The following is a 56,404-nucleotide window of genomic DNA, read 5'->3' as shown; positions in this document are numbered from 1 at the left end:
TGGGCGGTTTGAGGGCGTTAGAGTGGGCGTGGCAAAAAGTTTTTTGGTAAATCGATAGAAAACAAGAGAGAACGCTATAGTCGAGTTCCCCGACTATCTGATACCCGTTACTCAGCTAGTGGAAGGGAGAAGGAGAGTCTTAAACACAATTTTTGGCGGTTTGTAGGCGTTATAGTGGGCGTGGCAGAAAGTTTTTTGGCAAATCGATAGAAATTTACAAGACCAATATAAAAATGAAAAAATATCAAAACATTTTTCAAAAGTGTGGGCGTAGCAGCTTTGGCCGGTTTGAGGGCGTTAGAGTGGGCGTGGCAAAAAGTTTTTTGGTACATAGATAGAAAATTACAAGACTAATACAAAAATGAAAAAATTTCAAAACATTTTTCAAAAGTGTGGGCGTGGCAGTTTTGGGCGGTTTGTGGGCGTTAGAGTGGGCGTGGCAACATGAATCGACAAACTTGCGCTGCTTCTATGTCTCTGGAGTCTATATGCTTAATCTCAACTTTCTAGCTTTTGTAGTTCCTGAGATCTCGACGTTCATACGGACGGACAGACGGACAGACGGACAGACGGACGGACAGACGGACGGACAGACGGACATGGCCAGATCGACTCGGCTATTGATCCTGATCAAGAATATATATACTTTATATGGTCGGAAACGCTTCCTTCTGCCTGTTACATACTTTTCAACGAATCTAGTATACCCTTTTACTCTACGAGTAACGGGTATAATTACAAGACTAATACAAAAATGAAAAAATTTCAAAACATTTTTCAAAAGTGTGGGCGTGGCAGTTTTGTGCGGTTTGTGGGCGTTAGAGTGGGCGTGGCAGCATGATTCGACAAACTTGCGCTGCGTCTATGTCCCTGGAGTCTCAACTTTCTAGCTTTTGAATTTCCTGAGATCTCGACGTTCATACGGACAGACAGACGGACATGGCCAAATCGACTCGGCTATTGATTCTGATCAAGAATATATATACTTTATATGGTCGGAAACGCTTCCTTCTGCCTGTTACATACTTTTCAACGAATCTAGTATACCCTTTTACTCTACGAGTAACGGATATAACAAGAGAGAACGCTATAGTCGAGTTCCCCGACTATCTGATACCCGTTACTGAGCTAGGGAAAGTGCGAAGGAGGTCTTCAACACTGACAGTTTTTGGCGGTTTGTGGGCGTTAGAGTAGGCGTGACAAAAAGTTTTTTGACAAAACGATAGAAATTTACAACACCAATACAAAAATATCAAAACATTTTTCAAAAGTGTGTGCGTGGCAGTTTTGGGCGGTTTGTGGGCGTTAGAGTGGGCGTGGCAGCATGATTCGACAAACTTGCGCTGCGTCTATGTCCCTGGAGTCTGTATGCTTAATCTCAACTTTCTAGCTTTTGTAGTTCCTGAGATCTCGACGTTCATACGGACAGACAGACGGACAGACGGACATGGCCAAATCGACTCGGCTATTGATCCTGATCAAGAATATATAGTGACATATTCATTTCTTCATACGAAGTATTCACTCTTCATATAAAAAAGCTAAAGCCGATCTTTTGGAAAGCTTCACTCTCCAAAAGCCTCATAAATAACATTCCCCCAAGATACGAACCGCTTAACGGTAACGAGCTTAATGATCTGTTAAGCTTGACATATAAAGCTAAGTAGAACTTAAAAGGCTTATGTTAATCCTCTGTAAAAGGTTTGCTGGGCCGAAAGAATACCTTTGTAAATTAGTTCTTAACTGACCTCTGGTGAAACTTATTCAAATAAAGATCATAAAAAGGAAAATATATTTTTTTTCATTAAGTCTATCACCAAAAAAAGTTTATTATATGTACTTTATATGGTCGGAAACGCTTCCTTCTGCCTGTTACATACTTTTCAATGAATCTAGTATACCCTTTTACTCTACGAGTAACGGGTATAATCAACGAATCTAGTATACCCTTTTACTCTACGAGTAACGGTATAAATATATGAATGAACACTGTAAAACCTGAAACACTTGTCAGTATTGGAAAATATTATATATCTATCCTCCTTGATTCTCATATTAGGTATAATAGTCGCCATCCGAAAAGTGAAAAGGTTGTGCGTATATTTCGTACGTTTGGTACGTACGTTTGGTGCTGAAAAAGTTAAAGTCGGGCCCCTTTTAAAAAAGTGAAAGTGCTTGCGTTCCAATTTTTAAATCCTTATGAATTTTGTTGACAGTCTTTAAGACTTGCAAAATTAAAATTGACCATATTTTACAATTTCGTGAAGATTCATTTGAGTCTATTCCTTTGTTTGTTGGATAAAGAATTTAAGTGAAGTGGCTAATCACAAAATTCTCTCTAGTTTTTTTAAACCTTATGAATTTTGTCTTTTTAAAGACTTGCAAAATTTTCAATAGTGATTTATTTTTATTAAAACCAGAGTCCTTATAAATTTGCAATGCAATTAGTGTAAAACGTGTAAATCAGTCGATGTCCCCACCATAGTGGATGCATTTTGCAGAGGGAATATTTTAACGGAGACTGGAACTCTAAAGCCAAGAAGCGATAATGTTTGCATGGATTTTAGTAACAGATTGCAAGGAACAATCAGCGCGAAGACGCTAAATTTCTACGCCAGAATCAATCGGAATTGCATTATAACGGTGGTGAAAGAACGATATGGCATTAAGCAGCAGGATAGCTCTGGTGGTGAAAGAACGATCATAACACTTAAAATCGATTGCCCTTATAATGGACAAAAAAAACAGAATTGAGGTGAACAAATTTTCTGCAACGTAACTAGACGGATATAATAGCGAAGCTGATATAGAAAAAACTTTTGTGTGCATTTAACTTAAAAAAGGCAAAACTTTCGGACGAAGTGGATAATATACAGTGGCGTGCAAGTATGAGTACATGTTTGCAACTTTTGACTGTTGGCCTAAATAAAAGAAGGTATTAGTTAAGCAAATGAACCCAAATTTTTACTGTTGATTCTTTGATTATTTATTTACAAATTCTTAAAAAAAAAATATCAACAATGTAATTCTCTTCGTTAGGAAAAAATAAAATTTAAATTAACTCGCATGTACTCAATTATGCTCAATTTGAACTTTTCAACAAAAGTTGGACAGCTGATTCAACTAAAAGTTTAATTTTAGAATTTACCGTTTGTTTTTAAGAAAGTTTAATATCAAAGTATAAATATAAAAGCTTTCAACCAAAAAGGTACGAATCTCCACGTGTTTTTGCTCTTAACTAGTATTAAAACGTAAAATATGAAGAAATTCAAATTGAGCATAATTGAGTACATGCGAGTTAATTTAAATTTTATTTTTTCCTAACGAAGAGAATTACATTGTTGATATTTTTTTTTTAAGAATTTGTAAATAAATAATCAAAGAATCAACAGTAAAAATTTGGGTTCATTTGCTTAACTAATACCTTCTTTTATTTAGGCCAACAGTCAAAAGTAGCAAACATGTACTCATACTTGCACGCCACTGTATGTCTTAGTAATGAAGGCTATTGCAATGAGTGCATTTTAAAAGGACATTGCTTTAAGAAACCCGATGAACATTGCGGCATATCGATATCCGTTTCTGTACCGGACACACAATGTTTTCCCCATAATAAAAAACGACGGTGCACTGGATCCAGAAGACTTGAAATTGGGAGCGAATTGCCTTTATAAAAAGCCGCATTGTGGAGGAAGGAAGCCACCGACAATTTGAATGATGGCGACTCAGAACCAAGTTTCATCCCAAACTTAGCAAGTCTTCGAAAACTTCGTGAAGAGGCAACCAACTAGGAATCACCAAGGATCGTGATCAAGTTTCATCATTATACTTTAATAAGGATGAGGGTGAATTGGCTGGATGCATCCTTGATATTGGACTGGATTAATTTTTTTGCATTTACTGCACGGGTGCCCTGATTATCTGATACACGTTACTCAGCTAGTGAAAGTGCGAAGAAGGCTCTTCAACACTGACAATTTTTTGCGGTTTGTAGGCAAAAAAATTTGGGCGTGGAAATTTACAAGACTAATATATAAAAAAAAAATAAAAACATTTTTCAAAAGTGTGGGCGAGGCAGTTTTGGGTGGTTTGTGGGCGTGCCAACATGAGTCAAAAAACTTGCGTTGCGTCTAGATTTTACATCAGTCGGGTGATGTACAACAGAACTAACGTGTAGCTTCAAGGTTTGCTAGAAGAGCGCGCCGTAATTGTCCAAACACCCGGAAGTGCCACTATACTCTCCACACGAGGGCGGCTGGAAACAGGTCCCCTGGCAAGGTTATGTCCCTGCCATAGGATGCTGGCAAATGGTAGTCGGGCGTCCCAGGACGTACTAAGGTGTCACTCGACCCGTGCCGAGAGTCAGCCTGACTGAGGGCCCGGGTCATAAAATAGCTCAGTCTCAAACGGAGAGCTCAGGGTATCTGGCGACCCCCTGTTCTAAGACGCCTAAGATCTCCGCCCGGGTGGACCCTCCTTTTCTCCGCAACTCGTGGGAATCACATGGAGTCATTAAATATAAACAAAAATGAGTCAGGATCTCCCAAAAAACCTACCCAAACGACAGGCCGAACATCTTTCAAGGCAGCGAAATTGGCGAGTTACCCCACCTGCCTGGCCTTCACCAAAGGATCGGGTTCGGATGAACCCCGCCTCAAACCTGAGGCGACTGAGTGCAAGCCGCCCAAAGCCGTCGCCTTGGGAACATCTCCCGGCCCTAGTGCCATGATGCCCCCTTCAGGCGCAGCCAAGCACTCAGTGGCAACCGGTAACGGCACTAAATTTACATATACAGAAAAACGATCTGCTGAGCAAATCCTACGCACCCAGGAGAAAGCGAAGACAGCGGCTTCTTCTGCAGAATGAATGAAGAAGGTGGAATGAGCAAGATCCGTATTGCCAAACTTCGGTAAGGAAGCCCCAAGCCACCCAAGCTCACAGAGGTCAAAAAGCGACCTCCACCTAAAAGGGAGCGCTACCAGGACCTGGCCCCCCTCCAGTCTGCAATGACGGGGGATGGTTCCCAAGCGTCGTCAAGGTAATCGCCTGTGACGATGAACGCTCTGCGGAGCTATACAAAGCCGCAGTAAAAGAGCTGGGGGAGGTGTATGAGGGCGCCGGACTTGTTGCGCTGAGCTGGTCCGACGTACCTTGCCGACCCCGTGCAAGGATCTGGATCCCGTCATCCATCAAGGCGCCGGACCAGATCCTCACCATGCTCCCAGCGATGGTAAAATAAGGGCCTGCATTTTAGCCAAAAAGCACCTTAGCATTTTTCTGCTCCATAATTACAGCGATGCAGACAACGCGGCAGCCACCATGGAGAATCAGCCATCTCCGTTCCGAGTGCTGTCATCGTACATGGCCTATGAAAGGAAAGAACCGCCGGATGAGGTGGTAAGCAGACTGGTACAAGGCAGCGAAAAGCAAAACATAGGCCTCCTAATAGGCTGCAACGCAAACGCCCATCACACACAATGGAAAAGTACAAACACAAACGACCGCGGTGAGTCTCTCTTCAACTTTATTTTTAGTTCAAATCTCTTCATATGCAATAAAGGTAATGACCCAACTTTTATCATTAAGAACCGAAAAGAGGTAATAGACCTAACTCTCGTCTCTAAACCACAATTAGAGACAGTAACCCACTGGAGGGTGCTAGATAAGCACTCTTTCTCGGACCACAGGTATATAGAAACGACCCTCACAATTAACCCCTCAAAACCAGCAGTTTTCACAAACCCAAGGAAAACAGACTGGCAAAAATACAAAAATACTTTTAGGGAAAAAATCCCAACGGATCCCCCTCCATACCCCCAAACAATTTCTAGTCTAAACGAACTAGTTTCAATTTTCACAGAAACCTGCAACTATGCACTGCCCCCATAGCAAGCCCAACAAAAAAAGAAAACCTTCCTGGCGGTCAGCAGAAATGTTCCCCCTCCAAATAGACTGCAGAACCCTTTTTAACAGGGCCAAGGCAGGAAATGAGGAGGCCCTGTGGACCGCCTACAAGAGAGCCTTTGCAAACTACAAAAAAGCCATCAAGAAAGCAAAGCGATCCTCGTGGCATTCCTTCTGCTCAGAAATTGAAAATACAACTGAAGCAGCCAGACTTAGAAAAATGCAATCCAAATCGGCTACAACCCTAGGCTACCTTAAAAGAGCAGATGGCTCCTGGACCAGCACGAGTGAGGAGTCTCTGGAGATACTTCTAGACACTCACTTCCCAGGAAGCAGCCGAAACGCTCTCACCCCTCAACAATCAAACGCCACACTGGCAATTATCAAACTGTGCATAGGCCCAAAGGTCCTCCATTGGCCGTACACAGCTTTAAACCATACAAATCTGCAGGTACAGACAAAATCATACCCGCACAAATCCAACATGCGGGAAATATAGCCATAAACTGGCTTCTTGACATTTTTTAAAGGTCCCTACTTCTTGGACACCTACCACAATCGTGGCTAGAGTCCCGAATTGTCTTCAACCCCAAAGCTGGGAAACCATCATACATGACCCCCAAGGATTTCCGACCAATTAGTCTGTCATCCTTCCTACTAAAGACCCTTGAAAGAATTATCGGCCTGCATCTGAGATCAACTCTCAATCCAAGTCTCATCACAGACACGCAACACGTCTACAAGAAAGGGAAATAGACAGAGACAGCACTACACTCTCTCGTCCCCAAGATAGAAAAATCAATGTCCCAAAAGGAATAGGAATACGCGCTGGTAGCATTCCTGGATATAGAAGGAGCTTTTAAGAACGTCATCCCAACGGCGATTACCGGAGCCCTGACAGACCTTGGGATAGACCGCCACTTGGTGGGACTCATAAACCAACTGCTCACCTGCAGGAAGGTTATGTCTTCACTAGGCGCGTCAACCCTCACTAGGCACTCCGCAAGCAGGGTAATAGCCTACGCAGACGACGTTGCTTTTATCTTCACAGGTAAATACCCCCAAACGCTATGCGATCTCATGAGCGAAAAACTCAGTGTTTTGTCCAGCTGGAGCAAAAACAACGGACTAGGAATTAACCCCTCAAAGACCGAGCTGGTTCTCTTCACTAGGAAGTATAATATACCACACTTAGTCCCACCTATCCTCAACAATCAAAGACTTTCATTCAGTAGCAGCGCAAGGTACCTGGGCGTAATACTTGACAGGAATCTAAACTGAAACTTAAACCTCACAGACAGATACAAAAAAGCTTCAATAGCACTCTTCACGTGCAAGAAAGCAATAGGGCTTAAATGGGGCATGACACCCTATATAGTAAACTGGATATATACGGCCATTGTCAGACCAATACTACTGTACGGGGTCGTGGTATGGTGGCCGGTTCTGAAAAAGAAACCCATCGTTATCACTCCTCATTTGCAGCACCTTTGTAGGTCAATTATTTCACCATGTCAGCATGGGTTCTCTTTCTTGTATTCTCCGAGTCACATCCGGCGTCCCACAAGGGAGCCACCTAGGTCCGCTCCTTTTTACCTTATTTATTAACGACCTTCCCTTAATAATAAATCATTCGCGTGTACTAATGTACGCTGATGATGTAAAATTATGCTTGCAATATAAGGACATTTCTCGCCATTTGGACTTACAATCCGATCTAGATTGCTTTCAAACCTGGTGCCGTGATAACGTATTAAACTTAAATGGCTCTAAGTGTAAAGTTATGACCTTTTGTCGTGCCAACTCAATGCACGCAACTTACACTTTAAGTGGCTGCTCTTTGGACAGAATAACACATGTTGATGATCTTGGTGTTCTTCTGGACCCTAAACTTAAATTTTCAGACCATATTTCGTCTATTGTCAATAAGGCCAGGGGTGTGCTTGGTTTTATAAAACGGTGGTCAAAGGAATTTGATGATCCTTACTTGACCAAAACATTATTTATTTCTCTAGTCCGTCCGATCCTCGAGTATGGATCACCTGTTTGGAGTCCACAATATGAAGTTTACTCGGACCGCATTGAATCGGTTCAAAAGAACTTCTTACTTTTTGCCTTACGGCGCCTTAATTGGGATGCAAACCGTAGATTACCTCCTTATTCGAATAGATTAATGTTAATTAACTTACCTTCCTTAGCTAACCGTAGAACGATTGTAACGAACTGTTTTTCTTATTTCGGCTCGCTACGAAATGCAACGGCTAGCTCAGAGATTTTGTTTGTTCGTCCCACCAAATTTATGATTTGTGTGATTGCCCGACCAAGAAGAAGACAGCTTCTCAGATTCAACCACTTTTATTTATCGTCACTTGTTGACCAGGATTCGGTGATCCTCGCCGCTGGATGCACGTCGTTGCTCCCTCGTCGTCCTTCCGTCGTACGCCTGCGTCGCTGCCGACGGGGATCCGTACCGGCTCGCCTGGGGCTTAGGATGTTATGGGGCAGGGTGTATCGTCCACGAGTTAAGCTAGTGCTCCCCTCCGAACCACCGTTGCGACCACTGACTCCACTGTCCCTTTCTGACTACGCTAGGTCCTCGCCGAAGGATAGCCTGCGGCTCGACCGGGGCTTAGGATGTTATGAGGCAGGGTGTATCGTCCACGAGTTAAGCTTGCGCTTCCCTCCGAACCACCGTTGCGACCACTGACTCCACTGTCCCTTTCTGACTACGCTAGGTCCTCGCCGAAGGATAGCCTGCGGGCTCGACCGGGGCTTAGGATGTTATGGGGCAGGGTGTATCGTCCACGAGTTAAGCTAGCGCTTCCCTCCGAACCACCGTTGCGACCACTGACTCCACTGTCCCTTTCTGACCACGCTAGGTCCTTGTGTTCGCTCGTCCTTCGCTGATCTTCACGTGCGGCGATCCACTCTGGATGCCCGCTTGACGCACTTGTGTTCCCGTCGTTTCACTGTCACTCGGTATCGACTCTTCGCGTACTTCTTCGCTTTCCGTATGGCTGTAAGGCTCTCGCGTACTTCTTCTTGACTGTCCCGAGCTGCGCCGGCGCCGTCCCTTATATCGGCTGCGGGAATCCCGTTATTTCCCGTTTTGCACACGGCTCGCTCGGGTACAAGGTCCAAACATGTCCCGTTAGTTCACGGTGCGTCCTCTTTGTGCCTGTCCAAAGTCCGCACCGTTACCGTATGACCTCTACGCCCTTGGCGGGTTCGAGTCCAAGGTCCAGCGCGGTACCGTTAATTCACGGTCTCTCCACTTTGCCGGGGTCCAAGGTCCATTATTTACCGTTCGACCTGACCGCCCTTGGCTCCTCTCGCATTCCAGCCGTCTTCGCTGTTGCTATGCCGATCTCCTACACCCGGATTTGTGGGGAGTTTTAAGACTCCTCACATCTCCCCCTTTCTTCGGAAGATTTCAAAAGAATGCTGCTTCCGGCGGTCCTCTGCTTCGGTGTCTCCTTGCATGGGCAACTTCCTCAATCACCTCTCGTCGACCCTGCGCCCTTTGTTCTCAGCCTGGCAGTCGCAGCTTATTAGACCCCGTCGTTCAGCGTCTTGACTTGGCATCTTGAACCTCCTTGCGCCTTCCTGATCGCAGCCTTACGTCTCAGCGTATTCGAGCATCTCGACGTGGCCTCTTGATCCTCACCGTTCCATTCTCCTCACGTCGACTGCGCCTCCTTGATCTCAGCCCGGCAGCCTCAGCCTAGTAGACCCTGTCGTTCGACGTCTCGACTCGGCATCTTGATCTTTGCGCCCTTCTCCAGCCTCCTGTACCTGTTGCCGTCTGCTTCTTGTCACCAGCTCCGCATTTAAATTTGCCGCCTCTTCGTCGCTTCGCATCCCTGGCAACTCCACCGATACTCACCATGATCGACTTATCGATGTTGGCGACCGGCGTTGCCACCTCCGACTCCTACCGATGTTGTCCCATCGCTGATTGCGCGATCGAGTTATCGATATTGGCGACCGGCGTTGCCACTTCCTGTTCCGATGTTCCGATGTCGTGCCGATTGCTGTCAATAGTGTGACAGCGTGTTGAAAATCAATTTAATATCCAGTATTTTTGTTCCCTATCGATCTCACTATCGATCGACCGCTATTATCGTAGCGCCCCCATCCCGATTTTCTCCAAGCACGTGGATTTCGGAGTTGCAGCTCAATGGAGGTAAGTTTACGGAATTTATTGTAAAAACCGCCATATTTACTCATCCTCTCCTTTTTTGTTTTAGCTCCTCCCACACGATATGATGGCCCTTGATGCTCCAGGGTTGCTGGCCCTGGACACAGGCGCCCTGGAGGCCCTTTGGCAGGGACCCCGATGATCGCCCCTCCATGCTCCGGGCGGCTGCCCCTGGACCCAAGCGCCTTGGAGGCCAGCATGCCGTCTCCGCGCCTGCGGCAGCCTCGCGTCGATTTGCCGGCCCGCGTGCCTGGCCCCGCGTCCGATTGCTGGCCCGCGTGCCTGGCCCCGCGTCCGATTGCTGGCCCGCGTGCCTGGCCCCGCGTCCGATTGCTGGCCCGCGTGCCTGTTGGCTGCTGCAGATGACTCGCACCTATTTTTTTACTGTGAGCAACAAAGTGCCCTTACCCTCCCCTGACCCACAACTCTCATTATGTCGTTTTTGTTTCGTTTATTGGGGTACGTACACCTGAATGGCCCCGCCGCGACGCACCTTCAGCCGGAACCGCTGGCCGTCCAGCACGAACAGCTTGGCCCAGCGGTCCTTGTGGCTTCTTCTCGCCTGGGCCTCGGCCTCCTCGACCACTCTGGGTGGCCACTCCGCGCGCTCGAGCTCCTTCCATGGCTTCCCGCCCAGCGACTGCTGCCTGCGGAGGCATGGTCGCTGCGGTGGCGGTCTTGCCTCGGGGCACGACTCCTGCCGCGCGAGCTTCGGTGGTGGTGGTACGGGCCACACCCACGGACCCTTCTCCGGGTTCTCTCCCGCGTCTCCGACCTCTACCCGTGCGCGAACTTGCGGGTCGCGCGCCCGCTTCTCCACCGGCCTCCATCCGACCGCGCCCACCTCCTCCCACACGCGGGCCTCCGGCGTGTCCTCCGGCGGTGCGGGCCATGTCCAGGTCACCGTTTGCTGGTGCCACCGGCGGCCGCCCAGGCCGATCGTGCGCAGCGTCTGCGCGACGTGCGCCTGGTCCACTTCCCAGGACTGCTGCCGCTCGCACCGGGGCCCCTCCTCATCCTGGGGTGGCGGCGTCGGCTGCGGCTGCGCCGGTGGCGGCGTCGGCGGCAACGGCGGCTGCGGTTGCGGCGTCGGTGGCTGCGGCATCCCCGGGTGCTGCGGCTCCGGTGTCGGCGGCTGCTGCTGCGTCGGTGGCTGTGACTGCGCCGGTGGCGGCGGTGGCGGCTGTGACTGCGCCGGTGGCGGCTGTGGCTGCGGCGTCGGTGGCTGCGGCATCTCCGGGTGCTGCGGCTCCGGCGTCGGCGGCTGCGGCTGCTCCTGCTGCTGCTGCGTTGTTGGTGGCGGTGGCGGCTGCGACGGCGGCGGTGGTGTCGGTGGCAACGGCGGCTGCCGTGGTGGCAACGACGGTGCGTGGGGCACCCACAATGCCTCCTCCTCCTCTTGCCACTCCGACAGGCGTTTTTCCCACGCGGCCTTGGCGGCGGCTGCCTTCCGCTCCACCACCATCCGCTCGAACCGCCGCAGCGTGGCGATCCGTGCCTCCGCGAACTCGCGCACCTCCCGCGGGTCCTTCGACGGCATCGCCTCTCCCAGCCGAATCCGACCGTGGCCCTGTGTCGCCCGCCGCACGCTGCGGTAGGCCATCCTCGCCTTCGCTCTCCGGCCTCCTTCGTCCTCCTCCGAGGATACCACCGGGGTGACGGTCTCACCCCCGTCGTCCTCCTCGCTCTCTGAGGAGAGGGACACGCAATCCACGGGCTCTTCGTGATTCGCCTCCATCGCCTCGTCCTCCGACAGCTCCGTGTCGGGCACCTCCTCCGTGTCCTCCTGGACCGGGGATGGGGATCGCGACACCAAGGGTGACGCCAGAAGCTGGAGGTAGGACTCGGAGTCCGCCCTCCATATCGCTCCGGGCTGTTCCCCGGTGCCGGTCACCCTCACCTCCCGGTTGTTCTCCGCGTTGCTGCTCATCTTGTGCCGACTTGATCTTAAAAGAAAGCCTCTAGCTTTTTCCGCCGCGACGAAACCTCGGTTTTCGATTTACTCCTTTCCGCCGTTATTCCGCGGGGCCTGTACCGGTAACGGGATTCTCCTCCGTGCACCTGCCTCCTACGGAATTCGCAATTGTGTGCGTTAGCCGTTAACGGTTTTCCGGCTGTGTACCCTCCCTGTCCCGCTCTCGCGCTCCAACGGGCCTTTTGTGTGTGTGTGTGTGTGAGTGATTAACTGCGACTTCCGACTTCTCGATACCCTGTATCGTCTTCCCCCCTTCTTCGCGAAAGGGTTTTATTGTGGTGTGTCGCTCTCGTTATCCTCTGGCCCGCCGGCGCCCGCGCTTCCCGGCTTCAAATCGCTAATATGAGCCGTTTTTGTCTTCTTCGTTGTGGCGTGTTCCAAAATACAAATCACCGGCGACGTGAATTTCTTTATTTTGAACGGCCCGTCGAACTTCGGTGCCAGTTTTGCCGCGAAGCCCTCAGCTGCTTTTGATAGGTGGTGCTCCTTGGCCCACACAGTTTCGCCCACCTTGGGTTTCCACGGCCTCCTCCGGAGATTATAGTGGCGCGCCTGATCCTGCGCTGCCTTTTCCATGTTCCTCCGCACCAGTTCGAAGATCTCCTTCAGTTTTCCCGCGTTTTCCGCCGGCGTCTGTGGACACCTGCCCGTTCCGGCCGTCTGTTCGTCGAACAACGCATTCGGCAGCCTCGGTTCTCTTCCCTGCGTTATAAATGCCGGCGAGTATCCAGTGGTTTCTGCCACGCTCGTGTTCACCGCCAACTGCAGCTCTGGCCAGTTCTCGTCCCATGTCCTCTGATCGGCCCCCGTGAACTGCGCGATCATCGTCTTCACGGTCCTGTTGGCCCTTTCGGTCGGGTTTTCTTGTGGAGTGTATGGAGCCGTGAGCTGGTGTTTTACACCCAGCTCCTCCAAAAACCTCTTGAATGCCCTGCTCGTGAACTGGACTCCGTTGTCCGTGATCATGACCTTTGGCACTCCGTACCTGGCCACTATCCGCTCTCGCACGGCCTTTCGCAGCGTCTCGGTGGTCGCCCTACGCATCGGAACGATCTCGGTCTACTTGGAGAACCTGTCCACCAGGACCAGCAGCATCGAATTGCCGTGCTTTGACCTCGGCAATGGGCCCACAAAGTCCGCACATACGGTGGCCCACGGTTCTTCCGGCACCTGTGTCAGCATTTTCCCGGCTGCTTGCAGTTGGTTGGGCTTGTATTTCATGCAGCTCTCGCAGTTCCTTACGTATTTCCTGACGTCTCGGTGCATTCCTGGCCAGTGGTACCTGGCTGCCACCCTCGCCATAGTCTTCCGACTTCCCAGGTGTCCCGCCGTCGGCATGTCGTGGTTCTCGGCCATGACGCGCTGTCTCTCCCTGGTTGGTACACACAGCTTCCATGACACCACATCCTCGTGTCCTGCCCGGTGCGGAATGTGCCTATACAATTGGCCGGCCTCTTCCAGGTAGTCCGGGTACTTTTGGGGCTCCTGCTTCATCTTCCTCCGCATCCCATCTATCCACTTGCACTCCTGCTGTTCGTCCGGTTGCCCTTCTTCCGTTATCCTGCGGCTCGTTTCCTGCAGCGGCTGCCTCGATAGGGCGTCCGCGACGATGTTCAGCTGGCCCTTTCTGTACGAAATCTCGAAGTCGTATTGTTGGAGCTCCAATGCCCATCTCGCGATCCTTCCGGACGGACTCTCGATGCTGTTCAGCCACTTCAGGGCCATGTGATCCGTTATCACTTTGAAATGGTAGCCCTCCAGGTATGGTCTTAATTTCCTGACAGCCCACACTATTGCTAAACATTCCTTCTCTATTGCAGAATAATTTTTCTCCGCTCCGTTCAGCGATCTGCTGGAGTAGGATATCATCCGCTCGCCTTGCTCGGAGTGCTGTGTGAGGATAGCGCCCAGCCCGTAGTCGCTGGCGTCCGTCTGTAGCACGAACGTCCGTGTGAAGTCGGGGCATGCCAGGATCGGGTCGGCGACCAACCTAGTTTTGACGGCCTCGAATGCTTCTTGGTGGGCGTCAGTCCATTCCCATTTTGCTTGTTTCTTTAGGAGTGCGTTCAGTGGTTGTACCAACGTTGCAAAATCCGGTACAAAACGTCTGTACCACGACGCCACTCCTAGATACTGTCGCAGTTCCTTAACGTTTCCCGGGGGCTTTAGCTGAGCTATTGCCGCTACCTTCTCCGGATCCGTTCCGATGCCCTGATCCGTCACCCGGTGGCCCAGGTATTGTAGCTCCTTTCGAAAGAACTTGCACTTATCTGCGTTAACTTTCAGGTTTGCCGCCCTCAGCCTCCGGAACACCTCCTTCAGGTTACGCTTGTGCTCTTGTAGTGTCCGTCCGATCACAATTATGTCGTCCTGGTACGCAAATGCGTGTGGCATCATCTCTGGTCCTATCACCTGGTCCAACGATCTCCACCAACTGATCTCCACCTGCATCTTCGGGTTCTTCGGGTAGTAGCGCTGTTTGACCGGTTGATCGTCTTTCATCGTGATTCTGTGCACCGCCACCGTTGACGTCCCTTGGACTCTTCCCAAATCTGCTAGCTCTGCCTTCAGGAAGCCGTCTATATCTTCCTCCGCAAAGTCGGTCGTCCTTTCCACTACTGCCACTGACAGCTTCTCGCGCGCATTGCTTCGCACCAGCTGTCCCGCCGGTATCGTTGCGCTCAGACCCGCGCATGCTATCCTGGCTCCAACTTTCGTTAGGAAATCCCATCCCAGTACTAGCGCGTCGATGATGTTGTGGAGGATTAGCAGTTGCATTCTTACGGTCCTCTCTCCCAGTCCTACGTCTACTTCGAGCAGCGATGTGACCTCCTCGAACCGTCCATCAGCCATCCGCACCTCTCTTCTCGTGGCTACGACCTCTCCCACTGCCCGCAACCTGTCCGCCAACTCTTCGCTAATAAAGCTTGCTGTGGCTCCGGTGTCCATCGTGGCCTTAACTTCCATTCCGTTTATGAGCACTGTGGCGGACAGTTGTCTTTCTTCCGCCTTCAGCTTGCCCATTAATTTTGAGGGGCAGCACCTTGCGAACCCTGGTTGCCCGTCTGAGGCTGGGGTCGCGTGGCGTTTCCCGATCTTGGGCAGCATTCTGCGGTCTTCCGGCCGATTCGCCCGCACGACCAGCAAAATGTTATCGGTCGGTTCCGACACTCCCGCATCCAGTGCTCCTGGCTTCCGCACCTATGGCAGGCTTGCGCTGGGTTTAGCACAAACCCCCGCCGCGCCGGGTCTGGTCCTCGCCCGTTCGTCTCGTGCCTCGACGGTCCTGTGGGCTCCTCTTGGCACCTTCTGCACACCGTGTGCTGTTCCCCTCTTTGGAAATCCCGCTGGTGGCGGGCTCTTTGGGTCCGCTCTGATTCGAACCGCTCCCTCTGGGAGTCCAGTTCCTCGAATTCGTCGGCCAGGACCATCAGAGCATCCAGGTTTCGGCACTCGTATGGGCGGACAAACATCCGTAGAGCCGGAGTGCTGTTCTCCCTTATCCTCTCCAGGATCTCTTTGTGGGACATCCCCAAGGGCCGCATTAGGGTCTGCATGTCCACCATGTAATCTTTGAAGCATTCGCCATGCCGCTGCTTCCTCTGCCTGACCTGGTCTGCCAACTTCGTCATGAAGCCTCTGGGCAGGAAGAATTCCTGGAAGCTATGGATGAACTCTGCCCATGTCTCCCAGAACCTGTTGTTGGCGATGAACCACTTTAGGGCCCTGCCCTTCAGCAGTTCCGGCATCGCTCGTGGGATCTGGTTGATATCCAGGCCGTACGTCATTGCTGACCACTCCACCTGTTCCAGGAACTCCAATGGCTTGTCGTGGCCGTCGTACCGGAAGCTCCACTCCCGCACCTGTTTCGCCACCTTTGCGTAATCCGGAGGGGCTACCCTTGCGATGTCTCGCCGATCGCGGCTGGGCTCCCGCCTCTCCCTTCTCTCGCGGCTGCTTTCCCGCCGTTCACTCCCGGTTTCCTGCCTTTCGGGTCTGCTCCCGCTGGCCTCCATCATGCTGTGGACATCGAGGCTCCCCACCAGGCCTTCCACACCGGTGACTTTGATCTCCGGGGCCGGTCTTCTCCCTCTCCAACGCCTCGAGTATGGCGACTGTTTCGGGCTCGTCTGTGGTCTGCTGGATAAATTCGGACAGCGTCCTCCGCATATCCTCGACCAACCCTTCGAGCTTAATGCCTAGGGCGCTTGCTATTGCGGGAAAGTCATCCCTCTTCAGGCTGTATAGCCACGATTTCCCCATCTTCTCCTCTGTTCTTTTTGATCAGGACAATCACGGTTGGGCGCCAGATGTAACGAACTGTTTTTCTTATTTCGGCTCGCTACGAAATGCAACGGCTAGCTCAGAGATTTTGTTTGTTCGTCCCACCAAATTTATGATTTGTGTGATTGCCCGACCAAGAAGAAGACAGCTTCTCAGATTCAACCACTTTTATTTATCGTCACTTGTTGATCAGGATTCGGTGATCCTCGCCGCTGGATGCACGTCGTTGCTCCCTCGTCGTCCTTCCGTCGTACGCCTGCGTCGCTGCCGACGGGGATCCGTACCGGCTCGCCTGGGGCTTAGGATGTTATGGGGCAGGGTGTATCGTCCACGAGTTAAGCTAGTGCTCCCCTCCGAACCACCGTTGCGACCACTGACTCCACTGTCCCTTTCTGACTACGCTAGGTCCTCGCCGAAGGATAGCCTGCGGCTCGACCGGGGCTTAGGATGTTATGAGGCAGGGTGTATCGTCCACGAGTTACGCTTGCGCTTCCCTCCGAACCACCGTTGCGACCACTGACTCCACTGTCCCTTTCTGACTACGCTAGGTCCTCGCCGAAGGATAGCCTGCGGGCTCGACCGGGGCTTAGGATGTTATGGGGCAGGGTGTATCGTCCACGAGTTAAGCTAGCGCTTCCCTCCGAACCACCGTTGCGACCACTGACTCCACTGTCCCTTTCTGACCACGCTAGGTCCTTGTGTTCGCTCGTCCTTCGCTGATCTTCACGTGCGGCGATCCACTCTGGATGCCCGCTTGACGCACTTGTGTTCCCGTCGTTTCACTGTCACTCGGTATCGACTCTTCGCGTACTTCTTCGCTTTCCGTATGGCTGTAAGGCTCTCGCGTACTTCTTCTTGACTGTCCCGAGCTGCGCCGGCGCCGTCCCTTATATCGGCTGCGGGAATCCCGTTATTTCCCGTTTTGCACACGGCTCGCTCGGGTACAAGGTCCAAACATGTCCCGTTAGTTCACGGTGCGTCCTCTTTGTGCCTGTCCAAAGTCCGCACCGTTACCGTATGACCTCTACGCCCTTGGCGGGTTCAAGTCCAAGGTCCAGCGCGGTACCGTTAATTCACGGTCTCTCCGCTTTGCCGGGGTCCAAGGTCCATTATTTACCGTTCGACCTGACCGCTCCTCTCGCATTCCAGCCGTCTTCGCTGTTGCTATGCCGATCTCCTACACCCGGATTTGTGGGGAGTTTTAAGACTCCTCACACGATGCTTGGAACAGTCTTTATTTTTAACCTTATTCGTGGTGAAGTGGATAGTCCCGACTTGGTTAGTCGGCTAAACTTCACTGTTCCAAGTAGATTTACTAGAAATTACGTACCTCTAATTTTAAATCATTGTAGATCTAACTATGAGTTGCATGATCCCTACAGAGTATTATGTTCTGACTATAATAGATTCTATCCTATTATCTCTAATTCTGACTCTCTGCCGTTTTTAAAGCGATCAATACTAACGTACTTAACGAATTCTTAGATATTACTACTAGCATACATATATTTCCTCGTCCTTTACTGTCTTCTATATCGCGTCTATCTTCCCGCGATTCGAGCCGTACGATACACGGCAGCGCCCCTCGGTCGGTTGGGCGGGAGGTGTGGCCGTGGGACTCGCGCGTTAAAAAAAAAAAAAAAAAAAAAAAAAAAAATGCAAAGAGCTGCGGCACTCTGCATCAGCAGTGCTTACGCACCACCCCAAACGAAGCCCTAAATGCCATACTCAACCTCCCAAGCCCAGAACTAGCAAATAGTCCCCTCCAGGACAGACTACTGCACTCCAACGGAGTACATACAAACACCTTTCAACACAATCATCCCAGAGAGGGACGATTGGAACTCACGAACACCAGGCCCCCAGAATGCTATATGCTTCTATACAGACGGGTAAAAACTACAGAACAGAGTAGGAGGAGGAGTTTACTCCGAACAGCCTACGCATTTCGTTCAGACTCCCCGATCATTGCAGCGATTTCCAAGCTGAAGTGGCTGCTATAAGGGAGGCCCTAAAGCACTTAATCCGGAAAGCTCACACGTAAACATATTCAGTGATAGTCAAGCAGCTACACTCAGAAGTTCTCCAGTAGCTTGTAGTTCTGTATTTGGGGTTTGAATTCTGCTATTAGTCTCGCTTTGAAGGTAGGCCAATCCTCGACGTTCGGTCGTGTTATGTGTCCATCCAAGTTCCTTTCGATGGCTCCAAGTACAATCCTCTGTTGTCGCATTTCGTTAGTTTGGTTAGTCAAATTACGTAGTTCACCCTGCTTATGAAGGTGTAGAGGGTTTCTGGATTACCCTTAAACGGCATTGTGTCTTTTAGCTGCCGAGGTTGTTTCGTTCGTTTCGTTCGGCAAGGTTGTTATCGTTCACCGCCACGATTGGGGGGGTGGTCATTTTTTTTCTGCGTGAACTGAAATGATATTTCTGTATAGGATTGGAGTATTCCAACATAAGCATTCAAAACCTATATAGTTTATAATCATAAATCAAAACAAGAAAGAACGCTATAGTCGAGTTCCCCGACTATCTGATACCCGTTACTCAGCTAGTGAAAGTGCGAAGGAGAGTCTTCAACACTGACAGTTTTTGGCGGTTTGTGGGCGTTAGAGTGGGCGTGGCAAAAAGTTTTCTTGCAAGTCGATAGAAATTTACAAAACTGATACAAAAATGAAAAAATATCAAAACATTTTTCAAAACTGTGGGCGTGGCAGCTTTGGGCGGTTTGTGGGCGTTAGAGTGGGCGTGGCAAAAAGTTTTTTAACAAATCGATAGAAATTTACAAGACCAATACAGAAATGAGAAAATATTTAAACATTTTTCAAAAGTGTGGGCGTGGCAGTTTTGTGCGGTTTGTGGGCGTTAGAGTGGGCGTGGCAGCATGATTCGACAAACTTGCGCTGCGTCTATGTCCCTGGAGTCTGTATGCCTAATCTCAACTTTCTAGCTTTCGTAGTTCCTGAGATCTCGACGTTCATACGGACAGACAGACGGACAGACGGACAGACGGACAGACGGACAGACGGACAGACGGACGGACGGACAGACGGACAGACGGACATGGTCAAATCGACTCGGCTCTTCTCGGCTGATCAAGAATATATATACTTTATATGGTCGGAAACGCTTCCTTCTGCCTGTTACATACTTTTCAACGAATCTAGTATACCCTTTTACTCTACGAGTAACGGGTATAATGAGCTGAAAAGCAATGGCGTGGGCATCACTGTTCTGTATGCAATTACGATCTTCCCAGTACTCACAATCTGTCCCTTTCTAACGCATTGATAAAAAAAACAGCTGAAAAGCAATGGCGTAGTCATCCCTGCTCTTTACGCCATTACGATCTTCCCAGTACTCACAATCTGTCCCTTTCTTACGCATTCATAACAACACACACACATACATACAAAAAACCTGCAATGGCGCAGTATGCATGCTGGAGCGGCCATCTCTTTTATTGCGTGATGCAGCCCTCTCTATTGCCATCTCGTTTGTACACATTACTGACAGACCATTTTTGATCACCATTTTTTTTTAAGACTGGATATATACATATACGCACACTAAACCGAAATCAAACCGAATCAAATCACAACAAGAGCTTCGCCAATTTGAAGCTTAAATAATTAATAAAATAATTATTAAAAGTAAAGCTATTCATAAGCCAAACTTTCTACGTTTGGCATATACTCCACCTTTTTAAATTGAATCATATATGTAAGTTAGCGCGACCCGGTTGGTCACGCCTTAGTCGATCCATTTGGCTCGACACTTTACCTAGTTGCAAATTGCATGATGATTAGATGTTCCATTCTCAAATAAATCGAAGCTTTAGTTCTGTTGGTTTTTTCTTTATTGCGATATTCTTAAATAAATCGAAGCTTTAGTTCGGTTGGTTTTTTCTTTATTGCGATATTCAAGATTCTTTATTTGAAGGTCTACAATGTTCATCGATTAGCTCGGCTCGACGTTCCAGACTGGAATGCCGAAACTCCTTCGGACAAGTTTAAATGAAGCTAATGCAACGACGTTTCGTCCAGCGACGACCGTGGGAAATGATGCATCAGCTGGCCGTTGCTGATACAATTTTAAAAAGACGGGTTCGTTCGATTTTGTCTATCTATCCGCTTTGACGTTGGTGACAAACGTTAAATTTTCGTTCGGCCTGGCAAAGAATTGTGGATATTTCTGGCTATCGTTTCCTAGAATAGCATTAAAAGATTTCAGTGTAGGAAGTAAGAAAAATTTAAATGGGAACGTCGGAAATGTTAAACAAATTAGCTGTTATATGGTGGGTTATTATAATGCTACCGCCTACTAAGATTGCTTCGAATGGTTTTTCATTGGGTATTGGGGCTGAATATCATTATACCTGTTACTCGTAGAGTAAAAGGGTATACTAGATTCGTTGAAAAGTATGTAACAGGCAGAAAAAAGCGTTTCCGACCATATAAGGAATATATATTCTTGATCAGGACCAATAGCCGAGTCGATTTGGCCATGTCTGTCTGTCCGTCCGTATGAACGCTGAGATCTCAGGAACTACAAAAGCTAGAAAGTTGAGATTAAGCATACAGGCTCCAGACACATAGACGCAGCGCAAGTTTGTCGATTCATGTTGCCACGCCCACTTTAACGCCCACAAACCGCCCAAAACTGCCACGCCCACACTTTTGAAAAATGTTTTGAAATTTTTTCATTTTTGTATTAATCTTGTAAATTTCTATCGACTTATCAAATAACAAAGACCGCAGTCAGCAACGATGTTTGTGTCTTCGAAGTCCAAAATTTTTTCAGAATGTTGTAGGGTAAATATATTTATTTTTTTACATACTAAATTAGGTATGGATTCTTAATTTGAAAATACAAAATGTGATTATATTGAAGTGTTAAAATGTAGCTTATACATCAGTTATGCCAATTAGGGAAATGCTTAAATGTCCTCCTTAACATCAACGAAAGTGTTACGGAAAGGTTAAACTTCTGTATCGGTAAGTTGTCTTTGCCTAAACTTAATCTGTTCCCAGCAATCGAATTGAGAAGTCCCTGCTACAACCTTCTGATCTGTCCCCAGCAAGTTTATACTACGTGCGTCTCTACACTCAGAAAACTGAAAAACGAATAATTTGAGAACGAACGTTCTTAAAAATGTATTATGTCGTACTTAAAATTTTTAAGAAAACCGTTCTTGGAATAAGTACTAGTTGTACTTGAATTACACATTTCAAAAGCGATATTATTGATACTCATGGAAAACAAAAGTTTATCTTTTCTCATTTATGTATCGATTACATTTCTGTGTTGTTAAAGAAGAAACATATATGCTTCTTCGATAATCGATTGCAACATGGCGCGCATTTAGTATCAAAACGTTCGTGGAAGTGCAAGTGCGGAGTGAACAAAGTGAATTGAAAATGGAATGTCATATGGAAACAGACATTGAACTTAAAAGTGTATTAGAGGAAATGGGCATGGTATGAGTGTTCCCTTTTCTGCAGGGTAAGTACAAATTTTTAAATAAAGTGTATATATGTACATATGTATATGTATGTATGTGTACCATATGTATGTATGTACATATGCACATATTTATGTATCAGACGTCTGCATGAATACAGTCAAAACAGCATTTGGTACTCTTTCTCAAAGTTCTGACTGACTGAGGAGACATTAAGAAATACGGATTTGGCAAATGTGGTAAAGGCATGAGTAAAAAATTTACTATAACCGAACGGCGAGGCAATGCACGAATGAGTACTCGCGACCGAGTACTCGGAATAACCGAAACGGTTAACTGTGCGCGGCATTGGCGACGTCAAATTTATTGCGTGTTTGTTTTTTCGTTTTCGTTTTGCTTTTGAACGCAAGGCATAGAAAAATAGAAAGACATGAAATAATTTTTATGTATTAGTATATATTTTATTTATTTTATTTTTCAATAACAAAATGGAGAAACATTATTTGGTTTACTGTATTAGAATTGTTAGCAATTTTGCACCTTTTTTCCGATATTAAATTTTTTGCGTCTGAAAATACTCTTTCAGATGCTGAGCTGCTCGCAGGAATACAAAAAATGGTGCAGCTAGCTTTATATAATTGGGGAAAAATATTTTTGTTTATGTGCCACCATTCAAGGCAATTGAAATCATCAGAATAGTTTAATGTTAGGTTCATATAGCTTTCAATTTCATATTGTAGGGGGTCAATATCATTGGGTTGATTTTGGTCTTGAATGAAATCCGAAAATGCATCGTCACACAGGCTCGAAGAATTATTAGGAAAGTAATTATTAGAGGTTAACGAAAATGTGTTCATAATATTTTTGCACTCTTCTATAATTTCTATTTTTTCGGTTGCTGAGCATTGTACAAGTTTATTTGTTGCTGGAAAAAGGAAAAGGGCTATTTTATGGTAGTTAGTAAGATATGGATGGATAACTATTGATATTTGATCGGACAAATGGGACTTAAGGTGTGCGATACAGGCATTATCGTTTGAATCTGCAGTGCAACATTTCTCTAATTTTCTAATATATGGAATGGTTAGGTGGATGGTTGGATAATTACTGCCTTCCAATTTTTTGGTGACCTCTTCAAATACAGAAAGCACGCGGACAATTGAGCTCAAATGATTTAAATTAATTCCATCAACTCTGGGTGTTTGGTGTTTTTCAATCAAAATATTTGTTATTTCAACCCAATTGACCTCCACTGACTTAAACAAATAGAAAATGGTATTCCACCTAGTTGGGCAAAAACTTTTTAAGGTAATTTCTAGGCTGGAATTGCTCCTAGACTTTTTAAAGTATTATACAAGCTTGCTACATTTGATAACAAGATCCGCAACCTCCTGCACACCTTTAACTGCTTTCTCCACACAATTGTTAATCAAGTGATTCATGCAGTGAATATGCCGGTTATCACGAAAGGCTGCTATCATATTGGAGCCACGGTCCGTCACTATGACAGGCTTTTCCTCCTCCAGGCAGCAACCAAAGTCATTTAGTATACCACGCATTTTCTTTAGTATAGTGGTACCTTTAAAATAAAATGAAATTGAATTACCAATAAAATGTTACATATATAGTTTACTTACCAGTTGTAGTGTACGTAGTTCGACAGATTTTAACTAGCTGGTCTTTTAATAGTGGGTGGCAATTACTAATAAAGAGGACCTTGTACTTCCTTCGCTAGAGATGCGCACTCTTGCTATGCTCGGGTCTAGCTCGCCGTAGGTCGGGGTTCTTTTAGCTTAGGATAGTAAGAAACGCTACTACATTTAATAAGTGCGTCTTATTCAAAAACAATATTAAAACTGGATAATTGATTAATAAAAGAAATGGCTTTATATTGATACTACGGATACACGCCGACACGTGTGAGGATAAGCTACAGATTCTGATAAGTATTGGGAATTTGGATGTTAATAATTCCCTAAGTCTTTACCCTCCCTCCCCTTGGCCAAGTTCAAACTAACTCTACCACATATTTAAGAAAGTGTTCAAAATAAGTACTCGACAAACCATTAAATCTATTTATTCACAATTCATTCTTTTTCAATATATCTTCAATTATAATTCCATTTATATAAATTCATTTCAGTAAGCTGTTCCATTAAATCTCTTTTACAAACTAACAAATTTTAACCTACGTATAATTATCCTAGTCATTCTCTAACTCTTCATTTTCGTTTAATTTAGTGAGTAAAATAAAATAAAATAAAGTAAAGTATAAGTAAATAGATATAGGTAATTGAATATAAAACAAGAGAGAACGCTATAGTCGAGTTCCCCGACTATCTGATACCCATTACTCAGCTATTGGAAGGGAGAAGGAGAGTCTTAAACACAGTTTTTGGCGGTTTGTAGGCGTTATAGTGGGCGTGGCAGAAAGTTTTTTGGCAAATCGATAGAAATTTACAAGACTAATACAAAAATGAAAAAATATCAAAACATTTTTCAAAAGTGTGGGCGTGGCAGTTTTGGGCGGTTTGTGGGCGTTAGAGTGGGCGTGGCAAAAAGTTTTTTTGCAAATCGATATAAATTTACAAGACCAATACAAAAATGGAAAAATATCAAAACATTTTTCAAAAGTGTGGGCGTGGCAGTTTTGGGCGGTTTGTGGGCGTTAGAGTGGGCGTGGCATACTTTATATGGTCGGAAACGCTTCCTTCTGCCTGTTACATACTTTTCAACGAATCTAGTATACCCTTTTACTCTACGAGTAACGGGTATAACAAGAGAGAACGCTATAGTCGAGTTCCCCGACTATCTGATACCCGTTACTGAGCTAGGGAAAGTGCGAAGGAGGTCTTCAACACTGACAGTTTTTGGCGGTTTGTGGGCGTTAGAGTAGGCGTGACAAAAAGTTTTTTGACAAAACGATAGAAATTTACAACACCAATACAAAAATGAAAAAATATCAAAACATTTTTCAAAAGTGTGTGCGTGGCAGTTTTGGGCGGTTTGTGGGCGTTAGAGTGGGCGTGGCAGCATGATTCGACAAACTTGCGCTGCGTCTATGTCCCTGGAGTCTGTATGCTTAATCTCAACTTTCTAGCTTTTGTAGTTCCTGAGATCTCGACGTTCATACGGACAGACAGACGGACAGACGGACATGGCCAAATCGACTCGGCTATTGATCCTGATCAAGAATATATAGTGACATATTCATTTCTTCATACGAAGTATTCACTCTTCATATAAAAAAGCTAAAGCCGATCTTTTGGAAAGCTTCACTCTCCAAAAGCCTCATAAATAACATTCCCCCAAGATACGAACCGCTTAACGGTAACGAGCTTAATGATCTGTTAAGCTTGACATATAAAGCTAAGTAGAACTTAAAAGGCTTATGTTAATCCTCTGTAAAAGGTTTGCTGGGCCGAAAGAATACCTTTGTAAATTAGTTCTTAACTGACCTCTGGTGAAACTTATTCAAATAATGATCATAAAAAGGAAAATATATTTTTTTTCATTAAATCTATCACCAAAAAAGTTTATTGGCGCAGTCGGTAGGATACTGAAAAAAGTCCTAGTAAACTCGTTATCCTTTGACAATCTAGTGAAAAGAGGAAACTTGTACGACCAAGTAACCTTTCCTGATTGTACCCGCGAATTGGCCGCAACAAAGTGATTTCGGTTCGTTTAAAGTGACTAAAATCGGTATCCGCACAAGAACCTGTGCGATCGGAGTTAATTTAAAGACCTAATTTTGTGGACCGCTTCGTAAGTGAGACCTCCACTAAGGTGTAATACAATTAAAAGGCGCACAGTGCAGTTCACTAAGACATAAGTCTCGACATACTGTAGCAGTCTGTGAACAAAAACAGTAGCCCACTAAAATCAAAAGTGCGACCGCTACTATTGTATAAAACAATAAAAAGTTAAAACATTGCAGTTCACTTAAGGCATAAGTCTCGACATACTGCAGCAGTCTGTGAACAAGAACAGAAACTAACTTACAAATAAAACTAAAATGGAATTACCAGCGGAAAATATGACTCAATTACTTCGGCAAATACGCCAAGTACCGAAATTCTCTGGAGACCCATCGAATCTCAGCTCGTTCATCAGACGCATCGAATACCTGTTGAACTTATACCCTTCAAACGACGCTCGACAGAAGGCGGTTATATTTGGAGCCATCGAACTTCAAATTGTCGGAGATGCGGAAAAGGTAACCCAATTTGGAATGCACAACGAATGGACAACTTTAAGAGACTCCCTAATCACGGAATTCAAGACTCAGACGCCCCTGGAGGATCTACTAGGAAGACTGTATCGCACACCTTTTAAGGGTAACTTACGTCTATTCTGTGAACAATTAGAAGATAAGTCCAGTATAATTATAAATAAGTTAGCATTAGAGAATGACCGAAATAATATGGTGGTTTATACACAAGCAATGGCAACCACAATAAAAAATACAATTCAACGCTCACTCCCCGATAGGTTGTTCATGACCTTAGCGAGGTATGACATTTCAACCGTTCAGAAACTAAGGCAAACCGCCCAACAAGAAGGTCTATACGAAGACCCAATTTCAAAAACATTCGATAGTCAGCCAAAATTTAACTCAAATTCACCTAACACCTATAAACATACAAACATTAACCACATCAAAAACACTCACCCCAACCAACGATTCATTCGCCCCTTTATTCCATTAAATCCCACACAGACCCTAAACACTAACGTAAACAATCAAACCCCTTTTAGACAAATTCCTCCGACCAGACAACAGCAACTTAATCAGTACAGAAATTTATACAACGGATTCAGAACAGACTTACTTCAGGACCGTCAAAACGACACCCGAAACTACTATCAGCCCCCCCAACAACCAAGAGTGCCAAATAAGCGTTTTAGAGAAAGCAGCGAACAATCGCGTATGCAGACAAATGAAAATTTTCACCAGCACGAATTAGATTACGATAACGAAACTGAACACTACATTAATAACGACGAACAGTTCCACGAAGATCAATTACAGAATACTCAGACAGAATTGTTTACAGATCAGCAATATCAACAAGCTGAAAATTTTCCAATACCAGCCTGGGATCCCACCAATACATAGAATCATGTTTAATAACCACAGATATAGATGCATAGTTGATACTGGCTCTTCGATAAACTTGATGAGCTCAAACTTTTTCAATCTTCAAGTTAAAGATAAGCAAATAACTGTCCGAAGTATGACAGGCTATTCTAAATTAAATAAATATGTAGACCTTCAGCCAACGGTCTTTTTCAACAAACGCAAAAATTCTATATTCATTCATTTTCACCTTATTATGATATTCTGTTAGGAAGAAAAATACTAATGGAGAATAACGGTTTAATAGACCAGAAACAATAATTAACGAAAGAACATTCATTCACAAAGAATTAGATCCATGTGATGAGAACTCTTCGGAAAACTTTAATGCACTCTTACAAAAAACAACTTTACATCAGAAATAAACTATGCCATGGACAACAACATAGACTCAGAACACACATACAGACTAGAACATTTAAATAGTGAGGAAAAATACAGACTTACAAATTTATTAAAAGAGTTCAATGACATTCAATATTCCAAAAATGAAAACCTTACATTCACAAGTATAATACGTCACGATACAAAAACCTCTCATGAAAACCCAGTTTTCAAAAGACCATACTCGTACCCGTTTTCCTACGAAGCAGAAGTAAATAAACAAATTGAGGAAATGTTAAAACAAGGCATTATACGCGAAAGCGACTCCCCTTATTGCAGTCCATTATGGATTGTCCCGAAAAAGATGGATGCCTCTGGCAAACCGAAATTCAGGTTGGTCGTGGACTATCGAAATCTAAATGAAATAACAATAAATGATAAATTTCCGATTCCTAACATGGACGAGATACTAGGCAAATTAGGAAAATGCCAGTATTTTACTACAATTGACTTAGCAAAAGGCTTTCATCAAATCGAAATGGACCCTAAGTCTATACCAAAAACGGCGTTTTTGACCAAACATGGTCACTATGAATACACTCGCATGCCATTTGGCTTAAAAAATGCTCCTGCAACATTCCAACGGTGCATGAATTACGTCCTAAAAGACCTCATAAATAAGCATGTGATCATCTATTCAACATCTCTGAACGAACACCTAGACTCACTGAAGAAGGTTTTTGAGAAACTTAAAGAAGCCAATCTTAAACTCCAATTGAACAAATGCGAATTTTTAAAAAAGCAAACAAATTTCTTAGGTCATATTATAAGTCCAGAAGGCATACGACCTAATAAAGAGAAAGTTAAGGCAATCGAAAAATTTCCTCTCCCAAAGACACCAAAAGAAATCAAATCTTTCTTAGGCTTATGCGGATACTACCGTTAGTTCATTCCAGACTTTGCAAAGATTGCAAAACCTCTAACAATATTTCTAAAAAAAGGAGCTAAAATAGACACAAGAAACGAAGAATACAATAAATCATTTGAAAAATTGAAAACACTCATAATGAACGACCCAATTTTGATTTGCCCTGATTTCACAAAAACATTTCAAGTCACTACTGACGCTAGCAATTTCGCCATAGGAGCCGTGTTATCACAAGACAATAAGCCAGTAAGCTTTGCAAGTAGAACATTAAATGATCATGAACAAAATTATAGCACTATTGAAAAAGAACTACTAGCAATCGTTTGGGCAACCAAATATTTCCGCCCATATTTATATGGAGTCCCCTTTGAGATTTTGAGCGATCACAAACCCCTTGTTTGGCTAAATAATATTAAATAGCCTAACATAAAACTACAACGTTGGCGAATTAGACTTAGCGAATATAATTTCAAAATCAAATATTTAGAAGGTAAACTTAATCATGTAGCAGACGCTTTATCTCGCGTCAAAATTGAAGAAAACATGGTAGGCGAAGAAAAAATATTTCAACAGCAGCAACAATACACAGTTCATCAGAAAGCAACGAAACTTACATTGAAATTACAGAAAAACCCATAAACTATTTTGCAAGACAAATTGAATTTATAAAAGATAGCGTAGACCAAGTAGAGACAACGAAATACTTTTCCAAAATAAAACTGACCATCAAATACACTGACATGACCCTGACAAAGGCAAAAGATATCCTTATTAAATACTTCTTAAATAATAGCAGTGTTATTTACCTGGAAAACGATAAAGACTTTTTAGTTTTTCAAAAAGCATATCGAGAAACCATTAACCCACATAGTAACGTGAAAATTCTGAAAAGTATCATTATGTTAAAAGACATAAAATCTTATCCTGAATTTAAAGAATTCATTATTACTCAACATTCTAAATTGTTACACCCTGGTATTGAAAAAATGATACGATTATTTAAAGAAACTCACTATTTTCCCGATTATAATAAACTAATTCAAAACATTATCAATGATTGTGAAGTCTGTAACCTTGCAAAGACAGAACATAGACCAACAAAACTAGTTTTCGAAATAACTCCAGAGACAAATAACCCACGCGAAATTTATGTTATTGACTTTTATGCTATTGACAACGAACAGTACTTATCTTGTATAGACGTTTATTCAAAATTTGCTTCACTTATTAAAACAAACAGTAGAGATTGGTTAGAGGCAAAACGAGCCCTTACTAGAATTTTTAACGACATGGGAAAACCACAGAAAATTAAAGCAGACAAGGACTCCGCGTTTATAAGCACTTCTTTAAAAACTTGGCTAAACAACGAAGACATACAAATAGATATTACCACAAGTAAAACAGGAATAGCAGACATAGAACGCCTTCATAAAACCATAAATGAAAAAATCAGAATTATCAATAATGAAAACAATAGAGAAAATAAAGAAACACGAATGGAAACAATTTTATACATTTACAACCACAAGACTAAACATAACACAACTGGACAGATACCGGCTAACATCCTTCTTTACGCAGACACACCTACTTATGATACCCAGATGATTAAAGAAATGAAAATCAAAAATCTTAACAAAAAACGACAGGATTTCGAAATCGACACAAAATTTAGACAAGCACCCTTAACACGCGCAAAATCAAAGAATCCCTTTAGAAAAACAGGCAGAATAGAACAATTAGACGAAAAACATTATAACGAAAATAATAGAGGTCAAAACGTTATTCATTATAAAAGCAAATTTAAAAAGAAAAAGAAAGTTAATGACAGCAAATACTTGCAGCAAACCGACACCTCCCAATCATCGGACTCATAATCACCATAATAACTTGTATTGCGACACAAACTACAGCAGGAACAATCGAAATCAACCCAATAGAAAACAATCAAGGATTTATCTTGTTTGAATCTGGAACAATACAAATCCCATCACCTTTATGCATCACTGTCTCACCATAAATATTACAGAAGTTGAAGAAACATTTAATAGTATAATTAAACAATGTCAAGAATTTAAAAATGTCACACAAATTAAATATTTAACCGAGAAAATGGAAAGAGAAATAAATGGCATACGCATCTCAAAACGAAACAAACGAGGATTGGCTAACTTTGTAGGTTCCACATTAAGATATCTTTTTGGCACACTAGACGAAGACGACAGACAACATATTGAACAACATATTTCGACTCTATCACAAGACACAGTACAGGTCAGCACTCTAAACCACGTTATTGACAGTCTCAATAATGGCATAGAAATAATTAACAACCAGTCCAATTCTTTGAAAAAGGAACAAAAATTGAATCTATTAATATTGAATATTGAACATTTTACCGAATATATCGAAGACATTGAAATGGGTTCACAACTAACACGACTAGGAATATTTAATCCTAAACTACTAAAACATGAAAATATTGGCAACATTAATTACAAAAATCTGATAAACATAAAAACTTCCGCTTGGTATAACGTACCTACTAATGAAATATTCCTAATGTCCCACATTCCTATGAATTCAATTGAACGACCAACTTTCATCATTGCACCTTACCCCGACAATAATGGCCAAATTATTAAGGAAAATATTGAAGGCAAATTCTACTCACATAACAACTATGTTCTAAATACACTAACAAAGAATATTGTCAAAGACCATTGCATAGCTAACATAATAAAACACGAAACACCAACTTGTACTTTTCAAAAATATCGTAAACAATCCTATATTCAATACATTAAACCAAATATACTTATAACCTGGAATATGACCAGAGAAAAACTTTATCACAATTGTAACGGTCAAGAGATTTATATTGAAAATAATAAAATTATAAAAATATCCAACTGCACAGCAGAATTAAAACAAATTACAATATCTAATAGTATTCAACAATACACAAATGTAATATTTACTGAACACAATGTAACAAAAATCGAACCAATGTCACACATAGAAATTAAGGAAATGATTTTGTTAAACAATAAGAGTAACACAATTTACAGAAACATACTAATAATCTTCATATCTGTTTTAGTTTTAATTTACATATTTTACTTTTATATGAAATGTAAAACAGCGCCACACAAAATTATTATCTCTTACCTAAAACCAAGTAAAACCACTAACAAAAATATCGAAAAAGAAACAGAGACAAAAACAGAAATAGCTGAAATTGCAAATCCAGTACCACACTTATATCCAGAAATAATCGCTTGAGGACAAGCTAATATCTAAAAGGTGGGGGAGTGACATATTCATTTCTTCATACGAAGTATTCACTCTTCATATAAAAAAGCTAAAGCCGATCTTTTGGAAAGCTTCACTCTCCAAAAGCCTCATAAATAACATTCCCCCAAGATACGAACCGCTTAACGGTAACGAGCTTAATGATCTGTTAAGCTTGACATATAAAGCTAAGTAGAACTTAAAAGGCTTATGTTAATCCTCTGTAAAAGGTTTGCTGGGCCGAAAGAATACCTTTGTAAATTAGTTCTTAACTGACCTCTGGTGAAACTTATTCAAATAAAGATCATAAAAAGGAAAATATATTTTTTTTCATTAAGTCTATCACCAAAAAAAGTTTATTATATATACTTTATATGGTCGGAAACGCTTCCTTCTGCCTGTTACATACTTTTCAACGAATCTAGTATACCCTTTTACTCTACGAGTAACGGGTATAATTAGTAAATATATTACACAATCTTTAGCCAAATGCAGATCTTATTTTATTTAGACGTTCGAGTGGCATTTTGTAGAAATTTAATATAGGTAATTCATAAAATTGTCTTTTATCGTTGTTGTTTTTAAGTACTCACGACCTTAAATATCCACTCCATGATGTGCGCAAAGTTGGGCCCAAGTTCACGTTGACATTGTCGAGCTGTAGGTCAAATTTTAAAGGTGCTAATTTAAATTCCTATTCAAATGCCAAAAGTTTCGTCAATCTGCGAGTATTTAATTCATTATTAATTGCAATACAAAAGAAAATCAAGAATCAAAACAAAACACCGAAATGCAACTGCAGCACTGCAGCGATAAGACGGAATCACTAAGTTAGACCTCCGCTGGTCATATGAGGTGATCCTCACTGTATATGATGTCCAAATATAATTAAATCCGATCCGCCCGTCTAAACTTCTGTACGGAATAATCTGGGTGAGCTCTAGCCTTCCAATCCATTGGCCAGTTACCATTCGGCAGGTGGCCGGTTGCGTAACTTTTGGCTGAAGGTTATGTCGGCTGATGCGGGGGTCGACGAGACGGGGGGGAAGTCGGCTGTAGAGCAACCTATGTAAGGATAGGCCTTGGGGTCGAATCCCTATGAAAACTGGGTTAGAAATGGGAACTCACTATATCGCACTTTTTACCTTTTCCACTTTCACACAAATCACACACGGAAATTTATTTGAATATCCCACTCTTGTTATACCCGTTACTCGTAGAGTAAAAGGGTATACTAGATTCGTTGAAAAGTATGTAACAGGCAGAAGGAAGAGTTTCCGACCATATAAAGTATATATATTTTTGATCAGGATCAATAGCCGAGTCGATCTGGCCATGTCCGTCTGTCCGTCCGTCTGTCCGTCTGTCCGTCCGTATGAACGCCGAGATCTCAGGAACTACAAAAGCTAGAAAGTTGAGATTAAGCATAAAGACTCCAGAGACATAGAAGCAGCGCAAGTTTGTCGATTCATGTTGCCACGCCCACTCTAATGCCCACAAACCGCCCAAAACTGCCACGCCCACACTTTTGAAAAATGTTTTGATATTTTTTCATTTTTATATTGGTCTTGTAAATTTCTATCGATTTGCCAAAAAACTTTCTGCCACGCCCACTATAACGCCTACAAACCGCCAAAAATTGTGTTTAAGACTCTCCTTCTCCCTTCCACTAGCTGAGTAACGGGTATCAGATAGTCGGGGAACTCGACTATAGCGTTCTCTCTTGTTTTTATTGGATTGGATATATATAACTAAATTATATCTCCACGTGTATATGATGTTTAATTGGGCAGCGTCAAAAATTAAGAGCGTTCGCCAAGAGGTTTTATCTGATAATGAATTAAGCTCTGGGAAGCTTCATGCCGGTGGCCACTGCTATAGGCTTTCCATTCCCTAGCTGTACAATCGTAAGATCATATTCTGTTCTGATTGGTCTAAGACAATTCTCTCACTTTTTGGGTTATCAAAAGCTGCTATAATTTAGGGCGAGGGTGTCTTGAAGAGTTATTGCAGTGTAAAGTTTGACTACACCCACAGATAAGGGTAACAAGACTATTTCAAGGAAGCCTTATCTGAAGAAACTCCTTGTTTTCTAGCTTGTATATCCTTCAAATGGAATACTCCTAGTTTCTTTCCTCTCTCATCCGCTAATTCGTAATAGTAGGAGCTACGTTTCTTATAAACTTTAGCTGGGATAAATACGGGTGCCAATTTACTACTGAATTTCTTTACGGCATTACTTTGTGAAAAGTTTCTAGCGTAAACGAAATCGCCGTTTTAAAATTCTATCTGCCGAGTGCGTAGATTGTATCTATTCGCGTTTTCTTCATGGGCTCGGTTTAGGTTCAGTTTAGCTTGTCGTCTCTGCAGTTCCAAAGCCTCCGGTTTAGATAACCGAGTGTCGTCCGCTAACATATTTAGAGTACGCAGGAGACTATAGTCCTTGCCGTTAAGGATCATATTTTGTCCAAATGTCAGGAAGTAAGGTGACGAACCTGTGCTTCTATGTAACGACGCTCTTAAAGATCCGCTAATAGCGTCTAAGTTATCATCCCAATTTGTGTGATCTTTCCCTATATAAGCTCTTACAGCGGCTAACACCGATCTGTTAAGTCTTTCACTCGCGTTAGCCTGTGGAGAATATATGGCTGTAAGTTTTTGCTGTACGCCAAAACTAGTAAGAAAAGCTTGGAAATAGCTTGACTTAAACTGACTGCCATTATCAGAAAGTATTGCTTCTGGAACCCCAAACGTATAGAATATAGCCCCCTTTAAGTAATCTTAGATTTTACGTGCGGTGAACTTCTTAAGAGGTAACAAAAAGTGGAAACGGGTGTTATGGTCAACAACAATCAGCAAACCTATGTGACCTTTTTTTGTGCGAGGGTATGGGCCTAACAGGTCAATATATAATTTTTGGAATGGTCTGTCTGAGGTTAACGGTTTACCCATTGGCGGTTTTAGAACCGTGTTTGGACTTTTCGCGGTACGACAAATTACACAATTGGATATATAGTTGCGTATTTGCGTAACCATACAAGGCCAAAACAAATATCTTTTTAGTTTTTCCAGAGGTACTCATGCCACAATGAGATGAACTGGGTGCATCATGAGCCTGAAACAATATATCGGGCACTAAAGCCGAAGGTATCCATAGTTTCCATGGATTTTCTTGCTTTATATCGTCTGATACAAAAGTAGTTCTTTTGTAAATATATCCATCCCGGATTTGTAGTTCGGAAAATCTTGATTGATTGTTAGATATTGTCTTTATTAAGTCCAAGTATTCCGTGGATTTGAAATGTGTGGAATCTACGTCAACTATGGGTCCATTTTGACAAAATTCATCGATGGCTGGGTCGTTCTGTCTGGATAAGGTGTCTGCAACGACATTCTGGGAACCGCTACGATGTTTTATTGTGAACGTAAACGCTCTCAACTTCATTGACCATCGAGCTAACCTTCCTGATAAATCCTTCTGTCGCATCAGCCATTGAAGGGCTGCATGGTCTGTTATGACTAAGAAATCCTGGCCCTCAATATACGCGCGGAATTTTTTAATTCCTTTTATAACGGCAAGACATTCAAATTCGGAAACTGAATAGTTACGTTGCGCTTTGGACAATTTTTCGGACATATACGAAATCGGAAGTTCTACTCCATCTCGCTCCTGAGCCAGTACGCAATCAACACCAAAAGAGCTGGCGTCACATAACAAAATGAATTGCTTGGAAAAATCTGGTGTTATGAGAATTGGCGAGGCAGTAAGACATGATTTCAAGTTTTCAAAAGCGGTTCGAGCCTCTTCGTTCCATTCAAGCGTATTCTTCTTTTTAAGAAGTTTCGTCAACGGAAAACTAATACACTCAGGGAAAAATTAACGCTTTTCGATATCAAATCAAGAACGAACCGCATCGAAAGTACGGTAAACTCGAATTTTTTTGATTCAAGGACAAAAATTTAAATTCAAGAACGAATAATTTGAGACCGAAATTATGAATTTGAGAACGAACGCTATGGATCCAAGTACGATAAATGTACTGCTTTAAGTATGGGAAATACTTAAAATAAATATTAAAAATACTTGACCCACACTCGTCAAATTTTAAAAGGTGCATTACAAATTCACGGTTTAAGTTGTACAAATTTAAAACTGAAATATAAATATATTTATTTTCAGAGCAAACACTTGTTTTAAGAACGAATCATATTTATTGTTTATTTACACGAACTTAATCATTTCGTTATTATTTTTTATATATAGTACATACATATATACATGAAAACTTCCATAACTTTTTTCTTAAAAATTAAATTGTTGCACTTTTCTGAAAGTTCTTACAGCTAAACATATTTAACGAAACGCGCTGTCAAGCAAAATAACAAATAAAAAGTCCTGGGCATCTATAAAAAACGAAGAAAGCCAAATATATTAATAAGTAAATAGAAATTTTGTTATTAGTTATATTACCTTAATTTATTGCCGACTTTGCTTTGGTAAGCTGTTGCCTGCTGAGATGGTTTTTAATCTTCCTATCGTAAAAAGGAAACACTGCGCTTCAGGTCGTCCTATTTAAAAACCAATGCATGCTCATTCTCTGGGCGTATTTCCCAGAAGTCGATTTTTAACTGTAAATATTACACATTAATTCATAGGTTTACTTCATTAAGAAAATTAAGTAACATTTGGCAACACAAAAGTTTTATACACATACATACATACATGCACACGCATATACATACATATGTGTGCATGCAAACACGTGCGTAGGCCATCGACTTTTTATGTACATATGTATGTATATACATACTTTATTTAAAGATTTGTACTTACCCTGCAGAAAAGGGAACACACACACCCTGCCGAATTATTATAATGCCGTTGTAAGCTCACTATCTGATGTGTGTAAATTTTCACTTTATTCTTCAATTATTTTACTTAATTCACTTTGTACTTGTTACTCCAGGAACTTTTTGACACTAAATGAGAGTCGTGTAGCAATCGATTATCGAAAAAACATATATGTCGCATCATTATTAGTCTTATTTTTATTTTCTATGTTCCATCTCTAATAAACATGTCACCTCTAATAAATAAAATTCGTATCGAGCTGTTCTTGTCTTCGTTTCTTTTTGATCGCGGTTCGCTGAGTTCCGTTATGCGAGTTTAACGGATTTTGCTCTGTTCTACATAGCCTCGGTTCGACGATGCGTTAGAGTGAGACAAATGCTTGTCCTGTGGTGAGTTCGGACCAGCATGTATCAAGCGAGATGGAGCGATGTTGAAATGTACACGAGGCACTTATGTTTGAAAACTCTGAGAAAGCAGACGCGTGAATATGTCGCAACCGAGGAAGTGTACGACTCGCGGGCGGAACGCGGCAACAGAGGACCCCGAAACAGTTAACTTGCCGACATCAGAAGTGGGATCGCCTCAGCCCCAAGCCATCACTGATGATCGCCTGTCCACAATTTTGGAAATGCAGCATCGTAATCTATTGGAAATTGTGAATGCCGTGAGGGGCTCGCAGACTACACAAGTAGTTGTACTACCCAAGTTCAACCCTGAGTCCGCCGGTTCAAGTGCAGCCACTTGGTGCTCTACAGTGGACCTTATTGTAGGAGAAAATCCTCTGGATGGCAGTGCTTTGCTCATGGCCTTAACCAAATCATTGGAGGGCAGTGCTTCTAATTGGCTGTCACAAATTTGTTTCGCCGGAATGACTTGGAGCCAATTCCAAGAAATGTTCCTTCAGCAGTATGAAGGCAATGAGACGCCAGCAGCAACAGTCTTTAATGTATTAAACGGGCGGCCAAACGACGGCGAATGTCTTGCGCTGTATGGTAGCCGATTAATAACAACACTTATGGCAAAATGGAAGTCTATGACCGCAGAAGAAATTGCAGTGTCTGTTGCCCTGGCACATGCTGCAAATATAGATGGTAGGCTGCAACGCACTGTGTTCACAACTACTGTCAAAACACGCAACGAGTTGCAGAACGAGCTAAGAGCGTTTTCGTATGGCAAGAGGAAGGACCATCCCGTTCCAGAAAATTCTACCAGCAAAAGAGCTCGCCTACACCCAAATGTTAAGTGCCACTTTTGTGGAAAAATTGGCCACAAGATAGCTGACTGCCGCTCCGTGAAAAACAACTTAAAGAATCAACAAGGATCTAGTTCGAGTATTGGGCGCTTATCTGACTCTAAACCTGGGTCAATTACTTGCTATAGATGTGGAAACCAGGGGCATATAGCGTCAGCTTGCCCTGCAAGACAATCGTTGTCAAACCAAACTAAAGCCGACGAGAAGCGTGTCAACGTGTGTCACGTAGTCGAGCCAATTGGGACATTGATATCATCGGGTGAGTCGTATCCATTTTATTTCGACTCTGGAGCCGAATGCTCACTTGTAAGAGAATCTGTGTCCACCCAACTCTCGGGCACACGAATTAACAACATTGTAGTTTTAAAGGGTATCGGAAATAATACTGTTACTAGTACATTACAAATTTTGTCAAACGTAACAATAAGTTGTTACTGTCTCGAAGTGCTTTTTCACGTAATTCTTAATGATTGCATTAATTATAATATTATAATTGGACGCGAAATTTTAAGTCAGGGATTTAGTGCTACTATAACAATAGATAAAATAGAGTTATGTAAAACAAGGTCTGTGCAAACCCTATCTGCTTTGAGTAGTAGTTTTAATCTTGAAAATGTTAATACCGAATTGTGTGGCGAGGATAGGAAAATCTTGGTAAATCTTTTGAATGAATTCTGTGACTCATTTATAGACGGTTTTCCCAAAAATCGTGTTACAACTGGCGAATTAGAAGTACGCTTAATTGATCCAATAAAAACTGTACACAGACGACCGTACCGACTTAGTATAGAGGAAAAACAAATTGTCCGAAACAAGGTTAATGAGCTGCTGTTAGCTAACATCATCCGTCCTAGCAGCTCACCGTTCGCCAGTCCAGTTTTACTCGTTAAAAAGAAAATGGTTCTGATCGTCTTTGCGTGGATTACCGCGAACTAAATACAAACACAGTTGCAGAAAAATATCCCTTACCACTAATTAGTGACCAAATATCTAGGTTGCGTGGAGCAAGTTTCTTTAGTTGCTTGGATATGGCCAGCGGGTTTCATCAGATACCTGTTCACGCAAATTCAATTGAACGCACGGCTTTTGTGACACCTGACGGCCAATTCGAATTTCTAACTATGCCCTTCGGGTTAAAGAATGCCCCATCCGTGTTCCAGCGTGCAGTTATGAAAGCTTTGGGTGAGCTTGCCCATTCTTACGTTATCGTTTATATGGACGATATAATGATTATCGCAGAAACAAAAGAAGAAGCTTTTGTAAGGTTAAGGACAGTTTTGAAAATATTATCGCAGGCTGGGTTTTCTTTTAATATCGGAAAATGTTCATTCCTGAAATCTTGCGTTGAATATCTGGGGTTTGTGGTAAAAGAGGGCGAAATAAGACCAAATCCATCTAAGATAAAAGCATTAGTCGCTTTACCGCCTCCGCAGTCTGTTACCCAAGTAAGACAATTTATTGGCCTAGCCTCTTATTTTAGGCAGTTTGTGCCAAAGTTTTCAGAAATCATGAAACCCTTATATAGACTGACCTGCAAAAACAAAATATTTGAATGGAAACTTGAACACGAACAAATTCGTCAAAAAGTCACTAAATTGCTTACAAATGAGCCCGTCCTTGTTATCTTCGATCCTCGGCACCCCATTGAACTGCATACAGATGCCAGTATGGATGGCTACGGAGCAATTCTACTCCACAAAATAGATAATAAACGTCGTGTAGTTGAGTATTACAGCAAACAAACATCCTTGACGGAATCTCGATATCATTCGTACGAGCTTGAAACTTTAGCTGTGTATAACTCCATGAGACACTTTCGTCACTATTTACATGGGCGACGATTTGTTGTTTTTACAGACTGTAATTCCCTAAAAGCTACTCGCAACAAGACTGAACTAACGCCGAGAGTACACCGTTGGTGGGCATATATGCAGTCCTTCGACTTTGACATAGAATATAGACCTGGTGCCAAAATGGCACATGTTGATTTCTTGTCACGCAATCCACTGCCAACTGCTCGGGTTATTACTGGTGAGGAAGAAAAACATGTTCTATTGGCCAAAATAACGGACAACTGGTTACTTGCAGAACAACAAAAGGATTCAGAGATTTCCACGATTGTTGTTAAAATACAGAACAATGAATTGGGTGAGAGCTTGGCAAAAAGTTATGAAATACGCTCGAAAATGCTTTTTCGCAAAATTCAAAGGAACGGTAAAACTCGTTGCCTGCCAGTTGTCCCCAGATCATTCAGATGGTCAGTAGTGAACCATGTCCATGAAGCAGTTGTACATCTTGGGTGGGAAAAGACTTTAGACAAAATGTACGAATTTTACTGGTTTGAGAACATGGCCAAATATGTTCGTAAGTTCGTTGATAATTGCATTACGTGTAAGTTAACTAAGCCTCCGTCAGGAAAATTGCCAATCGAACTCCACCCCATACCAAAAGTAGAAATTCCATGGCACACGATCCATATAGATATTACGGGAAAATTAAGCGGCAAGAGGGATCAAAAGGAATATATTATCGTTCTGATTGACGCGTTTACAAAGTTTGTTTCTTTGCATCACACGGTAACCATTAATAGTGAAAGTTGTATAGACGCCTTGAAGGCTTCAATTTCCGTATTCGGTGTACCAACACGAATCATTGCAGATCAGGGTAAATGCTTTACAGGCTCTTGTTTCAGTGAATTTTGTTCCATGCAAAAAATTCAACTACACTTAATTGCAACAGGGGCTAGTCGTGCCAATGGACAGGTAGAACGCGTTATGAGTGTGCTTAAACGCATGCTTACGGCGGTAGAGAGCAGCCATCGTTCTTGGCAAGATGCCTTAGGAGAGATACAACTAGCTATAAATTGTACTACAAATCGCATAACGAAAGCCAGTCCTCTTGAATTACTAATCGGAAAAGAATGTAGACCATTTAATATGTTACCAATATGTGAACAAGTTAATAAAGTCGATGTAAATATTATAAGAAATATCGCGAGAGAAAATATTAAAAAGAACGCCTTGTATGAAAAAACTAGATTCGATAAGCACAAAGCCAAATTTGATAACTTTAGTGTTGGCGATTATGTTTTACTTAAGAACGAAGAAAGGCACCAAACAAAATTAGACCAAAAGTATAAAGGACCTTTCCTTGTGACAGAGGTACTTGAGGGAGATCGTTATATTTTAAAATCTTTAACTAATAAGCGGACTTATAAGTACCCACATGAAGCTTTGCGCAGTATGCCAACAGAGGAGATCCCCAAAGAGTTAGATCTATGTGACGATCATGAAAACGTTGAAAGAGACGTTAGAAATCCCTTGGTGGATTCCAATGTGGATGAAAACGTTGAAAGAGACGTTAGAAATCCGTTGGTGGATGCCAATGTGGATGAAAACGTTGAAAGAGACGTTAGAAATCCGTTGGTGGATGCCAATGTGAGCGGAAAGTTACTGAGTTGTTTGAAGACTCAAGTGAATGAGAGGCATTGATGGATTTCAATGCGAGATTGGGGACACATGCAACGTCGCCAAGTTGCCAGTGCTAGTAGGTACACGTGTTACTGTGTTGACTTATTTGATGTCTGGTGACTGGCGGCGTGGCAGGTTGAATTGTCCTAGTGTGTTGCTAATAATAACAAACGATCTTCTTGGTACTTCTGTCACTCGAGTTGGTCGATAACATGAAAAATAAAATTAAAAAAAAAAAAAAAAAGAGAACCTTTACTAATACTCTGAATTACGTTTAATGTTATCTTTCTAGATTAAGCTTGTTTAATTTTGAAACTTATATTACACACGAGGACGTGTGCTGGTCAGGAAGGCCGTGTCGCATCATTATTAGTCTTATTTTTATTTTCTATGTTCCATCTCTAATAAACATGTCACCTCTAATAAATAAAATTCGTATCGAGCTGTTCTTGTCTTCGTTTCTTTTTGATCGCGGTTCGCTGAGTTCCGTTATGCGAGTTTAACGGATTTTGCTCTGTTCTACATAGCCTCGGTTCGACGATGCGTTAGAGTGAGACAAATGCTTGTCCTGTGGTGAGTTCGGACCAGCATGTATCAAGCGAGATGGAGCGATGTTGAAATGTACACGAGGCACTTATGTTTGAAAACTCTGAGAAAGCAGACGCGTGAATATGTCGCAACCGAGGAAGTGTACGACTCGCGGGCGGAACGCGGCAACAGAGGACCCCGAAACAGTTAACTTGCCGACATATACATATGTTTGTTCACCAACACAGAAATGTTATCAATATTAACAAGTGTAAGAAGTCGAATAGCTGGAGATTTTTCGATCGCATAAATTTTAGTTGAAAGTTCTTATATTTTTTGTGTATATTCTTTTAAAATTGGTCGCATAAAATTATCAAGGAATATACATAAATGAGAAAAGATAAAGCTTTGTTTTCCATGAGTATCAATAATATCGCATTTGAAATGTGTAATTCGAGTACAACCAGTACTTATTTCAAGAACGGTTGACTTAAAAATTTTAAGCACGAAAAAGTAAATTTTTAAGAACGTTCGTTCTCAAATTATTCGTTCTTCAGTTTTCTGAGTGTTAAGATCCTTTCCAAATTTCCTCTGTAGGTATTTCTTGTAGACACTCCTTGTCTAGGAGGTGTACCTCGGATCCTGCCTGATCTGGTATTTCTCCTTAATGGGAAAATATCATTATTATCCTGACACTCGCTTACGCCAGATGTACCAGCTGTTGCAGCATCTAATTCAGCGAACAGAATGTTATTAGAGTGAGATAAATTCGATTCGTTGCAATCTGCATTGCAAACTGGACATGTTTGTGTACTTTTTAAGTGATTTATAATGCACTTTTTATGAAATGTATGCCTGCACGATGTTGTTGCTGACAAAACGGTTGGTGCTAAGATTTCTTTACATATGGCACAGCTATTTTCAACGCCTTGTGAAACTTCAGATGCAATACCTGCACTATGCTTGGCTGCCTTATTATTGTTATTAAGATATGTTGTAATTATTTGGTTTGTCTTTCTTTATGTCGATCACTTCTATCAGAATCTTAGTTATATCTCTATTTGTTAGTGGATTGTAGCTGGTCTATTGCCTCATGCTTTTGTTTACTTGAAAATCGGACAATACACGTACTTATTGAAGTGTAAGTATAATGTATTCCAAAAAATCAAATTGTAAATAAAGTTGAGTAAAGAAACATATGGTAATGAGCTTCTGTGGATTCGAAACAGTTGCACTTGGTCGATCAATTCTCTTTCAAATTAAATCGCATGTTCCTAAATTTTACTATTCCTTCTAAATCGATGCTCTCAATCCAATATGTTAATTTATTGAAATTAGTTATATTGTGTTTTAACTGTGGATGGATTACTTAAGAGCTTAGTGTGCTATAACAAGTTAAGGACTTGTCGGGCTTCACGTCTGGGCGCCAAAATGTGTAGTGTACGTAGTTCGACAGCTGGTCTTTTAATAGTGGGTGGCAATTACTAATAAAGAGGACCTTGTACTTCCTTCGCTATAGATGCGCACTCTTGCTATGCTCGGGTCTAGCTCGCCGTAGGTCGGGGTTCTTTTAGCTTAGGATAGTAAGAAACGCTACTACATTTAATAAGTGCGTCTTATTCAAAAACAATATTAGAACTGGATAATTGATTAATAAAAGAAATGGCTTTATATTGATACTACGGATACACGCCGACACGTGTGAGGATAAGCTACAGATTCTGATAAGTATTGGGAATTTGGATGTTAATAATTCCCTAAGTCTTTACCCTCCCTCCCCTTGGCCAAGTTCAAACTAACTCTACCACATATTTAAGAAAGTGTTCAACATAAGTACTCGACAAACCATTAAATCTATTTATTCACAATTCATTCTTTTTCAATATATCTTCAATTATAATTCCATTTATATAAATTCATTTCAGTAAGCTGTTCCATTAAATCTCTTTTACAAACTAACAAATTTTAACCTACGTATTATCCTAGTCATTCTCTAACTCTTCATTTTCGTTTATATTTAGTGAGTAAAATAAAGCATATAAAGTAAAGTATAAGTAAATAGATATAAGTAATTGAATATAAAACAAGAGAGAACGCTATAGTCGAGTTCCCCGACTATCTGATACCCATTACTCAGCTAGTGGAAGGGAGAAGGAGAGTCTTAAACACAGTTTTTGGCGGTTTGTGGGCGTTAGAGTGGGCGTGGCAACATGAATCGACAAACTTGCGCTGCGTCTATGTCTCTGGAGTCTGTATGTTTAATCTCAACTTTCTAGCTTTTGTAGTTCCTGAGATCTCGACGTTCATACGGACAGACAGACGGACAGACGGACATGACCAAATCGACTCGGCTATTGATCCTGATCAAGAATATATAGTGACATATTCATTTCTTCATACGAAGTATTCACTCTTCATATAAAAAAGCTAAAGCCGATCTTTTGGAAAGCTTCACTCTCCAAAAGCCTCATAAATAACATTCCCCCAAGATACGAACCGCTTAACGGTAACGAGCTTAATGATCTGTTAAGCTTGACATATAAATCTAAGTAGAACTTAAAAGGCTTATGTTAATCCTCTGTAAAAGGTTTGCTGGGCCGAAAGAATACCTTTGTAAATTAGTTCTTAACTGACCTCTGGTGAAACTTATTCAAATAAAGATCATAAAAAGGAAAATATATTTTTTTTCATTAAATCTATCACCAAAAAAAGTTTATTGGCGCAGTCGGTAGGATACTGAAAAAAGTCCTAGTAAACTCGTTATCCTTTGACAATCTAGTGAAAAGAGGAAACTTGTACGACCAAGTAACCTTTTCTGATTGTACCCGCGAATTGGCCGCAACAAAGTGATTTCGGTTCGTTTAAAGTGACTAAAATCGGTATCCGCACAAGAACCTGTGCGATCGGAGTTAATTTAAAGACCTAATTTTGTGGACCGCTTCGTAAAGTGAGACCTCCACTAAGGTGTAATACAATTAAAAGGCGCACAGTGCAGTTCACTAAGACATAAGTCTCGACATACTGTAGCAGTCTGTGAACAAAAACAGTAGCCCACTAAAATCAAAAGTGCGACCGCTACTATTGTATAAAACAATAAAAAGTTAAAACATTGCAGTTCACTTAAGGCATAAGTCTCGACATACTGCAGCAGTCTGTGAACAAGAACAGAAACTAACTTACAAATAAAACTAAAATGGAATTACCAGCGGAAAATATGACTCAATTACTTCGGCAAATACGCCAAGTACCGAAATTCTCTGGAGACCCATCGAATCTCAGCTCGTTCATCAGACGCATCGAATACCTGTTGAACTTATACCCTTCAAACGACGCTCGACAGAAGGCGGTTATATTTGGAGCCATCGAACTTCAAATTGTCGGAGATGCGGAAAAGGTAACCCAATTTGGAATGCACAACGAATGGACAACTTTAAGAGACTCCCTAATCACGGAATTCAAGACTCAGACGCCCCTGGAGGATCTACTAGGAAGACTGTATCGCACACCTTTTAAGGGTAACTTACGTCTATTCTGTGAACAATTAGAAGATAAGTCCAGTATAATTATAAATAAGTTAGCATTAGAGAATGACCGAAATAATATGGTGGTTTATACACAAGCAATGGCAACCACAATAAAAAATACAATTCAACGCTCACTCCCCGATAGGTTGTTCATGACCTTAGCGAGGTATGACATTTCAACCGTTCAGAAACTAAGGCAAACCGCCCAACAAGAAGGTCTATACGAAGACCCAATTTCAAAAACATTCGATAGTCAGCCAAAATTTAACTCAAATTCACCTAACACCTATAAACATACAAACATTAACCACATCAAAAACACTCACCCCAACCAACGATTCATTCGCCCCTTTATTCCATTAAATCCCACACAGACCCTAAACACTAACGTAAACAATCAAACCCCTTTTAGACAAATTCCTCCGACCAGACAACAGCAACTTAATCAGTACAGAAATTTATACAACGGATTCAGAACAGACTTACTTCAGGACCGTCAAAACGACACCCGAAACTACTATCAGCCCCCCCAACAACCAAGAGTGCCAAATAAGCGTTTTAGAGAAAGCAGCGAACAATCGCGTATGCAGACAAATGAAAATTTTCACCAGCACGAATTAGATTACGATAACGAAACTGAACACTACATTAATAACGACGAACAGTTCCACGAAGATCAATTACAGAATACTCAGACAGAATTGTTTACAGATCAGCAATATCAACAAGCTGAAAATTTTCCAATACCAGCCTGGGATCCCACCAATACATAGAAATCATGTTTAATAACCACAGATATAGATGCATAGTTGATACTGGCTCTTCGATAAACTTGATGAGCTCAAACTTTTTCAATCTTCAAGTTAAAGATAAGCAAATAACTGTCCGAAGTATGACAGGCTATTCTAAATTAAATAAATATGTAGACCTTCCAGCCAACGGTCTTTTTCAACAAACGCAAAAATTCTATATTCATTCATTTTCACCTTATTATGATATTCTGTTAGGAAGAAAAATACTAATGGAGAATAACGGTTTAATAGACAGAAACAATAATTAACGAAAGAACATTCATTCACAAAGAATTAGATCCATGTGATGAGAACTCTTCGGAAAACTTTAATGCACTCTTACAAAAAAACAACTTTACATCAGAAATAAACTATGCCATGGACAACAACATAGACTCAGAACACACATACAGACTAGAACATTTAAATGGTGAGGAAAAATACAGACTTACAAATTTATTAAAAGAGTTCAATGACATTCAATATTCCAAAAATGAAAACCTTACATTCACAAGTATAATACGTCACGATATAAAAACCTCTCATGAAAACCCAGTTTACAAAAGACCATACTCGTACCCGTTTTCCTACGAAGCAGAAGTAAATAAACAAATTGAGGAAATGTTAAAACAAGGCATTATACGCGAAAGCGACTCCCCTTATTGCAGTCCATTATGGATTGTCCCCAAAAAGATGGATGCCTCTGGCAAACCGAAATTCAGGTTGGTCGTGGACTATCGAAATCTAAATGAAATAACAATAAATGATAAATTTCCGATTCCTAACATGGACGAAATACTAGGCAAATTAGGAAAATGCCAGTATTTTACTACAATTGACTTAGCAAAAGGCTTTCATCAAATCGAAATGGACCCTAAGTCTATACCAAAAACGGCGTTTTCGACCAAACACGGTCACTATGAGTACACTCGAATGCCATTTGGCTTAAAAAATGCTCCTGCAACATTCCAACGGTGCATGAATTACGTCCTAAAAGACCTCATAAATAAGCATTGCCTTGTTTATTTAGATGATGTGATCATCTATTCAACATCTCTGAACGAACACCTAGACTCACTGAGGAAGGTTTTTGAGAAACTTAAAGAAGCCAATCTTAAACTCCAATTGGACAAATGCGAATTTTTAAAAAAGCAAACAAATTTCTTAGGTCATATTATAAGTCCAGAAGGCATACGACCTAATAAAGAGAAAGTTAAGGCAATCGAAAAATTTCCTCTCCCAAAGACACCAAAAGAAATCAAATCTTTCTTAGGCTTATGCGGATACTACCGTAAGTTCATTCCAGACTTTGCAAAGATTGCAAAACCTCTAACAATATTTCTAAAAAAAGGAGCTAAAATAGACACAAGAAACGAAGAATACAATAAATCATTTGAAAAATTGAAAACACTCATAATGAACGACCCAATTTTGATTTGCCCTGATTTCACAAAAACATTTCAAGTCACTACTGACGCTAGCAATTTCGCCATAGGAGCCGTGTTATCACAAGACAATAAGCCAGTAAGCTTTGCAAGTAGAACATTAAATGATCATGAACAAAATTATAGCACTATTGAAAAAGAACTACTAGCAATCGTTTGGGCAACCAAATATTTCCGCCCATATTTATATGGAGTCCCCTTTGAGATTTTGAGCGATCACAAAACCCCTTGTTTGGCTAAATAATATTAAAGAGCCTAACATAAAACTACAACGTTGGCGAATTAGACTTAGCGAATATAATTTCAAAATCAAATATTTAGAAGGTAAACTTAATCATGTAGCAGACGCTTTATCTCGCGTCAAAATTGAAGAAAACATGGTAGGCGAAGAAAAAAATATTTCAACAGCAGCAACAATACACAGTTCATCAGAAAGCAACGAAACTTACATTGAAATTACAGAAAAACCCATAAACTATTTTGCAAGACAAATTGAATTTATAAAAGATAGCGTAGACCAAGTAGAGACAACGAAATACTTTTCCAAAATAAAACTGACCATCAAATACACTGACATGACCCTGACAAAGGCAAAAGATATCCTTATTAAATACTTCTTAAATAATAGCAGTGTTATTTACCTGGAAAACGATAAAGACTTTTTAGTTTTTCAAAAAGCATATCGAGAAACCATTAACCCACATAGTAACGTGAAAATTCTGAAAAGTATCATTATGTTAAAAGACATAAAATCTTATCCTGAATTTAAAGAATTCATTATTACTCAACATTCTAAATTGTTACACCCTGGTATTGAAAAAATGATACGATTATTTAAAGAAACTCACTATTTTCCCGATTATAATAAACTAATTCAAAACATTATCAATGATTGTGAAGTCTGTAACCTTGCAAAGACAGAACATAGACCAACAAAACTAGTTTTCGAAATAACTCCAGAGACAAATAACCCACGCGAAATTTATGTTATTGACTTTTATGCTATTGACAACGAACAGTACTTATCTTTAATAGACGTTTATTCAAAATTTGCTTCACTTATTAAAACAAACAGTAGAGATTGGTTAGAGGCAAAACGAGCCCTTACTAGAATTTTTAACGACATGGGAAAACCACAGAAAATTAAAGCAGACAAGGACTACGCGTTTATAAGCACTTCTTTAAAAACTTGGCTAAACAACGAAGACATACAAATAGATATTACCACAAGTAAAACAGGAATAGCAGACATAGAACGCCTTCATAAAACCATAAATGAAAAAATCAGAATTATCAATAATGAAAACAATAGAGAAAATAAAGAAACACGAATGGAAACAATTTTATACATTTACAACCACAAGACTAAACATAACACAACTGGACAGATACCGGCTAACATCCTTCTTTACGCAGACACACCTACTTATGATACCCAGATGATTAAAGAAATGAAAATAAAAAATCTTAACAAAAAACGACAGGATTTCGAAATCGACACAAAATTTAGACAAGCACCCTTAACACGCGCAAAATCAAAGAATCCCTTTAGAAAAACAGGCAGAATAGAACAATTAGACGAAAAACATTATAACGAAAATAATAGAGGTCAAAACGTTATTCATTATAAAAGCAAATTTAAAAAGAAAAAGAAAGTTAATGACAGCAAATACTTGCAGCAAACCGACACCTCCCAATCATCGGACTCATAATCACCATAATAACTTGTATTGCGACACAAACTACAGCAGGAACAATCGAAATCAACCCAATAGAAAACAATCAAGGATTTATCTTGTTTGAATCTGGAACAATACAAATCCCCATCACCTTTATGCATCACTGTCTCACCATAAATATTACAGAAGTTGAAGAAACATTTAATAGTATAATTAAACAATGTCAAGAATTTAAAAATGTCACACAAATTAAATATTTAACCGAGAAAATGGAAAGAGAAATAAATGGCATACGCATCTCAAAACGAAACAAACGAGGATTGGCTAACTTTGTAGGTTCCACATTAAGATATCTTTTTGGCACACTAGACGAAGACGACAGACAACATATTGAACAACATATTTCGACTCTATCACAAGACACAGTACAGGTCAGCACTCTAAACCACGTTATTGACAGTCTCAATAATGGCATAGAAATAATTAACAACCAGTCCAATTCTTTGAAAAAGGAACAAAAATTGAATCTATTAATATTGAATATTGAACATTTTACCGAATATATCGAAGACATTGAAATGGGTTCACAACTAACACGACTAGGAATATTTAATCCTAAACTACTAAAACATGAAAATATTGGCAACATTAATTACAAAAATCTGATAAACATAAAAACTTCCGCTTGGTATAACGTACCTACTAATGAAATATTCCTAATGTCCCACATTCCTATGAATTCAATTGAACGACCAACTTTCATCATTGCACCTTACCCCGACAATAATGGCCAAATTATTAAGGAAAATATTGAAGGCAAATTCTACTCACATAACAACTATGTTCTAAATACACTAACAAAGAATATTGTCAAAGACCATTGCATAGCTAACATAATAAAACACGAAACACCAACTTGTACTTTTCAAAAATATCGTAAACAATCCTATATTCAATACATTAAACCAAATATACTTATAACCTGGAATATGACCAGAGAAAAACTTTATCACAATTGTAACGGTCAAGAGATTTATATTGAAAATAATAAAATTATAAAAATATCCAACTGCACAGCAGAATTAAAACAAATTACAATATCTAATAGTATTCAACAATACACAAATGTAATATTTACTGAACACAATGTAACAAAAATCGAACCAATGTCACACATAGAAATTAAGGAAATGATTTTGTTAAACAATAAGAGTAACACAATTTACAGAAACATACTAATAATCTTCATATCTGTTTTAGTTTTAATTTACATATTTTACTTTTATATGAAATGTAAAACAGCGCCACACAAAATTATTATCTCTTACCTAAAACCAAGTAAAACCACTAACAAAAATATCGAAAAAGAAACAGAGACAAAAACAGAAATAGCTGAAATTGCAAATCCAGTACCACACTTATATCCAGAAATAATCGCTTGAGGACAAGCTAATATCTAAAAGGTGGGGGAGTGACATATTCATTTCTTCATACGAAGTATTCACTCTTCATATAAAAAAGCTAAAGCCGATCTTTTGGAAAGCTTCACTCTCCAAAAGCCTCATAAATAACATTCCCCCAAGATACGAACCGCTTAACGGTAACGAGCTTAATGATCTGTTAAGCTTGACATATAAAGCTAAGTAGAACTTAAAAGGCTTATGTTAATCCTCTGTAAAAGGTTTGCTGGGCCGAAAGAATACCTTTGTAAATTAGTTCTTAACTGACCTCTGGTGAAACTTATTCAAATAAAGATCATAAAAAGGAAAATATATTTTTTTTCATTAAGTCTATCACCAAAAAAAGTTTATTATATATACTTTATATGGTCGGAAACGCTTCCTTCTGCCTGTTACATACTTTTCAACGAATCTAGTATACCCTTTTACTCTACGAGTAACGGGTATAATTAGTAAATATATTACACAATCTTTAGCCAAATGCAGATCTTATTTTATTTAGACGTTCGAGTGGCATTTTGTAGAAATTTAATATAGGTAATTCATAAAATTGTCTTTTATCGTTGTTGTTTTTAAGTACTCACGACCTTAAATATCCACTCCATGATGTGCGCAAAGTTGGGCCCAAGTTCACGTTGACATTGTCGAGCTGTAGGTCAAATTTTAAAGGTGCTAATTTAAATTCCTATTCAAATGCCAAAAGTTTCGTCAATCTGCGAGTATTTAATTCATTATTAATTGCAATACAAAAGAAAATCAAGAATCAAAACAAAACACCGAAATGCAACTGCAGCACTGCAGCGATAAGACGGAATCACTAAGTTAGACCTCCGCTGGTCATATGAGGTGATCCTCACTGTATATGATGTCCAAATATAATTAAATCCGATCCGCCCGTCTAAACTTCTGTACGGAATAATCTGGGTGAGCTCTAGCCTTCCAATCCATTGGCCAGTTACCATTCGGCAGGTGGCCGGTTGCGTAACTTTTGGCTGAAGGTTATGTCGGCTGATGCGGGGGTCGACGAGACGGGGGGGAAGTCGGCTGTAGAGCAACCTATGTAAGGATAGGCCTTGGGGTCGAATCCCTATGAAAACTGGGTTAGAAATGGGAACTCACTATATCGCACTTTTTACCTTTTCCACTTTCACACAAATCACACACGGAAATTTATTTGAATATCCCACTCTTGTTATACCCGTTACTCGTAGAGTAAAAGGGTATACTAGATTCGTTAAAAAGTATGTAACAGGCAGAAGGAAGCGTTTTCGACCATATAAAGTATATATATTTTTGATCAGGATCAATAGCCGAGTCGATCTGGCCATGTCCGTCTGTCCGTCCGTCTGTCCGTCCGTCTGTCCGTCCGTATGAACGTCGAGATCTCAGGAACTACAAAAGCTAGAAAGTTGAGATTAAGCATAAAGACTCCAGAGACATAGAAGCAGCGCAAGTTTGTCGATTCATGTTGCCACGCCCACTCTAATGCCCACAAACCGCCCAAAACTGCCACGCCCACACTTTTGAAAAATGTTTTGAAATTTTTTCATTTTTGTATTAGTCTTGTAATTTTCTATCGATTTACCAAAAAAAATTTTGCCACGCCCACTCTAACGCCCTCAAACCGCCCAAAGCTGCTACGCCCACACTTTTGAAAAATGTTTTGATATTTTTTCATTTTTATATTGGTCTTGTAAATTTCTATCGATTTGCCAAAAAACTTTCTGCCACGCCCACTATAACGCCTACAAACCGCCAAAAATTGTGTTTAAGACTCTCCTTCTCCCTTCCACTAGCTGAGTAACGGGTATCAGATAGTCGGGGAACTCGACTATAGCGTTCTCTCTTGTTTTTATTGGATTGGATATATATAACTAAATTATATCTCCACGTGTATATGATGTTTAATTGGGCAGCGTCAAAAATTAAGAGCGTTCGCCAAGAGGTTTTATCTGATAATGAATTAAGCTCTGGGAAGCTTCATGCCGGTGGCCACTGCTATAGGCTTTCCATTACCTAGCTGTACAATCGTAAGATCATATTCTGTTCTGATTGGTCTAAGACAATTCTCTCACTTTTTGGGTTATCAAAAGCTGCTATAATTTAGGTGCTATATTTTAGGGTGTCTTGAAGAGTTATTGCAGTGTAAAGTTTGACTTGGTCACTACACAGTGCAGGATTCACCTTTAGAAAATAGAGGCCCTGTATGTATACAATGCACGCTTGTATTTCGTTACCGATCATAGATTTATCCCGCTCTAACGAATTAGGAATAAGAAAATATGTATAATAATTTTGTCATTTCTTTCGTTCATCATTTAGTCGCAAATAAAATTCCGCAGCGAACACACGGTGTTTCTCTTATAAAATTCTGCTGCTCAATATCACCTTCCATGGATTTTATTGCCAACAGATGGCAACAGATGGATACTAGCGCTCCTTCCTTAATATAATGAATTGTGCATGAGATATATGACGATCTTAAATAATTATCTGTCCAAATATCGCTAGTCACCGCATATCCAAAACTTTTAAAACTAATAACATCTTGCTTTGTTTTTTCAAAATAAGTTTCGTAGATAGCTGAAATGTTACGCGATTTGGTCGTGGGATTCGGCAACAACTTTTCTACATTTACGTTTGGTCCGAATGTTGCTCCAACTTTAATAAGGAATTTCGTTTCCGAATTCACTTCGACTGGCGAAGCATTACCAGGACCGGCGTTCATAACGAAGCATTTATGCTTTGTTAAGTTTGAAGTGCTTCCAGTAAATTTATACGCACTTTAGCACTTTTTGCAGGCAACTACACCAGATATGTCCTCTAAATCCTTTTCTTTTATATTGGCAAATATTTCCCAAACTTTACTACGTCCCTTTTTAAGGTTGAAAATATACTCTCCATTTAAAAGTTTGGATTTAATTTCTTTATGCATGGATACGACTGCATCCGAAAGCTATAAACGAATCATGCGGTCAATAATTATAAATTCTAAATATACCAACATAGAAGCTTCATACACTTACGTGATTACAAAGTTTGTTTGTAATATGAACACATGGAAAAGACAGCACGTGGTAGACTAAACATTTTGTTAAAGGAGACAAACACTTCAATTGAGCTAATTATTAATTTGTTATTCTATTTACACATACTTACGCTTTCGTCCAAACTCTGCATTTTTATTATTATAAAATTTTCTGCTGAGCTGCGTCTGCTCTGCAAGCCATGAATGACGAGAATGCCAACATTTTATCCGAGTACTCTAAACATTTACTCTGCATCCACTCATTCTATCCATTTCGCTTTGGTTTGAATTTCACTCATTTCACATACAACAAAAACAACGCGCGCAATTAACTCTATTGAAACCGTTTCGGCACGCCGAATTGCGACTTAAGCTTGTGAGTACTCATTTAACCGAAAATTTTGAGTGCACTCGTGCAGACGTCTGGTATGTATGTACACATGAATCTATATGATTGCAAAGAAAATAAGGACTCTATATATATACATATATTATATATATATTATTATATTATATTATATATATTATTACATATATTTTAGTCCCTATTTCTTTGCTTTCGAATACATACATGCATATGCAAATTTCGTAGACGTATAGACACGCCTACGCACGTGTTCGCATGCAAATTAAAATTGATGTTAAAAAATTATTTAAAAAAATATTTTATTTTTATATTTTAATAAATTTATTGGTGATAAACTTTTTCACTTAAACAATATTACAAGACACTATTATCTGATTTTATCTTCGATCGTTCTCGATCCGATCCCGAAACAGACTGCCTCTTAGATTCTGAATCCTGATCCATTCAACCTCGGCCAGAAGCTTTTCTTTGGAAACTTCTTGAACTTTCAATTATGTTTAGAATAAAAGCTTGATGCTGAAATTATTTCTTGCATTGTGAAATTCAATTATGCTGACCGATGCAGTTTGATTGAAGCGCAATAAGTTGACCATGGTTTGGTCTCCAAGCGGAAGCTGTGTTTTTTTTGGAGTTTGATTGTTTATCTTAGCGGGGAGCTAAGCGCTGGCAAAGGCAATGACAAAAACAAAGACAAAGGAAATGCCGCCTAGATTGAAATTTAAAATTTGTTTATAAACTGGGATAGAGTGCTATGTTTACGGGTTGGATAACTCTCCCCCTTCTAAAATGACGCGTCCCGCTTCATTACGAATTTCGTTTAAACGTTCATTTAATTCTGTTAAAAATACTTCCTCATTATTTGGTTTTTCTAGTTCTGGCCGTTTTTGTTTGGTTACAAATAAAAAATATCTGAATTTTACTATTAATGTAGTAATCAAATACAAAATGAATAAAATTAATAATATAAAAGAAAGTGATATCTTGGTATTACTTATTTTAATGAAGGGATTTAAAATGTTTATATTATCTAGAGAGAGTTCCGAGTTATTGGACAATATGTAATCGGATATTTCATAATCTGTAAAATGGTTTGTGGTTATGTATTCAAGAATTTTACTTTCTAAATTTGTATATGAAATGTTGTTTATTGTGGTTGTTCCGTTAAATGTTATTAGAAATGACCCATTTAAGTGGGAGTTGTTAACAATATTGTAACCATTTATAAAAATGGCACCATCTTGGATGATATCTATTTCCTTATTTTTTTCCCTTATTTTCTTACAAGTGGATTTTTCTCCATTTAATAATTTGGTAAAACAAGTTTTTTCCTTACTTATAGTACAGTAATTGTTAAAAAGTTCGGTCTTAAATGTAGACATTTCATAATATGTATTGTCGCATTTTGCGACTTGATTGCTTATTACTAGTTTTCCATCGCCTTTTGAAATCGCTCTAGCATAGTATATTTCGCATCTGTTATAAACTATAGGGTATTTTACATAAATTATTAAGAGTTCTTTATGTAATACGATTTTGAACACAGAGATATCCATTAGGTCTGCAATGATTACTGGTCTTAATTCGTGACTTAATATTTCTTTTATATCTTCATGGTTTAAAATTTTAGTATTAAAGACATCAATTTTAGCTAATGTGATAGTATCGATTAAATTTTGCAAGTCAAATGTTAAAAGTTTTAGGCGATGTTTTCTTAATGGTAAATCTTGGTCCATAAATACATGTTTAAAATCATCAGAAAGAGATTCTATTTCTTTAAACAATTTGGAATTGATAATAAATTGTTTGTTATTATTTTCTATTAAGTCATTGATTGTATTTTGAATTTTGACGAAGTCGTCATGATCCGGAGTTCCAGCTAACCACTTCCACACGGTGCCTAATTCATTAATTCCCCTTTTGGATCTAGATGATGTTAACTGTGATAAAATTAGTTCGATAACTTCTAAGTCGTATGTGATTTCCCATTGTGATCTTTTGTTAGTGTCTCTCTTTATGTTTTCTGTTTCAACATTGATTATTTCTTTATAAAAACTTAAATTGGTTACGTGGAATAAATCGCTATAGGATTCGTAAGTAAGAACATCCTTTTTGTCTTTGAACAGGAAAAATTCGTGATTGGAGTAATCAATTATTTCTGAAGTGGCTATCACTACGAATGGTATTAGAAGTAACAAGAAATGCATTGTCTGTAAATTTAAAAGAAATATAATATTTGTTAAAACTTAATATTGTCTTTGTGAATAGTTCTGTTTCTACTATTGATTACTATTTTATTAGGTAGGTTTTCCTTAACAATCTGTTTTTTATATCTTGTTTTTAGCTTATTTCTTTCCCCATGTTTCTTTTCATAAACAACCTGTCCTACATGATATTCTTTTCTTTACGGCCTTCATTATGTGTTTCTAACATTTTTTCCTGAGTGTTCTTCAGAATGTTTGGAATGTTTTTGTGTTCAATTTTATTATAGAGAATAT

At 40.9% G+C, this 56,404-nt stretch overlaps 2 protein-coding genes and 2 long non-coding RNA genes across 4 annotated transcripts; 1 reads left to right on the top strand and 3 right to left on the bottom strand.

The window, feature by feature from the left end:
* Positions 1-10,556: 10,556 nt before the first annotated feature.
* LOC122756658 (histone-lysine N-methyltransferase SETD1B-like) lies at positions 10,557-12,035 on the bottom strand. Its single transcript, XM_044006875.1, has 2 exons — positions 11,484-12,035; positions 10,557-11,288 (listed from the first exon to the last, which is right to left on the bottom strand). Exons 1-2 carry the CDS (start codon positions 12,033-12,035, stop codon positions 10,557-10,559), a joined length of 1,284 nt encoding a protein of 427 aa, XP_043862810.1.
* A 10,695-nt stretch (positions 12,036-22,730) lies between these two features.
* LOC120457991 lies at positions 22,731-32,331 on the bottom strand. Its single transcript, XR_005617152.1, has 3 exons — positions 32,107-32,331; positions 23,465-23,619; positions 22,731-23,406 (listed from the first exon to the last, which is right to left on the bottom strand). It is a non-coding gene; the product is annotated as an uncharacterized LOC120457991 (long non-coding RNA).
* A 3,546-nt stretch (positions 32,332-35,877) lies between these two features.
* LOC120457990 lies at positions 35,878-36,524 on the bottom strand. Its single transcript, XR_005617151.1, has 3 exons — positions 36,348-36,524; positions 35,985-36,142; positions 35,878-35,917 (listed from the first exon to the last, which is right to left on the bottom strand). It is a non-coding gene; the product is annotated as an uncharacterized LOC120457990 (long non-coding RNA).
* Positions 36,525-36,554: 30 nt separating this feature from the next.
* LOC120457989 lies at positions 36,555-42,166 on the top strand. The gene is made up of 2 exons (XM_039645482.1): positions 36,555-37,876; positions 41,380-42,166. Exons 1-2 carry the CDS (start codon positions 36,853-36,855, stop codon positions 41,382-41,384), a joined length of 1,029 nt encoding a protein of 342 aa, XP_039501416.1. The 5' UTR covers positions 36,555-36,852; the 3' UTR covers positions 41,385-42,166.
* Positions 42,167-56,404: the final 14,238 nt, after the last annotated feature.

The sequence above is a fragment of the Drosophila santomea genome, unplaced genomic scaffold, assembly GCF_016746245.2.
Source record: "Drosophila santomea strain STO CAGO 1482 unplaced genomic scaffold, Prin_Dsan_1.1 Segkk9_quiver_pilon_scaf, whole genome shotgun sequence".
Classification (NCBI taxonomy): domain Eukaryota; kingdom Metazoa; phylum Arthropoda; class Insecta; order Diptera; family Drosophilidae; genus Drosophila; species Drosophila santomea.
Note: the sequence above shows the minus strand (reverse complement) of the source record. Positions and strands in the feature narration are given on the sequence as shown.

Coding starts and splice junctions, on each gene's coding strand:
- LOC122756658 (XM_044006875.1), bottom strand. CDS start 12,035: ATGAGCAGCAACGCGGAGAACAACCGGGAGGTGAGGGTGACCGGCACC. Junction 11,289..11,483: donor AGGAGGAGGAGGCATTGTGG/GTGCCCCACGCA, acceptor GCGCAGTCACAG/CCGCCACCGCCGCCACCGGC.
- LOC120457989 (XM_039645482.1), top strand. CDS start 36,853: ATGTCGCAACCGAGGAAGTGTACGACTCGCGGGCGGAACGCGGCAACA.